Consider the following 72089-nt stretch of genomic DNA (forward strand, 5'->3'; position numbering starts at 1 on the left):
GAAGGCGCAGAGGGAATACTACCGGTGGGGTCCGTCCCACGCCGGCTGACGCATCGGGGATTGATCCTCCTCTCGGGGATATTAGCGGCCAAGCAAGGCCTGGTACTTTTGAACAAGAGAGAGACGCTCCAGTCTTTTCTCAAGTTCGCTTTCAAGCAGAGGATAACGTAGAGGTAGAAGAAGTTTCAGAATCATTAGTGGTTCCAAATTCTCCACTACCATCTAGTTACCCAGACGTATTGCAATACGTTGGGCCTCCATTATATAGACCAGCGAGTCCAGGTTACGCTACGCGCTTACCATTTATGATCACTACTGGAAGCATGGCTTCCACGAGTGCTGCGACTATGCAAACCCCAACATCGGTGCAAGGGGGAGGAACCATTTCCATCCCCTCCGCTTCCTTGTTCGGATCGTTTGCTAGCACATCTTTGGTTGGGTCTACCTCCATTCCGTCCACGAGTGGAAATGCCCAAACCAATGCTTTTAGTACTGGTTCCTTCCTTTTTGGCACCCAATCACAGGGTATTCCGTCAGTTCCGTTCAGTGCCGCTACGTCCATGATGGGCGGATCGACTTCATTTCAGGGTTTTCCTTTTGGAAGTGGTCATATTCCACATTCCAACCCAACGGTAGGATCCATGCCTTTTTCTTCAATAGGACAAAGCAGCAATCCTTTCCAAGGTTGGAATAACCCTGGGGCTAGTAACGCAGGAACTGCGAATCCATTCATTGGCCAACAAGGAAGTAGGCCGTATTCCACGGTTAGCATGTTTCAAAGTATTCCTCCCCTCGCTTCGGCTTGGAACCCATATCAGGGGTTATCGACTCCTTACAATTCTTTAGGAGGAAACTTTGCAAGCTATGGAGCTTATACGGCAGGAGTTGGTCAAACTCCGAATTTTGCTGGACCACAAGGCTTGCCCTTTGGTTCAGCTGGTTCTAATGGTCACTTGGGGCAGCCTGGTGCCTCTCAAATCCCAGGACAATCTTTTCAGAACTTGGGGAGTTCTGCCCAGTCTGGGTGGAATCCCCTAGGTCCTCCTAGGCTTCCATTTCTGGCAACGTTAAACTTGCCAGATCTCACTAAGCTAACGAACGACCCTATCAGATACAATCCAGCCTGGCCTCCGGTCCCAACCAAACTCCCTTCGGACATCCCAAAATTCGAAGGGAAGAGTGGTGAAGATCCGGGCGATCATGTAACCACATTCCATTTGTGGTGCTCATCTAACTCCCTCATCGAAGATTCGGTTAGGTTGAGACTTTTTCAGCGCACCTTGACTGGTAATGTGGCTAAATGGTACATAGAGTTGCCAGGGGGCAGCTTTACATCGTTCGCAGACTTAGCTAATATCTTCTTGAATCACTTTCAGTTGCCTGTCCGCTATGATGCCGGAACTGAACTTCTGGCTACCTTTCGTCAGGATAAGGCAACCCACATTTCTGATCACATACAGGAATGGAGACAGAGAAAAAGGCTCATTAAAGCCGAAATCCCTCCGGAGTACCGTCTAGAGTGGTTTTTGAAGTCTTTGCAACCTGAGATCTCCAAGGATGTCTCCATGTCTGGGGTCTATTCTGAGGAGCAAGCCATTTTCAGGGCCCAGCAATTAGAACTGATCTACTCTCAGTCTGGGATCCTCCAAAAGTACTTGCCAGATGCTCCTGGATCTAAGGTTGATTTAGCTAAGCCAAAGCCAGGTCCTCACGCGGATGGTATCGTAGGGTCAGTAGACTCGACTACAGTGAACTTGTTGAATCAATTGCAGCAGTTGTCATTACAAACTGCTTCTAACAACCAAGTCACAATGTCTAATCCTCAAGCTTCCCAAAGTTCTTCCATTAATGCCGTCCAATCCGATAACCCCAAAGGAAATCAAAATTCCGATGGAAAAAAGAAAGGACGTGGTAAGAAGAAGAACCAGGATGGGAAGCCCGATGCAAATAAATCCGGCAACAACGCTGGTGGTGGTGGAAATGAGTCGAGAAAGAAAGTTAAGTTTCCTTGCAAGTTATGCAAAGGAGACCATCTAACTCATCTCTGCCCTAGAATTGAAGACGCTCAGCGCTTGTTAGGACAGCAAGGGACTTCTAGTTCGCAAGCTGTGTTAACTAACCCGTTTCCCCAAGGGCAGCAACTTCTTGCTGGCGCAAGTTCGAACCCTGGTACCTCCGCAGGGGGCAACCAGGAAGGGGACAAGTCATCAAATGTTTTCATGATGGGTGCTCACGCTAATGTGACCACACGGTCATGCGATTATGGTGAAGGTGAAAATTCTAAGGGTAAATCAGTTCCCGAAACTAACAACCCACTTCATATTGAGCGACCTTCTGTTGAGACTATACCTCGGGTGCCGAAAGGTTCAGCTAAACGCGCGACTATCAACCCTAATATTAGGGCAGCCCAGAATTACTCCATTGTCGAGGATCTGGCTCAGAGTCCATGTGCTATGTCCGCGTTAGAGGTTCTCCAGACATGTCCTACTCAACGAAGTGCCTTGCTATTGGCAATGGGGGCAGTAGATCCAAGTAATTCCTTAGCTCTCTCTTTTGATATGAGTAATGTCAAAAAGAGACTTCCTCATCACATGGCTTTCCAGATAAAGTCTACCTACCAGAAAACGAATATTTTCCGGACGGTTGTAGATGAGGGAGCTTCCACGTGTGTCATGTCTATGTCATGCTGGAAGGCCATTGGATCACCGACGGTTGTTCCTTCACCCACCCTATTGACAGCATTTGATGGTCACTCTCATAGACCGTACGGGATTATCTCGGCTTTTCCTATATGTGTTGGAGGAAAGGTCGTTAATATTGAAGTAGAAGTCATAGACGCTAACCTAGATTATAATCTCCTATTAGGAAGGAACTGGGTATACGAGATGGAAGCCGTTGTTTCGACTCTATTTCGTGTCATTTGCTTTCCTTATGAGGGGAAAATCGTTAAGGTTGACCAATTGGACTATTGTCCAGCTGATCCTCAAGCAAACTCTGACTCTACCATTCCTTTAGTGGGTAACCCCCGTCCGCCTATTGAGAGTCTAGGAGTCGGGATGTATTCTTCATTGATGGGTACGTTTAACCTTCCCCCTCCTACAGCTGGTATAGATACAATTTCATCCTCCAGGGATCCTTTACGGAGAGAGTTTGTCCAAACTCTTTATTCTTCGAATCCTGGAACCTTAGCTTCATCTGTGACCACATCAGGTGACGACAAGGTGGGTGAAATAGAATCTCTTATGTCTGCAGCAGAACCTAGATGTGAATCTATCGATAACTCTGTAGATAACCATTCTACTATTTCCTCTGGGAAAGAAATAGATGGTGATGTGGCTCATTTTCGGACCCCTGATTCCACCTCTGCATCGGATTGCTCGGATATTGTTTTTCCATCGGATGAAGCGATATTCGAAGCAATGACGGCCGTAGATCGACCTTTGGAAGATTTACATCGTCGGTTATACTTTCATTCCCCTGTGCATGAAGTAGAATCTCGGTCCTCCAGTTCGACTAGTGATGTTTGTACGGTCCCTTTGGCTCCGACACATTTATTTGCCGAAGAGAGTATATTGATTGGTTCGATCGTCGTACCTATAAACATCCCTAGGAGTCAGTTGGCGGAGCCCCCTGACGGGCTCTACCCCAGGAAGTGCTTTGCTTAGCTTTGGCCAGGCAATGGCTTCTTTGTATTTTATGTATATTTGTACATATCTTATCGAGCGTTTTCTGATATCAGCACTTTTGGTCTGCTTTGGCAGGTGTTGATGGATGATTTGGTTTATTTTGGATTCGCCGATGGTGCTAGTCGGCACACTCGGAATCTTGCTTCCGCAGCTTGGGTACTTTATTACCCAACTGGTCAGTTGATGACATCGAGAGGCGTGTGTATCGGTCCTGCTTCAAACAATATGGCCGAGTATACAGCTGTTATCAATTTATTATCCGAGGCAATCTCTCATGGGATCGACTCGTTGGTAGTGTATCTTGATTCTCAATTGATAGTGTCTCAGTTAAATAACATTTATCGGGTTAGAGATCCATCATTATATCGCCAATATTTAAGGGTGAGGTTGTTGCAAAGATCATTTATTTACATTAATTATTTGCACATTCCAAGATCTCAAAATTGGTTAGCTGATTCTATCGCTAATCAAGCATTAGACTGGCATATCAATCATTCATCATCATAAAATCATGCATCAAAAAGTCAAACTGTATATATATATATATCGCAAAGCGTCTCGAGTGTACATATGCGTGTCCAAAATATACAAAATTGGGACTCAAATGCCCATAATCATGTCAGGCATATCTAATGCCTCGGCTCTGGATGAGCAGCTAAATAACTAACTATAGCATTGGCCACGCGCCGAAAAACGCGAACCCAGTCACGTGGCATCCCAACCACATGACGCTGCATATCTGGAGGAAGGTCCTCTATCTCGGCCATCGGTACTTGATAGCTCAATCTCGCCAAGTGTCGCTGGACGTTGGCGAGGGTCCTTTCCGCATCCGCAGCCGCCTCTTCGGCTCCTCGGCCACGCCGTCCGTGCCGTGGGAATCCATCTGGTCGCACAGGCCCAATGTCTGGAACATGATCATCATATCAGTCATTTGAATCTCATCAAAAAAATATATTTTTCAAAGTTCATCATTATGCTTGAAAAATCCTAAAAATCATAAAAAATCAAAAAAATCTTACCGATCTCGCCCCATGCTGCGTCTGGTGGTAACACTAGGTCAGGATCTCCTCGGAAATCCAGTCCAGCATAGGGGTAGTCGTCTATGGCGATGATCTGTTGCTCCCACCAAGCAAAAAAGTCGTCGTCGAATGCATTCCTGGGCACTTCCCCACCCCCCAGACGTTTCATCAAGTCAGCCCACCGTCCCATGCGTAGATCACGTGGACTACTGATGGGAACTGCTACCCTGGGGCGGAGTGCGGGAACCTTCTCAAAGAAAAACGTGCATAAAATGGTTCCGTACCCAAAGTTCTTGGTCTGTCCCTTCCTGATAGAAGCAAGCTGCTCCTTCATGTTGGCAAGTAGAGGAGTACACCAGTCAAACACCGTGGTAAGACAGTCCACTGCTACGCTCATGTTTACTCGTGATGCCTGATGTAGCGAAGATGACCCGTTCACTCGAGCTATGGTGAACAGGATTATCCGCAGTGACAAACTCGCCACGTGTGGGATCGAGATCTGACTCCCGACCTTCCGATGACCTGGGTAGTAAAGTTGTACATAGTCGTCTACGCTGAGACTATTCCGGGTCCTGCCCCGGGAGTGGACTACCTCTCCCCTTCGGGAAAGGCCCGTGATGAAATATATATCTTCCACTTCTATCCTGAGTGGCATCTGATCAATCATAAAAGCTTCTTCCTCGACATCCCAATAATCAATAAGTCTCTCGAGCAGACGCACATTTGCTTTCATATTCGGCAACTTGAAGAATTTTAACAATCCGCATCCCCGTAAGGCATCTAATGCCTCATCATTGTCCATAACTTCATTGTCTACAGCTGAGTGCTCTCTTTCACGCCATGTGAGAGTCATCCTGGAAGAAAAAATCATTTTCATCCATTAGTTTTTTGTATAAAAATTTTTCGCTGCGCACACGCGGTTTACCCTATACACAGTCGCGTGTAGGGCCGTCGTATACGCGATTTATATACATCCAACCCGCGTGTACGCCGCAGAGCAATTTTTTGCAAAAATCTAACGGTGAAACATTAATTAAACTTCCTAAAAACTATCACAATTGATTACAAGACAAGTTTAGTGCTTACCTGGAAGTTTTCGGCAAGTTTGAACGGTTGAATAAGTCACGGGGAAAGTTTGCTCCTTTTGCTCCACAATTTGCTCTCCAAGTCAAACGGTGAAAATGGTAAGTCCAAAATTTCTTTTTATAAGTTTTGAAAATGCAAAATTTTTTCAAAATTTTATTTTGTTTGGTTTCATGTCACTTTTAACTTGGGAGCTTGGAATGTCGAGATTGAGTTGTTTTTCAGGACATTTTGGACATTTTTCGACGGTTCGAGACGGTTCCATGACTGCTGACCCGTCATGGCAGGTATCGTGTTCTCACTGGCATATAGGTTAGGGACACCATTTTTCCGTTGCATTATGCATACTAGCCTCCATTTGACCGATACATCTGCCGTAGGGTCGACCCCATCATGTTATGGTTCGCAAGCCATTTTCACTCGCCGATTCTTTAAATCATGACATGATGGTAGAGCCATCCTTTTACATGGGCATCCTAGTTAGCACCTCACTGACATTTGTTGCCCATGCTGCTTCGTTTTGAGTAGGCTCGGGAGTCCTCTGTAGTCCCGCCATGACTTATGCGTTGAAGACTCATTCTTCTTTGCTTTTTCGCTTCGTTCTGGCCTTATACCCTAGAGGCTCCTATGTGTGTTGAGTTGTACTTCTGCATTGCATGTTGACCATTTGCACCTTTTGGCCTATAGCCGGCTTCACTTGGACTCGTGTTTAAGCCCACTTTTGACCATGACGTCTGCAAAAATCGACCTTGCATACCCTTGACCTCTGCAGCTTGACATACCCAGATCCGTGGAAGGGACATACCTCTGAGTGTCACTGACCAGTTTTTCACCTCCCTGCATTGAGCATAGGAACGTTCCTTTCCTAGGAACTAGATCATCTGTTTCACCGACACTCGTTCTTTCCACTGTACTATAGCATTCTTTTATTCTTTTTCCGGCTCATCAGAAAAAGACAAAAAAATTAAATATTCCAAAAAGAGCGGGAACAGGGACATTATTTACATTTATTGTTGGCAGCTAGAGTCAGTCGTGTCGCCCTTGAACAAAGCACTCAAAACAAAGTCTCCTCCGTATGGGTGGGATTTAGTTTGACTTAGGTAAGCCATAACCTTGTTATCGAGTCAGTTCTCCCCCGATTGGTTATCTCTTCCAATCATATGGAGGGTTCGTTCGTGCCTCCTGCATGACGAACTTATACAGATTCATTATATGCTGCCACATAGTCACATTGAGTCGTGCTTTTGTTCAAGGGAAGTTAGCCTGAGTCGGCCTTTCTGCGGTGTCTCTTGACTCATTTTTCAGTCGGCCATCCCTGGTTGTCAGTGTCATGTCTATCATCACATCAGTTATATTGGTCCTTCACTCGTGCCGGTTTGAGAAGGTCCCCATTGACTTCTTGCTGGCGGGTCTTGTCCTTATCGACGACGACACATTGCTCTGAGGGCAGACCTAGAGACTGCACCCTGGCCCTATTTTCATTATTGATAGGTCACCTTGTGCTCAGCATCGATCAGTATCATGGGTCTTTGACTGAGTGGTTTCCCTTGTGTTCGACATCAGCATACATTATCACACATTGGGATTCGTGCAGTACCTTGGTTTCCATTTGACCCTATTGGTGGATACCTCGCCTCTGTGTCAGCTTTCATTATTGGTTGGTTCAGAGGGTTTCTGCCGTGCGCTAGCCACATCTTGTGTACGCCGGAAACGTACTTCGGTTGGGTTACTACATCTTTTTCGTCCGATTCCTTCCACATTATTGGCCTACGGGTTACACTCGCGCTAGATTGATGGAGGATGCCTTAATGCCTTCCTTCTAGCGGATCTTTCCCTATCGACTCCGACTCATTGCTCTGGGGCAAAGATCTAGAGTCCATTTGGCAGTACCTTGGGGTTTGCAGTCATTAGTGGCAGATTCCTCGCTATCGACAGTGGGAAACCATCATTGTCTCCTGATTGATAGATTCTTACAGGTGTTCGACTTCAGCTCATCTATTCACACTTGTTAGATTGTACTGGGTACCTTGACGCTCATTATCATTATCGGTGAGTAGTCTCGCGTTTGTTAACGGTATACATCAATGACCGGTAATCAAACGATTTCTCACATGGTCGACTTCAGATCATTTATTCCCATGGTGTAGAAATGTACCACGGCGGTCGGTGAAGACCTCAGGTTGTATCAGCATTCATTGGTTCACTTGACAGTTGCTCCTGTTGCTGCTAGTTGATACCATTCCACCTTATATGTTGCAGTCAGTCATGGCGACATTCTATATGCTGGCACCTGAGTTTGCAGTGTAGTACCATCCTATTCCATCATGTTCAGTTGGTACCTTATGGGATCAGTCTTTGATTTCAGTGATCCGTTGCATCTTTCAGCATCATTGACAGTTTTATATGTGATATTCAGACATGTACTTACTCATTATGATCAGATGATCCATTATGTATTTTTACAGTCATTTATACTTGTATACTTAGTGGATCCGCTTGTACTTGATATGCGGACATGCTTTACTTTTCCTGAGCATGGGTATGCCCGCCTCAGACAGTGTTTCTTTCTGATCTCCTTTCGGTGGCTTGGCAGGCTGAATTCTGGTGAAGTCCTCCTCGGTTTTTCGGCAGAGTTCCTTTCCTTGTACTTACTTAATGTATTTCGGCCATCATGTTCCCCTTCTGACCTCATACATTAGGGGGCATCTGTTATAGCTCCAAATCTCACTCTTATGGTTTGTGATGCTGCACTTATGGCCTAGGGCAACCCCTCCTTCCAGACCTGGTCCAAAAATTTAAAAAACAGTGTTTTATTCCCTATACGCGACTTTGCCCTGTGTTAAACGCGTGTACACGCGGGTCTGTCATACCCAACCCGCGTGTATCTATTAAAACACTTAAAAAAATATAATTTCCTCTTTTTCGGGCGGTGATCGCGGGTTTACCTGCTGGATCACCTGTTAGTGCCCGTGGCCCAACTGTTCCCAACCAACTCCTAACTAAAAAACTACTTTGGAGAGGGTATAAAAAGACATCAAAGGGAAGGCCAAGGGGAGAGAGAAAGGAGAGCAAGATTATTATGCTGAGATTTTTCCCTTAGACCAGGTCTGAAGTCCTTGGTGCATTCTGCACTTCCCCCATTTTGCATAGGAAACCCTTGTTTCCATGTGTATTGGTGATCATTCATCCTTGACATCATCATTGAGTAAGACTTGGAAGGAGCTCTTGTTGGAGGCTGGAGGCTGGAACGAATCCGGGAGGAAGCTTGCTTGGAGCCTGCTGAAGGTGTTCAGGTGATATCTTTCCGATATATGTACTTTATTTGCCTTTATATATAAAGAAACACGTCTTTGTTCCCGAATAATCTTTCTTTATGCTTATGAGATTCTTGTGTTGAATTCTTATGAAAGTGGTTACTTAAAGATTTTTTATAACTAACTTTATAGCATAAAGATGATTTATATATAAACTTCTATACATGTACTGTTGCGTTCTTTGATTTGTTTGTCTTGCAGGTCAGAGAAAGAAGAAGGGAACTCCAAGAAGGGTTTGCACCCTAACGGTCTTCTCGAACGTAGGACCTTAGGTATGTACCCTAAACATTAGAATTTGCTTAAAAGTAAAAAAGATGGCTGTGTGTGTGTGTTTCTTTGTATAAGCAATTTTCAGTCTGGTAGAGTCTTAGCCCAAAGGACCCTAGGGGTACTTTCCCTTCAACCACCTAACCTTCTATGTAAATTGTTGACACCTAATCATTAAGATTGGGTGAATAACTGAAATTGATGTAAATAAATAATGGAGAATATGAATAGTCACTGGGAGATGAAATGAACAGCCTCTCCCTCATGTATATAATAAACACCAACCTAAATGAAATCAATGAATTGAATTTTGTGGAGTTACTACCTGGCTTAACATGGTATCAGAGCCAGTTCCCAAAATTAGTTGTAACTCCCTTCTGCCTGTTTCTTGTAGCCTGTACACTGCCCCTGTGGAGTCTATCTATTGCGATCTCTATCCCCTCCACAGTTGCTGCCACTTTGTAGTCGATGCCACTATCTAATGCATAATCATTATCTGGTGTAGTCGCTGCCACTGTCTAATGCATAACCATTTCGCCCTTTGTTTTTTTCAGTTACCCATGCGATATTGATCCACAACTACTCTGCGTTGAATGAACCCTTGTGGTGAACCCGTGAACAAATCCTGCATTATTTTTAATAACTGTGCAAGCAAACATTCACGGATGGACATACTCGCTTCCAATATGGATATCTGAAGTTCCTTCCTTCATTAATAGAATCTGCGGTGTGGGTAGCTCTTACATACTATACCGTTAATTTTTCCTTGAATCCAAATAGGTTTTTTCGACAGTTTGTATTATATGTCCTCCATCAAACAGGTTTGGGACTCTTTCGCTTCATAGCTGCTCTGGCACGGAATCTTATAGTTGCAAACTCCGTGGGTGTATTCGCGCTATTGTTGATGTTCATCTTTGGCGGATACATTATATCGAGAGGTATATATTTTCAAAAACTAAATGGATATATGTGCAGCACATGGATGCTACTGGTGTTGAACTTTACGAGATTCAGAAGAAGCATGAAATAAAATATAGGAGAAGATCAAAAAATACTTACTCTTGCATCTGAAGGAATGAGGAGCGAGGCTGTGATATGGTTCAATGTTTAAAAATAAAAATAAAAAATTTTATGTGTGTTTTAGACTCACTGAATGATTTCTTGAATGCTGCCCATATATATTGAAGTCTGTTGTACATTGAATTCTGCCCATATATTGAACGCTGCCCATATATATTGAAGTCTATTATATTTACGCTGTCTTAATACACAGTCTTGGTGTTGAATTTGCTGTCCAATCATATTAGAATTATATTTTTTCTCCATTAAAAGTAAAATTTTGTAGCAGAAGTTTTTGTTACAGTATGCATTCAATAATGTCCATTGTGGGAATAGTTCTTACTGGCAAAGAGAACTATCCTGAGTGGTCCCGGATGATAAAACACACCCTCATTTTCAATGAGTTGTGGAAAGGAGTGTGCATTGGAGACGGAGACAAACAGCCATAACAACCTACATCAGACAAAGAGCTCACCATTTGGGAAAACAAGAACAACAAAGCCTATGCATTAATCACAGCATCTATAAGTGAAGAGGTGAGTCGCCATATTACGCCATTTTCAACTACTTTCGAAGCCTTACAAAAGCTGAAAGAACTCTATGACTCACATTTTGCACTTGAAGTTGTTCAACTCATGATTAAACTCTTCACTCTTGAACTGCAAAATAATGATCCTCTTGCTCTTGCATCTGAAGTAAAGTCTATAATGCATGATATCCAAGCCACTAAAATTGATTTGGATATTCCTCTTATCACTTTTCTCAAGGCACTTTATCCTACTTACTCCAATTATCTTGAGTCATTGCAAGCAAATGGAAATCTTAAAGACATTACCTTTGACTCTCTTGTAAAAAAATTTGCTGAAAGAGAGAAAGCTTTTGGAAAGAAGATAGCCCCTAAATCTTCTGAAGAGGCTGTGTGCCTTGCTCATAAAGAAAAGCATCCTGCTCAAGATTCTTCAAGAGGAAGAGGTGGTCGAAGAGGAAGAGGAAGATATTTTAGAGGCAGGGGGCCAGACACTCTCAAGGAGAAAAGGCAGATTTGCACTGCATACACTGCAAAAGAAATGGATCACATGATGCCTCTACATGCAAGTTACCATGGGACAAAATTGAGCAGCAAAGAAACCAACAGAAAGGTAAAACTGATGATACAGACAAAGGTAAAGCACCTGAATCCGCTCACTATGTTGTGGCACAATGTAATATTGGAGTAAATGAAGATTTATTTAATACTTCACTTGCTTCTTGGAAAAATGATTGGTTGCTTGATTTAGGGGCAACCTGCCACATGACTCATAGAAAAGATTTTTTTGAAGAATTTATTGACAATGTTGATGGAGTAGTATACTTTGTAGACTAATCAAAAATCAAGCCATCAGGGCTTAGCACAATCAGGCTTAAACTGTCTGGTCTTCCAAAATTTCTTCTGCATCATGTTCTATATCTCCCACAGCTCAAGAGAAACTTGTTGTCCTTGGTTCACATCCACCAGCAAGGTCACTCCATTCATATGTTTTATGGCAAGCTTGAGGTAAGAAAAGTATCTGACCACTCACTTGTCATGAGGGGAATCGAAGAAGAAAGGATTCTCAAGCTGCAAGGAACCTCTACTCGTGCACAACATTTCTCATACAATTCTCATTATTAAGAAGGTACACTTCCATCAAGTTTATTATGGCATGCTAGATTTGGACATTTGAACTATGACAGCCTCCGCTTGTTGAAGAAAAATTGTGTTGCTGGTTTGCCTACAATTCCTAGGAAACTTAAGCAATGTGATGCTTGCATTCTAGGAAAGCATAGCAAAAAGTCTTTTCATGATTCACATTCAAGAGCACATAGAAAACTTGAACTCATTCATTCAGATTTATGTGGTCCAATCCTTGTTCCTTCTACAAATGGAAATAAATATATGATGACATTTATTGATGACTACACCAGAATGTGTTGGGTTTATTTATTGAAGAACAAATCTGATGCTTTTCAAACATTCAAGAACTTTCATAAATGGATTGAAAATGATGCACAATCTCATATTGGGTCTATTCGCACTGATAATGGAAAATAATACACATCAAATGAATTTGAAAACTATCTTTGCCAACATGGGATCAAACATCAAACAACTGTGCCTTATAATCCCCAACAGAATGGTGTAGCTGAAAGAATGAATAGGACAATCTTAAATATGGTACGATCCATGCTCTTCTTCAAAAATGTAAATATAATGTTTTGGGCTGATGTTGTTCTATGTGCTGCATATATAAAGAATAGATGTCCATCTAATGCTATTAGAAACAAGACTCCATATGAAATGTGGTATGGACATGTTCCTTCGGTAAAGCATCTCAGGGTCTTGGGTTCCACCTGTTATGCCTTGATACCAAAGGTGCATAGAAACAAACTTGGTGCTAGAAGTCGTAAGTGTATCTTCCTAGGGTATTCAAACACCTCCAAAGCATACCGTCTGTATGATGAAGTCAATAAAAATTTTGATGTATCTAGAGATGTAATTTTTCTTGAATCATCCAAAACTGACAATGTTGTTGAGCGACAACTTGATTGCTTGGATAGATTCGCAAATGCGAAATCATTTCAAGACTCCGATAATCATATTCCACATCTTGAAGGGGGATTCCTATACTAGATGAACATGTGGAATCTTCTTCTAAATAACACTCTCCCCTGCATGAAACTCCAACAATGGATGATGCTTTAAGTGATGTGATTGATGGAATTGGGAGACTCAACCTTGATTCAGTCCCAACTCAATCAGTGGAGCAGCCTAGACCATCTGAGAAAGGTCCCCAAAGTGGCTGACAAAGACACTTGAAATTGTTCATCTTGATGAGGTTGGAAAGACAGGAACTAGAAATTCAAACCAGCAAAATGGAGGTGATGTAGATTACTCTAATTCACCTGTTGATATGGATGTTTCTTATGATTGTGAATTGAGTTTATCTACAGATTTTGAACCAAATTCCTTCAAAGAATTTGCTTCTCATGATGAATGGAAAGAAGCAATACAAAAGGAGTATGATGCCCTCATAAAGAACGACACTTGGAAGCTGGTTGATCCTCCATTAGGAACCAAACCAATTGGCTACAAGTGGGTCTACAAGAACAAGTATAAAGCTGATGGCTCACTTGACAAGCACAATGCTAGGTTTGTGGAAAAAGGTTTTGCATAGAAAGAAGGGGTCGATTATGAGGAGACTTTTGCCCCCATAGCGAAATGGGCTACCATCTGGACACTTTGTGCCCTAGCAGCTCAGAACGGTTGGAAAGTCCATCAAATGGATGTAAATATTGCTTTCTTGAATGGAGATCTAAAAGAGAATGTTTTTGTCTCAGCCTGAAGGATTTGCTGGGAAAGGACATGAACATAAAGTATGCAAACTTGTGAAATCCTTGTATGGCCTCAAACAAGCACCGTGAGTCTAGTATGAAAAACTAACTGAGCATCTTCTGAAACTCAATTTCAAACATTATGATCTTGATGATGCAACTTTATTTGTCAAGAAAGTTGGAAAAACAGTTGTATATCTTGTGGTATATGTAGATGATCTTTCGATGACAGGGAACAATGAAAGCTACATTGCATCCATAAAGAAGGAATTGGGGAAAAGTTTTGAAATGATTGATTTGGGCTATGTTCATTACTATCTTGGTATTGAAGTAACTCAACATCCGAAGTCCATATTTCTTTCTCAAAAGTACATTGGAGACCTATTGAACAAGTTTGGCATGACAAAATGAAATCCTCTTACTACTCCAATGGAACAAAACTTAAAGCTCACATCTATTGAAGGAAAAGAATTTGAGGATGCAACAAAGTATAGTCAGCTTGTAGGAAGTCTCAACTACCTAACTACTACCAGACCAGACATTTCGTTTGCTGTTGGAATCCTCTCCAGGTTTATGCAAAAGCCTTTTGAGGGACATTGGTCTGCTGCAAAAAGAGTTCAAGGTACTTGAAGGGAACTCAAGACTTTGGAATCAAGTATACACAGGTGGAGGACTTCAGCTTGATTGGATACTCTGATTCAGACTTTGATGGAGACAAAGAAACTAGGGTATCTACTTCAAGATATGTTATGAGTCTTGGATCAAGAGCTGTCTCTTGGAGATCACACAAACAATCAGTTCCAACAGATTCCACAATAGAAGCAGAATATGTGGCAGCAGCTGAGGCAACAAAAGAAATTGTCTGGCTCAGGAAAATTCTTGAAGATTTGCATGTAAAACAAGTACAATCAACACCACTCATGATTGACAATACCTCTGCAATAAAGTTGGCCAAGAACCCAAAGTTCCATGATCGAACGAAGCACATCAATACTAAATATCATATGATTCGACATCATGTTGAGGCCAAAACAATCCATCTCTGCCATTGTTCCACGAACGAGAAAATTGCAGACATCTTCACCAAAGCACTTGTAAGAGAAAAGCCTGAAAGATTCAGAACGATGCTTGGACTTACGAACATCCCTTTAGATTAAGGGGGGGGAATGTTGACACCTAATCATCAGGATTGGGTGAATAACTAAAATTGATGTAAATAAATAATGGAGAATATGAATAGTCACTGGGAGATGAAATGAACATGCTCTCTCTCATGTATATAATAAACACCAATCTAAATGAAATCAATGAATTGAATTTTGTGGAGTTACTACCTGGCCTGACAGTCTACTAAATCCATTGGCTATATTCTTCATAGTAGAATATCACATCGCCTCATCAAAGGTTTCTTCTCTTTGTTGTATATGGAAATAAATGAATGAATAGTCACTTCACAGATAAAATTTAATAAACATCATTGAAGAGAATTAAAATTTAGACAACACCATTAATTGCTTGCAAATCTTATGTGAGGCTTCTAGGTGGAAGTTATAAATGGAAAAACGCAATGCTATTGACATAGTCAAAAGGATGCCCATAATTGATTGGTTAGGATCTAGCCAAGTGTTAAATTCCTTTGCATTCCCTCTTCTTTTGAACCCTTTACAGATGAACTATAAGAAGCAATATTGATAAATGGATCTAGAAGCCTATATTCCTCATAGGAAAATTCAAATTTGTATCCAAAATTCAGTTTCTACCCACATTTATTATTCATCACATTAAGTCCCTTCTCCCCAAACTTATGCCAATCTAGAAATTCTTTTCAAAAATTTTCTCTGTACTAACTCTAATGGAGATGAGGGTTTTCATATAGTTGGATACAACCACTATTACGCCCCTAAGGATAAAGGAGGATTCGGTGCTCTAGCCACCCAAATGAAAGCCTAGGATTTTTATGCCAAATGGGCCATTGGAGTAGTGGAAGGGAAGGAGGCATTGAAGAGACTACTTGGGAATCAATCACCTCAGGGGCTTTACTCTGCTACAAAATATGGAGTAATATAAAGTTATAAACATTCACAAGCTATTGACCACCCCAACATCCAGCCAACTGATGAGAGCTTTGTAGCCAAAAGCACTCGGAAAGCTTGGGAGGTCAAATTGGTGTGGAAAAGTGGCTTCCTTGAAGCCATGATTTATTTCAAGGATCATTGTGTAATGTTTCCAAGTGGTTCTTCAATAAGGAAATTTGCTTGCGAACATCTCTTGGTTCTCAACCAAGAGACTGCATAAGAAAGGAATTTGGGACTTGGTGTCTTTTATGACAAAAAATTTAGAGATTGGAAGGATTGGTAAACCTTATAGAAAAATTCAAGCTTAGTCTTAAAAATAGAATTATGCTAGAAAAATTCAGAGATCAATCTTAAAACACCTTTTTCTTATGCCTGGCCTTCTACGGCCACTAACTTGGTGGAAAGATTGGAGATGGAACCAAAGAAAACGTTTTATGAACAACAATTGAGCTGATGGTTACAAATGGCTTTCACATTGACCTAAGCAAAAGGGAAACATCTAAAGAATCAAATCTAAGGAGAAGATTTGTCTTTAATATTTGAAATCCATCTAAAATTGGCACTTACAACCCAAAATTCCCTACTTCAATTGGTATTAAATCCATCTCAAATATGCAGTTACAACCCAAAAATACCTACTTCATTTGGTCTTTAACACATGATGAATTAGTCATAGGGAAATGCTTGAACACCTAGTAATTCTAAACCTTGAAAGTCAATTATGTGGCAATAATGAAACCTTGAAGCACTTGTTCTAGTTTTGAAAATATGTTTATTTTAAGCTTTGTCCCTTCTTGTTCTCATCTAATATTCCTTAAAATATTTTCCTATCGGGATATTCTCCCCCCTGGACCATATATTTTCACACAACACTGTACTAGATTAGAATTGGTATCTTATATCATGTATGGAACACAAGAAAAATATGTGTATCAAGTTTCAACTAGTTCTTAGCGTGGTTCCAATGTACTTTTCAAGAGGGGTCTGTCATTTGTGTACATTTGAATATGCATATCCAAGTGCAAATGTGGGGCAGGGGGGAGATGGAAATAATCCACCCACATGAGCCAATGGGCTACTAGACAATGCATAATGAATAAAGTTCCACCTCAAGGATATTATCTTGCCCACTATACACACTCTCAAACTTCAAGCAATGACATCAACATAAAGTAAGTCGAACTGCAAGAGAATGTCAAGAGAAGCAAATACATTGACCTCCAACAAGAGCGCCAAAGTGGTTTGTCACTTTGACAAATTTCTGACTATTCCTCTAGCCATTATGATTAACCCACACATGGCAATGATGGATAGCTGATCCTAAGCCCACAAATAAAGAAATATGTGTATCAACTAGTTCTTAGCGTGGTACCAATGTACTTTGCAAGAGGGGTCTCTCATTTGTGTACATTTGAATCTACATATCCAAGTGCAAATGTGGAGGGGGAGATGGAAATAATCCACCCACATGAGCTAATGGGCTACTAGACAATGCGTAATGAATAAAGTGCCACCTCAAGGATATTATCTTTCCTACTCTACACGCTCTCAACCTTCAAGAAATGACATCAACATAAAGTAAGTCAAGTTGCAAGAGAATGCCAATAGAGGCAAAGGCATTGACCCCCAACAAGAGCCCCAACGTGGTTTTTCACTTTGACAAATTTCTGACTATTCCTCTGGCCATCATGATTAACCCACACATTACAATGATGGATAGCTGATCCTAAGCCCAAAACTAAAGAAAGATATGTGTATCAACTAGTTCTTAGCATGGCGCCAATGTACTTTGTAAGAGGGGTCACTCATTTGTGTACATTTGAATCCGCATATCCCAAGTGCAAATGTGGAGGGGGAAGATGGAAATAATCCACCTAGATGAGCTAATGGGCTACTAGACAATGCATAATGAATAAAGTGCCACCTCAAGGATATTATCTTTCCCACTCTACATGCTCTCAACCTTCAAGCATCGACATCAACATAAAGTAAGTCGAGTTGCAAGAGAATATCAAGAGAAGCAAAGGCATTGACCCCCAACAAGAGCCCCCAAAGTGGTTTGTCACTTTGACAAATTTTTGACTATTCCTTTGGCCATCATGATTAACCAACACATGAAAATGATGTGGATTCTAAGCCCACAACTGAAGGTTTGGGGCCTCCTTCCAAGGATGAAGACTCTCCTCCTCGAATGGGTTTAATTCTTGCAACATCATGGTATATCCACTGACTCTTGCCCGATGACCTGGTTGTTTATATGTTTGTTGATTTATGATTTGGGCTTTATGGAACTTTAGTTTTGGAGACCTTGCATGGCCTTTTTTAACTATATATGCCTTTTTCCTTACAATTTTAGCTTGTGGTGGTTGCCACACCACCCTTTTTTTTGTAAAATAGATGCCAATGGAAATTTGAATAATTTTATCCAAATGCATAATGTTAAAATATAAACGACATAATATCATAAATTGAAGTAATTGCTCAAACTTCATGGGAACTTGGGTAAAAAGCAATGAAAACCCATCTGAATATCTTATGAAAAGACCTTGGCATGAATACCTACATGTATCTCTCCCTTTTGATTCACATGTACAATATATGTTGTTTTCTTGGCCCCTTCTGAGTTCTCAATTACTTTTGGGTTCTACATATATTCAAAAAATAGTCTAATGAGAAGATGCGTGAAAACCAAAATACTAATTATTTTGTCAGCTCAGCCTAGAGAAAACAATAAGGACTTTAGCATTCAAGAATAAACAACTAACCTTCCCTTCCATGATTTCCACACATGAGTTGGGAGTACCCAAATCAATACCAATCACATCATTCCCAACAGACCTTGAGTTGTAAGCCCTAACAACCATTAGTGAAAATTTTAAAAAGAAAAATGAAATTTTCAATGCAGTAAGGCCATCTACTTCTTAATTGTTGGAAATTAATCAAGCAATGCAATCCTACCATAAAGGAAGGTCATTGTATAAACCTAAAAGTTCTTGTTGTATTTTTCCATCTCTGTATGAGAGGTGACCCACGACTTGACATGTACGTGCTCTAGAAGCCCTACAAAAGCATTGCGTCATATTCGGAATGACAATCCAAAATAATCACATTAAGGAAAAGTAGAGGCAGTAAACCCACCCAACCCCGAAGAAACTTTGTCAACGTATTTGAAACTGTCAAAATTTTAGCAAAAAATTAAAAACCTTAATAAGTATACACATCTCTACATCGAACATAGAGAATCCATGGAAATATCTATCATATATATATCATCCTATGCTAAAATTCTCCATTACACACACTCAGGAACCACTGTCATCCAATGTTGAATCCTCTTAGTAATTGAAGTGACTCCCAAAATAAACGCAAAGCACTACCCTGTTGATTAAAAAACCAAATTAACTGAGAAACTACGTGTGGATAATTGTTTACTACACACCTGTACAATGATCTGCTTCCAACTTTTGTAGGTATATCAACAAAAGAGGTAGAAAAACTCCATTTCAGTTGGTGACCATTAGAGCTTCAATGTGTACAAGATTTGGAGAAAAGCATACCTAATAAGGTTCCTGTCTAGTTACAACAATTGGGCTCTACACAATATGCTTCTCGTCTGTCTAGGAAAGGAATCCAAAGGGTGTGTCCATGTTACTGGGGAGAAGGTTCATATGCTTTGTGGTTACAATGACAATGTAGCTCAGTCTCTAGTTTGCCTCAGTAAAGACCAACTTTCTTGGCTTGACAGTCATAGTCACGACTCACACCTCTGCTTGGAGGAATGACCCTAACTCTATAGATGGACTGAGGAGGACATACATTAATGACAGTTCTAAAGAAGATAGTTGAGTGCTTCTTGGGTTGACTGAGATGAAAAACTACAGAGAATGAAGGATAGTTGAGATTACCAGGACTTATTCTTCGTGTTGGGCATTGGGTAGGCTTTTGGGTGATAACCTAAATGGATTTTGTGGTATAATTAAGGTTGCACATATAAAATTAAAAAGACAAAATGGATGAAAAATGATACCATGAAAAATAAAACAAAGTGGAAAGACTAAACGGATGAATAATGGTACCATGAGAAAACAAAACAAATAAAGAATCACTATTGCAATAGTTACCAATATGACATCCTGGGAAACCTTGCCTTGTCTTTTAGTACATATAACTTTAGCTTTACACACATCAGCCTACATGAAAACCTCAACTTTCCTGATATGTCAACATTTCATTAAAATCTGTCTCTGGTTAGATGAATTCAGTATAAGAAGACATATTAAAATATTGGGAGCAAAAACATCATCTACAGGGATTCTGAATTGATTAAGATATCATGATATCATCCCTGGATTTTGCATAAAATGGTGGAGAAACAAATTTTACGTATCAATACTTCACAGGTAAATATATTTTACAAATATAACTATATGAGGTAAGGCATTATCATTTATTCCCATATTTTAGTGAAAGGCCAAATCGTGCTCAAGGATGTTGTGCCTCATGTCCTGATCTAGGAGGATCTCGTCAGATTAGTTGCACAGGTTCAGTTCATCGTCAACATCGTTCTGTCATCGTCAGTGATGTGGTCATTGGGTTTGATGTCACATAGTGACAATTTGTTGTAAAAGGGTTTTGGTAACTTGATGTTCCAAGTCATGGAAAACTTGTATGCAAAACATTGTATTAAAAACAAAAAGACATAAGGTGGAAACCTAAGCCTACAAACCTAAACCCATTATTCAAAAAATGTATTAAAATGCATAAACCCTATGTTATACCCCTCTCGGCCTATATAACACATTGCAAAAACATTGTAATACAACCCACAGTCTTAACCACAACGAAACCGCGCGCACTGTAACCATGTGAACATAAGAAGTGTTATGGTTAACCGGACGGAGTTCAACCCGTGGCAGCTACTGTGGCGGGTTGTGACATGTGAACAAAAGGGAAGTAACCACAAAGTTATTGTAACGCAACAACTAAACCACGCATCGGGAATGAAACCGTCGGGCAGAGAATGTGCCATGTGATCAACGTGGTTACTGCGCCATTAGGGGTAGCCACCAGGTGTCCAACAATGGTTAGACCCTACTATTCACATGCTAACAATTAACTCCCTCCGCGCTTTATCCTGACCACCAACAGTTTTGCATTAATCCAAAGTTGGATTTGGGTTTTCGTTACAGTTTGTTTTAAAATTAATTCAAAGACCATGTATGGTATCCCTAGGTGGCAAACAGTGACAAGACCGAGAACATGAGAACATAATTGTAGCTCCTACTTTCAGTGTTCATTACAATCTTGGCTGGGAAGACCTCGGATGTATCTGCAACCCTTTAAAAGCAACTTTTTTGTTCATGAAGAAGGAGGAGTTATTTTTGAGTTTTGTATGCAGATTATGGAGGATATAGGCTATTTTGTTTTCAGTGTCACAGGAGCATCAGGAGTTGGAATTGGGAACTATGACAGGCGTTGGAAAGCTGGTTCAGAGAGATTTCTTATGAAAGTGACTAGAAGTGCCTATGTGCACATTCAGTTTGGTAAATTTTCTATGTAATCAACCTCTTCAGAATCAATCCTAATAAAGCGGTCGCCCATCTTGAAAGCAGACCTGGAGACGTAGTCCATCAGGGACGAACTCTGTAATCAATCTTGCTATCTAGTATCGATGTGTATTTTCTGTTTTCACTTATGTATTGCATATTACTTATGTTTTATCAACTGTCGTAAAGCCTTTCTTCTCAAGCAGTTCTCACGGTTTTAGCACTTTAAGTTAACAAGTATTTCACTGTTGGCATAATCATTTCTACTTCAGTTTTAAAATATGATCATTTCAGATCATATAATTTGGTATTAGAGCAGGTTTCATTTGTAGAATTTGTCAGTGAATGTTAACCAGGTCAGAGTCACAACGCGGAGAAGGAATCCTCGTGGAGATTAATCTAGATATTGGAGGGCGAAGAGTCGTTCATAAGTCAACCATGACAGGATCTGATGCAGGTGAAAATCCAGAAACTAGGATTAGCGAGGAATAGTTTCAGCAAGCATTCTTGACTATGCAGCAGATGTTGGGAAAAATCTACGAAGACAAGAAGGCGAGAGATACAACCTCTTCTTCAAAGACATCAAAGAAGGGCAAAGGTAAAGGCAAGGCTGATAAATCTCCTTCACCTCCATCATCCCCATCATCATCATCTTGTTCTTCTTCTTCTTCCAGTGCAGAATCTGAAACAGAAAAGAAACCTAAGAAAACCTCTCTTTTGAAACTTTATGTAAAATTTGAATTACCTATTTATGATGGTGAAATGAATCCTGAAAAGTTAGATAACTAGATTAAGCAGTTAGAAGTGTATTATCGTATTCAGAACATTTCTGATGATAAAATGAAAATTCAGTTAGCTACACTTAGCATGGGGGGAAAGCTTTAATCTGGTGGTAAATTAAAACTCAAATAGATGTAAAGCGAAAGGGAAAAGTCATCTCTTCATGGTCTAAGTTTTTAAAAGCTCTTAGGAAACAATTCTATCCTTTGGGATACATGCAGCAAATTGTTATTGATTGGCAACACTTGAGGCAAGGTAAAGGGCAGAATGTTCAGGAGTTCCTCAGGAGTTTAGAAAGAAAGCATTGGCGCTTGGTATTTCATTGGATACACGTGGAACTTTATTAAAATACATAGGTAGTTTACATTCATATTTACAACATACATTATTGATGTTTAATCTTGATGATTTTGATGAAGTGTGTGTTCAAGAAATACATGTTGAATCAGGTGGCAGACCATTCAAGTTTTCATAGAAACCATTTAGGCAATTGGAAATCAAGGATTCCAAAGACAACAAGAAGAAGGGAAATCTGAAGGGAAAGAGATCAACAAAAACTCAGAAGGAAGGTGAAAGACCTACTTGTACTCATTGCCAAAGGATCAGACATGATGAGTCCAAATGTTGGAAACTTCACCTAGAACTCAAACCAAAAAAGTTCCAGAAGAAGAAAGGTGAAAAGAAGGCCAATACAGCAATCCAACAAGATTTGGGCTCCGACTAAGGTGATGAAGGTAAAATAACCGCAATGGTTTCAATAGGTAAAACTTTTGATACTGGTTCAAGTTCTAACACTTCTATACCTTCTTCAAACCAAAATCATCTAAATGAGGATAAAAGGGTTGAACTATTTCACATAAGGATAAATTCTAAGAACACAAAGATAGATACATTATTTGACAGTGAATCACAGGTAAATTTAATATCTGAAGTTTTAGTTAAGAAATTAGGTTTGGAGACACATAATCATCCAAGACCATACTGTTACAGGGAAAAGTGTCTATTTAGAACTGCTCTATCCCACTAAGGTGTGACAGCTGCCTTAGAAACAAACAGAGAAAAACTACTTTTGTATTTCCTCTATGAACTATAGATAGAGAGGAATAGAAAGAACCAACCTGTGTCTTGCACTGATCCTTTGATCCAATCCCTCGCTTCTTTGATAGTCTCCAGCTACCTGCTCCCTTACTTGCCCAGCTTCACAAAGTACCTGTAAGATCACAGAAGAAGAACACTATACAAAGACATGGATCTATATTCATAAACAACTTAGGATCAGATTTAAGTTAACCATACAAATGTAACAAGCATCAATGATACAAAAGCATGGAGGAAAAACTCCAATAATTTTTATTGATAAACAAGAAAAGATCCAGGAGGAGTTACAACCGGTGGTTCTTGACCTAGCATCAACCTCCCAGCAAAGAAGCCCCTCTTCACCTCAAACAAAGCATAGATCACCCAATACTCTGATGCTTGTCTCAAAAACCAACAGCAATTCCTTACAATATGCAAAATTCCAGCCTCTGGATCTCTGGGATGAGGGATCCATATATAGATATGTGTAAGGAGGATGAGTCAGCTTGTGATTTGATTAGTGTCTTCTCTCTGTCAGTTCTTGCTTCCACTTGGAGACTGAGGGCCTCTTACTCATCTTTGGTCGAATTCAGTGAGGCAAGTGTCACAGGAGAAGATTCTGGAAGCTTCCATTGCCTCTCCACCTCGCAGAATGACACTGCCATTTGTCATTTCTCGCCCATCGCACCCTACAGAAGGAGTTTTGAAATGCAACGCACCCTCACAGTGTATTTAGGTGCAATGCAACACACTTAGCTAGTGGAGCAGCTGAAATGATCCTGTTTTGACCAATTCTGAGCAGTTTCTGGTGGAGAACTTCTGGGAGAAGCTGTAATCTGTTGACCTTGTTCCTTTAGGGGTTATAACAACACTTTTAGGGACTTAGGAGCCCTTGGTTTATGGACATTTCATGCTTGGAGTTGTAAGGCACAAAAATGTCTATAACACATACCCTCTAGGTTGGCTGAATAAAGAGACTCATATTAATGTCACAAAGCAGTGTTGATTAAAATTTTCCATAACAAATAACTACATTGATGAAGTGGATTTAGATGTGATTCCAACAGATATATGTGGAGTAGTGCTAGGAGGTCCTTATCTCTATGATCATGATGCAATGTTTTTTAGGAAAGAGCATAAATATCATCTTAAGGAAATCTAAATCCATGACTCCCCCTTTCCTAATCACATTTGAAATATTTAACATGAATGTACACAACTGCTTGGTAGACTGAGGTGCCTCGTCCATTGTGATGCCTTACGATGTTGCTAAAAGACTTCATGCGATACCTGAGAAAACTGGAACTCGAATCATGCAATTAGATAGGACAAATATGAAAGTGATTGGGGAATTGAAATATGTATTGATTCGGATGACTACTAACCCTCAATACACATAAGTAATAGATATAGTGATAGTCGATATATCCGAGGAATGCTCCTTAGTAGGGATTGGTCAACAAAACTGAATGGATACTTCTCAACTCATTGGTCCAATCTATTGCTGCCTTAGAAGGGGAAAGGTGATATGCTGAGAATGATCGGGAGAGAAACATGAAGTATGTAGTGATGGTGGTACATGGTCCCATTGAACTTGTAATGTTTACCACCTCTATCCTTAGGAATTATAGTTTCAATGTTTATGCCACAGAGACCTGTTTTGGGGAATTCCATGCAGAAACAGTTGAAGAAACTTTGAGATACACATAGTTGGAATTCCCTCCCATAATCTAACTGTTGAACTATCCTGTATTATAGTAGATGATAGGAATAATTTCTTAGATAGTAGTTTAATTGATGTAACGTTAAGCTCTAATTTTGGGACACTCTATTTTAATGGTTCTAACTGCCTTGAAGGTGCAAGTGCTAAGAGAATTCTTATGGACGCACAAGGGAACCAACATTCGATGGCCAACCGATTGGAGTCCACGTGCACCAACGAAACGAAAAAATACAGAGGCTTGCTACAGGGATTGAGAAGGGCCCTTGATATGACAGTGATAAATCTAAAAGCTTTTGGTGACTCACAGATAATCGTGGACCAGGTGAGGGAAAGGATACATCACAATTCACCAGACTTGGAAAGATACCAACATGAGGTATGGAGTTTAATTAACAGTTTTGATTCTTCTAATATCATACACATACCTCAATGGAAAAACCAAGATGCTGATCTGACAGCTGGTATGGCCGCAAAACATTTCCCTGATTTTAGATTGAAAAGGAATAAATGTTATATTGAATTGATTTTTAGACCATCCGTGCCTGATGACATCTCAAATTGGCAGGTGTTCGATGACGACAAGCTTATGAATGGGAATAAAGAGGAGGCTAAGCCCCACCAACAAAAGCTTCGTAAGGTGCATCCAAGCCTGGGACCGTTGGTGAAGAAAGAGTCAAACAAAATGTTGGATGCTAAAATCATCTTTCTGGTCAGACACGCCCCCTGGGTAGCCAATCTCGTGCGAGTAAGGAAGAAAATTGGAGATATCAGGTTGTATTTTGATTTCAGAAACCTGAACCAAGCATCACAAAAAGATAGCTACCCTGTCCCTTCTACAAAACACATTCTTTAGTGCGTTGTTGGGTCCAAAATGTTGTCCTCATTAGATATGTTTTTAGGATGTAATCGAGTATTGGTGTCTAACAGGGATTAGCGTAAGACAACATTCCAAAACTTGTGGATAAGCCCATTCCAAGTTATGGAAAAAATTGGTCAGGGAACTTACAAATTGAAAACTTCACAGGGAGAAACTAAAAAACTCCCTGTAATGGCCAGCATTTCAAAGGACACTTCTACTAGCCATCACACACTGGCTACCTCTTGATAGGATAGGATTCATTTTAGTTTTGCTGTTAGTTTAGTTGTATTTATGTCTTTTCCTTTTGTTTTCTGCAAAGTCTATTTTCTCATTGTTTTGAATCACAATCCTTTCAGCTAGCTGATTTTGGTTCTCTAGTCTCATTATACCTTTCAGGTTTTCCCTCATTCACCAAATTTAGACTTTCCCTCCCTCATTAACTTGCTGATGATTCTGCTCTTTCTAAACCCATCATTACCTTGCAAATCAAACAAATTTTCAATCAACCCATAAGAACTTGAAAATCAGCTGTGGAGTTTAAACCAAAGCCGCTCATTAACATTTGTTAAGAACTAGGTAAGATGTGTTGATAACCTAGATATCTGGAGCATGCGAGGGTGGCTTTATAAAGCAAAAAATGTGTAACTACAACTGGACTAGCATGGAGGAATGCTTCATTTTTAATAAATCCCACTCAGTCCTAGCATATACTTGCCTATAAGGTTTACAGTCATTCTCCATTGGTCCCATCGACTACACTAAATTGTCCAATACCTGTTACTCACAAGTAAACCTCCTTTCATGGGCTAAGCTCACTGTCATATACCCTATGGAAAATCCAATTGTGCTCTAGTCCTTGTGCCTGAAACTGGAAGGACTTATCTAAAAGAAATGAAATGTCAAGTCCTTGTGCCAATCTGGAAGGACAGGTTGTTTGGGAAGCCGATTAGAGTAAGGACTGTTGCTGGGCTTAGAGTACCGGTTGACACAGCAAGCCCAACCTTGCTTAAGTGGTTTTAAAATATGGCATGATCCATGACTGCACCCTATTCAATCAATGAAAATATAGGACTGAAATTTTCATATAAAGCGCAAGATGAACATGTCTACATCAAGCTTGATGAGCAATAAAGAGCTGAGGTACACACCTAAACAGGTATGGACAGACTAGTGATGGCCCTAAAGGGATTTTTGAAAGTGGGAAATAGGTAAAGGAAGGTCAATAAACCCCATAATACTGCCATTGGAGAATTCCTATCAAAATCATAGCAGCAAGTAGAAGCTATTTGTCTCTATCCCTCCTAAAGCAGTTAATGTTCAAGTGGAACCCATTCTTGTCCATCTATATAGTTTTCATTTCAAGCTTATCTTAACACCCTAATGTTTTATTGATCTGAAGGTTATTTGGAAATAGAGATAACTGGTTTGCCCAGCGGTTCGCCATTTGTTGTGGCCCCAACTAACACCCTATTAAAACATGCTCTGATAGCAAATTTTGAATGGGTCCCCTATAAGTCTGATCTATCATCTCTCCGAATGCTCTTTTTCATCCCAGTGATTTTAACTCTATGAAGAGCCAAATCTTCCACTCACAAATGGGTAAAGCCCTTTAACAAATCCCTCGCTTAAGCCCTTCAATCCTATGTTCATCAGGATTTGTTTAACCCCTCAAAACCCTCATCACATCATTATTCCCGTCGTGGCTTTTCATAGTGGAAATGCTAAAAAACATGCATATATCCTCCCTCTTTCGCTTATTCCATTCAATCTGGGCACATAATGCATGCCATAGGGCACCAAACCTGACGATGTTATCAACCACAATATATATATATATATATATATGTCAGGTCTGAAACCCTGTAGCATAAGGCAATCGGCCTAGACCCAAGGTTTATATATATATATGGCGTGCCAGTAGCCTCCAGACTCGTTGGCACTATTAACTGCATTATGTACATTATCGGGTCCGGCCCCAATCGCATATCGCATATCGGCGGGGCCTGGGCCTTGTACACAATACACGCAGTGATATGTAGGACCCTTTGAGCCTATCAAATATGGTATATATATTTTCAGGTCCGAAGCCCTGTCGCTTATCGCAATTAGTGAAGTCCTAGGCTTGTGCATATTATGATATGCGATATGCTAGACCTGACGTATTTATCGACTCCAATATATAACATTTAATGTCCGGCTTGAGCGATCGGGGCGGGATTTTCTTTGTTTTCCTATGTTTTCCGAATTTTCCGAAATAACAAAGAGATCGGGTTTTCAGTGTAGAAGGCGGGCCTGTGGAGTCCCGATAGTCTAATTGTGCATCGGGGAAGTGGAAGGCATGGGTACTATGACCCACGGAGGGGCCGATACCCGATTGTGATTAAAAGAAACCCTCGAAAACCATGGCAAGCCTATGGATCGAGCGGGAAATTGTGTGTTGACTGTGTTTTGGGAATAAATCCTTTTCATACTTGTTCCCGTAGTTTATAAAATTTAATGAAGGCAGTGTTTGTGTTTTATGCGAATATTTCTGTTATATTGTTCACAATCATAAAGCTAATGATAGCTATCTCTATAGGTGAGAAGTAAAGGATGCAGGAATGGATTCGAAAAGTCATGTATGCAGAAGTGTTGTGTTTGAAGGTCTGGCTTCAAGCGTTCCGGGTTGGAACCCCCACGCGTTGGCTGTACATTTCGAAAGCAAATCTGTCCCGGTTTTCATCATGGGAAGGCGATACACAGTCACCCTTTTTTCCAACATATGTACACTTCCTCATGAAATGAATCACTCCAATAGATATGCTTTCTACGCGTTAGCAGTTACGCTGACGGTCTTATCTCTGTATACTCGATTTTCATATCGAAAACAGTGGGGAAGATGACGAGGCCGGGTAGATCTAGAGTCAAGGGCTTTTGCATAAGTATTGCCTCCGAAGAGGAGAAGGGGCTTTTTGTTTGGATAAGAACAGTTTGGCTTTATTGTGAATAAGAAGGATTGTTTGGTCGAAGAAGAGGCCTTTAATTTATGATTTATTTTCCTTTTGCTTGGAGGTTTTTGAAGCAGGGTGTTGCTACTGGCATGAATATAAATGTGATTTGTGTTTATGCATATTGATGGCATACTGTTCATGATTAGTCCTATTTAATTGAATATGATTTAATTACATGGTTAACTTATGAGCAATCTCTGATTCAAAACCGTATTGAACACCAGTTGCTGGTTTATTTGTACCGAAAGGAATGTGTATTCCTATATGAGTAATCTGAGTGCAATTGAGCTCTAATACAACCTTGTTCATCTGTGAATTTAGTAATTGATTCTTTTGGACTTGGAATTATTTTATGGTGTTTAATCTCTTTTATTTTTCTCCAACAGACCTTGAGTTGTAAGCCCTAACAACCATTAGTGAAAATTTTAAAATGAAAAATGAAATTTTCAATGCAGTAAGGCCATCTACTTCTTAATTGTTGGAAATTAATCAAGCAATGCAATACTACCATAAAGGAAGGTCATTGTATGAACCTAAAAGTTCTTGTTGTATTTTTCCATCTTTTTATGATAGGTGACCCACGAATTGACATGTACGTGCTCTAGAAGCCCTACAAAAGCATTGCATCACATTCTGAATGACAATCCAAAATAATCACATTAAGGAAAAGTAGAGGCAGTAAACCCACCTAACCCTAAAGAAACTTTGTCAATGTATTTGAGACTGTCAAAATGTTAGCAAAAAATTAAAAACCTTAATAAGTATACACAACTCTACATCGAACATAGAGAATCCATGGAAATATCTATCATATATATATCATCCTATGCTAAAAATCTCCATTACACACACTCAGGAACCACTGTCATCCAATGTTGAATCCTCTCAGTAATTGAAGTGACTCCCAAAATAAACGCAAAGCACTACCCTGTTGATTACAAAAACAAATTAACTGAGAAACTACGTGTGGATAATTGTTTACTACACACCTGTACAATGATATGCTTCCAACTTCTGCAGGTATATCAACAAAAGAGGTAGAAAAACTCCATTTCAGTTGGTGACCATTAGAGCTTCAATGTGTACCAGATTTGGATAAAAGCATACCTAATAAGGTTCTTGTCTAGTTACAACAATTGGGCTCTGCACAATATGCTTCTCGTCTGTCTAGGAAAGGAATCCAAAGGGTGTGTCCTTGTTACTGGGGAGAAGGTTCATATGCTTTGTGGTTACAATGACAATGTAGCTCAATCTCCAGTTTGCCTTAGTAAAGACCAAATTTCTTGGCTTGACAGTCATAGTCACAACTCACACCTACGCTTGGAGGAATGACCCTAACTCTAAAGATGGACCGAGAAGGACATACATTAATGACAGTTCTAAAGAAGATAGTTGACTACTTCTTGGGTTGACTAGGATGAAAAACTATAGAGAATGAAGGATAGTTGAGATTACCAGGACTTATTCTCCCTGCTAGGCATTGGGTAAGCTTTTGGGTGATAACCTAAATATATTTTGTGGTATAATTAAGGTTGCACATATAAAATTAAAAAGACAAAATGGATGAAAAATGATACCATGAAAATAAAACAAAGTGGAAAGACTAAACGGATAAATAATGGTACCATGAGAAAACAAAACAAATAAATAATCACTATTGCAATAGTTACCAATATGACATCCTGGTAAACATTGCCTTTTCTTTTAGTACATATAACTTTAGCTTTACACACATCAGCCTACATGAAAACCTCAACTTTCCTGATATGTCAACATTTCATTAAAATCTGTCTCTGGTTAGATGAATTCAGTATAAGAAGACATATTAAAAGATTGGGAGAAAAAACATCATCTACATGGATTCTGAATTGATTAAGATATCATGATATCATCCCTGGATTTTGCATAAAATGGTGGAGAAACAAATTTTACATATCAATACTTCACAAGTAAATATATTTTACAAATATAACTATATGAGGTAAGGCATTATCATTTATTCCCATATTTTAGTGAAAGGCCAAATCGTGCTCAAGGATGTTGTGCCTCATGTCTTGATCTAGGAGGATCTTGTCAGATTAGTTGCACAGGTTCAGTTCATCGTCAGCATCGTTATGTCATCGTCAGTGATGTGTGGGTCAGTGATGTGGTCATTGGGTTTGATGTCACATAGTGACAATTTGTTGTAAAATGGTTTTGGTAACTTGATGTTCCAAGTCATGGAAAACTTGTATGCAAAACATTGTATTAAAAACAAAAAGACATAAGGTGGAAACCTAAGCCTACAAACCTAAACCCATTATTCAAAAAGTGTATTAAAATGCATAAACCCTATATTATACCCCTCTCAGCCTATATAACACATTGCAAAAACATTGTAATACAATCCACAGTCTTAACTGCAACGAAACCGCGCGCACTGTAACCATGTGAACATAAGAAGTGTTATGGTTAACCGGACGGAGTTCAACCTGCGGCAGCTATTGTGGCGGGTTGTGACATGTGAACAAAAGGGCAGTAACCACAAAGTTATTGTAACGCAACAACTAAACCACGCATCGGGAATGAAACCGTCTGGCAGAGAATGTGCCATATGATCAACGTGGTTACCACGCCATTAGGGGTAGCCACCATGTGTCCAATAGTGGTTAGACCCTACTATTCACATGGTAACAGTTAAATCCCTCCACGCTTTATCCTGCCCACCAACAGTTTTGCATTAATCCAAAGTTGGATTTGGGTTTTTCGTTACAGTTTGTTTTAAAATTAATTCAAAGACCATGTATGGTATCCCTAGGTGGCAAACAGTGACAAGACCGAGAACATGAGAACATAATTGCAGCTCCTACTTTCAGTGTTCATTACAATCTTGGCTGGGAAGACCTCAGATGTATATGCAACCCTTTAAAAGCAACTTTTTTGTTCATGAAGAAGGAGGAGTTATTTTTTAGTTTTGTATGCAGATTATGGAGGATATAGGCTATTTTGTTTTCAGTGTCACAGGAGCATCGGGAGTTGGAATTGGGAACTATGACAGGCGTTGGAAAGCTGGTTCAGAGAGATTTCTTATGAAAGTGACTAGAAGTGCCTATGTGCACATTCAATTTGGTAAATGTTCTATGTAATCAACCTCTTTAGAATCAATCCTAATAAAGCGGTCGCCCATCTTGAAAGCAGACCTGGAGACGTAGTCCATCAGGGACGAACTCTACAATCAATATTGCTATCTAGTATCGATGTGTATTTTCTATTTTCACTTATGTTTTGCATATTACTTATGTTTTATCAAATGTCGTAAAGCCTTTCTTCTCAAGCAGTTCTCACGGTTTTAGCACTCTAAGTTAACAAGTATTTCACAGTTGGCATAATCATTTCTACTTCAGTTTTAAAATATGATCATTTTAGATCATATAATTTGGTATTAGAGCAGGTTGCGTTTGTAGAATTTGTCAGTGAATGTTAACCAGGTCAAAGTCACAACGCGGAGAAGGAATGCTCGTGGAGATTAATCCAGATATCGGAGGGTGAAGAGTTGTTCAAAAGTCAACCATGACAGGATCTGATGCAGGTGAAAATCCAGAAACTAGGATTAGCGAGGAATAGTTTCAACAAGCATTCTTGACTATGTAGTAGATGTTGGGAGAACTCTATGAAGACAAGAAGGCGAGAGATGCAACCTCTTCTTCAAAGACATCGAAGAAGGGCAAAGGTAAAGGCAAGGCTGATAAACCTCCACCTCCATCATCTCCATCTTCTTCTTCTTCTTCTTCTTCTTTTTCCAGTGCAGAATCTGAAACAGAAAAAAAACCTTAGAAAACCTCTCTTTTGAAACTTGATGTAAAATTTGAATTACATATTTATGATGGTGAAATGAATCCTGAAAAGTTAGATAACTAGATTAAGCAGTTAGAAGTGTATTGTCGTATTCAGAACATTTCTGATGATAAAACGAAAATTCAGTTAGCTACACTTAGCATGGGGGTAAAAACTTTAATCTGGTGGTAAAGTAAAACTCAAATAGATGTAAAGCGAAAGGGAAAAGTCATCTCTTCATGGTCTAAGTTTTTAAAAGCTCTTAGGAAACAATTCTATCCTTTAGGATACATGTAGCAAGTTGTTATTGATTGGTAGCACTTGAGGCAAGGTAAAGGGCATAATATTCAGGAGTTACTCAGGAGTTCAGAAAGAAACAATTGGTGCTTGGTATTTCATTAGATACACGTGGAACTTTATTAAAATACATCGGTAGTTTACATTCATATTTACAACATACATTATTGATGTTTAATCTTGATGATTTTGATGAAGTGTGTGTTCAAGCCATACATTTTGAATCACGTGGCAGACCATTCAAGTTTTCACAGAAACCATTTAGGCAATTGGAAATCAAGGATTCCAAAGACAACAAGAAGAAGGGAAATATGAAGGGAAAGAGATCAACAAAAACTCAGAAGGAAGGTGAAAGACCTACTTGTACTCATTTCCAAAGGATCAGACATGATGAGTCCAAATGTTGGAAACTTCACCTAGAACTCAAACCAAAGAATTTCTAGAAGAAGAAAGGTGAAAAGAAGGCCAATACGGCAATCCAACAAGATTTGGGCTCTGACTCAGGTGATGAAGGTAAAATAACCACAATGGTTTCAATAGGTAAAACTTCTGATACTGGTTCAAGTTCTAACACTTCTATACCTTCTTCAAACCGAAATCATCTAAATGAGGATAAAAGGGTTGAACTATTTCACATAAGGATAAATTCTACGAACACAAAGATAGATACATTATTTGATAGTGAATCACAGGTAAATTTAATATCTGAAGATTTAGTTAAGAAATTGGGTTTGGAGACACATAATCATCCAAGACCATACTCTCTAGGTTGGCTGAATAAAGAGACTCATATTAATGTCACAAAGCAGTGTTGATTAAAATTTTCCATAACAAATAACTACATTGATGAAGTGGATTTAGATGTGATTCCAACAGATATATGTGGAGTAGTGCTAGGAGGTCCTTATCTCTATGATCATGATGCAGTGTTTTTTAGGAAAGAGCATAAATATCATCTTAAGAAATATGGGTTTTAGTTTATTGTCAGGGCACATAAACTTAAATCACACTTGGATTTAGTTTCAGTTTTTTTTTCCTGTGGAAAAAGTCATAATTTTCTATTTTAAAAGAGAAAATTACATTTTGTAGATGTTGAGCATATGCATAAGGTAAGGCAGAGCCTATCCAAAAAGGTAAAAGCAGTGTTATAGTACTCCACGCAGGGAGCAAGCTAATCAAAAAGCAAAATAAAACATTTTGATCTCTTCGCAGAGAGACATAGTTTTGTGATAAACAAGTGAAAGTATATATAAATATTTACATATGATCAAAATAAAAAATTTCTAACTCATATTGAGTCTTCAGTTATGCTTCTGGATCTATGAACGGCCTATGATAGTGCTGATAGGTAACACCGTCCTTGTCCTCTTGTATCATCCAAGTATCATCATCCCTGTGCGTTGCTTCCTTGGATAGGTGGTCGGCAGCTGAGTTGCGCTCCCTGTAAATGTGTTGACAAGCAAAAGAGTCAAAAGTTGAGATGAGTCTGTGAGTATCATCCAATATATGCCTTAATGAGTATGCATTGCAATGAGATTTTTTGTTTATCCAGTTGCATACTATTTTTGAGTCACCAAAGAGTTGGAGATTCGAGCACTGTTTGTTCAAGGCAAAATGTATGAGGTATTTGGCAGCTAAAAGCTCAGCATAGTTATTGGTTCCTCTACCCAAACCCATTTGTATTTTGAAGGAATGGGTTTCTGATAAGTGTAATATGGCTCCCCCCCCAACATCCTATCTCTTGTGCCGATCCATCGAAGTAAGCCCATGGCATGGAGGTATTGATGTTTTCCAACTTGATGATCCTATGAGACTGTTGTGTGCATTCGTCTGGGATAGAGTGATAGTCGGCTAAAATTCTAGATAGTATAGAGGGCCAGTATGGTTCCTTCTGCTGAAAAATAATTCGATTCCTGGCTATCCATATAGCCCAACAGATGAGTAGAGGTATATTCCTCTCCTTGCCAGTGGCTTCCTTCCACCAGTTGTTCCAAGCATCTTTTATGTTGTTGCCATGCCACCAACATGTTAAGGGGAGTGATGTAAGAAGGTTGTTCCATAGCTCTTGTGTGATGGGGCACTTCAGAAAGAGGTGGTCGGAGTCTTCGTAGCAATTCTTACAGAGGTAGCACCAGAAAGGGCCTAAGTAAGAACGCTTCATCAAGTTTGCACCAGTCAGGGCTTTGTTATGCTATATAGACCACATAAGAAACCTCGTTCTAGGGGCCGCCTTTAACTTCCACATAAGGTTCCACCAAGGCTCAGTGACTTGTGGCTTATAGGGTTCCATCAACACCAGATAACCTATCTTGGGTGCATATGTGCCGTGTTTGGCAGATGCCCATATAAGTTCATCATCCCCTTCTATGATTCTGATGTGGGCCTCTGTTAAAGCATTTAGGTAGTCTCACCACTCCTGGTGCCAGCACAGAGGGATGTTTAGTAAGGGTCTTGTTTTCCAGGCCTGTTGAGTCAAAGTGGTATGGGCATTGTCGGCAATGTGGTAGATGTGGGTGATGCCTTGTTCGACAAGATGTGATTTCAGCTCTGACAGACAACCTATGTGCATTACCACAACCAACCCAAGGGTCTTCCCCTATGCGTACCTAAGTTCCAGACCGGATTCTCCATGTCAATCCATTTCGTATAAGGCCCATGGCATTTATAACAACCTTCCATATGATGGATATGTTAGCTATAGTCCTTTGTGCTTGCCTAATCCAATCAAGTGGATTGGAAGGGGTTATATATTTAGAGACAGCCACCTTCATCCATAAGCTACGATTATTGAGCAGTTGCCATCCTAATTTCGCTGCCAAGGCTTTGGAGAAGATATCCAGTCTCTTGATCCCCCAGCCTCCCCACCACTTGGGCAGTGCAAGAGATTCCCATCTGGCCCATGCGAAGACTCTCCCGGGCTGTTTCCCCTTCCATAAGAATTGACAACAAATGTTTTGTAATCGAGCCAAAATTCCTCTAGGGATCCAGGCCAGCATCATCCAGTATACAGGTGTTGCTTCCAAGATGGCCTTGATTAGAACCAACCTACCTGCTCTGGACAAGTATTTGTGGTACCATATGTTTAGTCATTTTTCTACCTTGGTGATTAGCCATGTCCAATCGGCTATTTTGTACCCGTGTGGCTTTAATCGATAACCAAGGTACCTCAGTCCTTCCTCAAGTGGCAGAATAGTGAAGGCGAATCTCCTGAGTGCATATTGGATTTCATATTGGGAGCATCCTGTGACTGTGATAGTGGATTTTGCTTCATTCAGCACCATTCCCGTGGCCTTTTGGAATGTACCAAATGCATTATGGAGAGATGTGAGATCGCCTATGCCTCCATTAAGAAATATGAGGACATCATCAACAAAGAGAAAATGGGTCAATATGCAAGAATCAGTGATTTTGATTCCCATGATTCGCCCTTGCCTATGGTCCTCTCCAATGATTCTACTAAGACCCTCCATTATGAGTAGAAATAGGAGAGGGGATAGAGGGCATCCCTGCCTTATCCCTCGTTCCGCATGGAAAAAGGACGATGCCGAGCCATTGATGAGTACACTATAAGAAACATTGGTTATACAACACATGATCCACTTGATGAAGGTATAGGGAAAGCCCAAATGAGTTAACAAGATTCGGATGTATAGCTAGTTGACTCTATCGAAGGCTTTGGATAGGTATATTTTCATAATCATACCTTTTAATGTTTTGATCTATACAGAGTGAAGGAATTCCTGAGCAGTGCTTATCGCCTCGTGTTTTTGTCTGTTCTGTAGGAAGGTAAATTGTTTAGGGGAAATGTGCGAGGATAGGATGGGCCTTAGGTGGTTGGCGATGATTTTAGCAATGATCTTGTAGATGCAGTTACATAAGGATATGGGCCTAAAATCATCGAAAGTGGAGGGTTTATCAACTTTAGGGATGAGAGCTATGAATGTGGAGTTGAGGCCTTCCGACATCCTCCCACGTCTTCGATAGTCTTCTATGAGTCTTAACAGGTCTACCCCTACGATGTCAAAAAAGGCAATGTAAAATTCCACTGTCCATCCATCCGGCCCCGGGCTCTTATCCTTCTTGAGCCACTTCAGGGTTGCTTTGAGCTCATCTAGGGAGACTTCTCTTATGAGTTCTTGTTCTTCCTCCTAGTCTACGAATCTGGGGAAAAGCTGGGCAGTACGCATCACTTCAGCTAGAGTAGCAATAGGAGGAGCCTTGTATATATCTTTAAAATGTGTGTTTGCTAGAGCTACCAATTCGCGAAAGGATTGCATAGATTGTCCTTGTTCGTTTTTAAGCTCCCATATTGTATTGATTGCCTTCCTCCCGTTAGCATATTTATGGTAGAATTTGGTATTATCATCCCCTTCCTTGAGCCAGATTTCCCGGCTCCGTAGCCTCCAGCTCTCTTCTCTGTCCTTCAGGATTTGAGTCCTCCTATGCATTAGAGAGGCAATTTTATCCTTTTGTTCCTGGGAGTCAATAATTCCTCCGGTGCCCTCCTCGAAGGTGAAGATTTCCTCCTCTGCTGTTCTGAGTAGATGCTCTTCTTGTTCCCTTTTCCTATGAGCCCATGCTTTGGAAAGGGATTTCAACTCCTTCATATTATGGGTGAAGCCCTCCGCTATGTTCCCCTCAGTACCAGGTGGGTGAGCCTTCCAAAAATCAGCCACCATCCTCATATAATCAACATCCCTTAACCAAGTAGAGTTAAATTTAAAGGGAGCCTTTGGCTTATCAATGACATCCTGCAGTTCCAGGTAGATAGGTCTGTGATCAGATAGGCCTCCTGAACCAACCCATTGTCTGATACGGGTACCCCTGTTGACCAGAGATTCTTTAATGAGGAATCTGTCAAGCCTTCTAGCCAGACTAGCCTCACCAGTTCTATTATTCCTCCATGTGGGCTGGATTTTGGCTGAGGGGATGTCTATTAGATTGTGGTCCTCCAAAAGGTTCTCAAAGAATACTGACAGAGTATCCACCTGAGCTTGTTGGCCCCATGACTCCGCATACCCTATAGAAAAATTCAGATCCCCACCCAGAATTATGTTATCTTGCTGGAGGATTGATGAATTTAGCAGTTTCCTCCAGTATTCGGCCCTGTCTCGACAAGGGCCATATACATTGATGATTCTGTAGCCAGCTTCAAGAGAGGGTGAAAATATGTCTGCTCCCAAGTAACTGTGTCCCCCCCAAACACTAAGCATCTTGATGGAGCGGTTGCATATACCCAGGGCTACCCCTCCAGATCTACCCATGGCATCTAGCGAATGAAAGGACCAACCTGGGAGCCATGATTCAAGAAGGGGAGTGATGGAGCAGGCAGGACCTAGGGTTTCTTGGAGAAAAATGATATCTACAGCTTCCATAGCAATCAAACGTCTCAAGGCTAGTTTTTTCCTAGGGCTAGCCATCCCTCGGCAATTAAAGGAGAGCATCTTCATGGAGGGGGAAGATTTAGGGTTTGCTCTGCTCTAAGAACCCAGTCAATGGTTTTTTGTTTACCTGTGGCAATCTCCTCCCCTGCCTGATGCTTGGCTCTGGAGAGTGAGGAGGGGCGTCCCCGAGTTGGTTTAGGTAATGAAGGTGTAGAGTCGATACCGAAACCTACAGCGTCAAGGCCCTGTGAATGTAACCTTGAGCGGAGGGGATATCGGGGTTCAGTGTTGATAGGATGGTTGGATGTCGAGTGTAAAGGGGCCTCAGGAATGGATGGCTGAGAGATGGTGTATACAGGAGGAGGAGTCGTGATAGGGCAATGTTGATTGATAGGGGTCTGCTGGGAGGGCCAGGGGAAAGGATGGGATACCTGAGAGGGAGTAGTAGAGCAGTGGGGTACCTCCAGGGATCAGAAGCTCTAACTTGAAATTGAGAAGTAGAAGTACATAGAGATTCAGATGCATTAAAAGCAAGGGAGTGAGGAGGATTTGTCATACCCGTGGAAAATGCGTCCCCTATAGCCGCCCGAGCTCTCGTCAGAGGTGGAGAGGGTGGCCAAAGTGGAGCTTTCCCATGCTTCTTCTTTGCATCTTTCTTGAGTGCCTTGCCCTCCTCTGCCAGGGCCTGCTATGGCTAATCTTCAACCTCCATAGTGGTCTGAGACAGGTCCTGAGGGTTTGTATTGCCTGAATCTTTTTCAGATGTCCTTTGTCCCCCCTTGTTAATCAGGGGACAATCCCTATACACGTGGCCAACCTTGTGGCATCTTTGACATATGTAAGGCACTCCTTCATAATCCAGTAGCTATTTTTGAGAGTAAGGTGATATGTTCCTGCAAATCCCCTCTTGTGTCCATGTGCACCAGTATCCTGGCATAGGCCATCTTGCCTGTGGAAAGGTAGGACTTATCGAACTCCATATAAGTGCCGAGGGAGTTGCTAATGCGTCGAAAGATATCTTCAGACCAGAAGTGTAGTGGGAGCCCCGACAGTCTAATCCAGATTGGGCCAACCCCTATCTGCTCTGTTTCCGGGTCGAAAAGAGGTGTCCATCTCTTCAGAAGGACAGGCACGTGCTCAAAGTGCCAAAATGATGATAAGACCCAATTCATGTGGTCGGGCCTGGCAAACCTGAATGTGAACCAACCTCTCACAAAGGTCTGCACTGTGGGTAGATTGGCCAAGTGTTGTCCCCAGACCTCAGAGGCCCATAACTTTAAATGGGCCGTAGTATAGTTTTGACCTCGGATTCTTCCAACCAAAACCCTATCAGCGATATCCATAGTTTCCCCGAGCTGTATGTCCTCCTCGAGCCGAAGAATGATGTCTTTTGCTTTAGATCTGAAGCACCTGGATTTCTTGCGAGGCCTCGCTTCCGCAGATGAGTCCTCCCTACGAACAGAGCTATCCCCAAATACAGGAGGGTCCTCAGGTGGAGGGGAAGTACAGATGGTAGGGCGTCAGATAAGGGAGGGATGTTCGAGAAACTTCTGGATGGAGGGACAGAAGTATGCGGTGTGATTAGGGGCTCAGAGACAGCTATGGTAGATGAGTTGGGTAGTGTAAAGGTGTAACCAGAGGATGAAGGGAAGGAGGAAAGACCAACACAAGTATCCATAGGGTTAGGGTTAAGGAAACCCAAGGCAAACCCTAGCGAGGAAGGTGACGACGAGGGAGTGGAAAGGGATGGCCAGGTCAGGGGGTCGTCCGGTAGAATCACCGGGTGGTTCAAAGGCCCCGAGAATGGAGGTAGGCCGGCGATAGCTTCGTTCAACTCACAACGGGGTTGAGCCTTCCTTGGTTGAATGCGGGGTCGTCCAGATTGAGCCTTCCACTAGCGGTTCCTCCAAGTAGTCAACAAGATCGAGGTCCATAGCTGTCGGGGGGCACAGATCGCCAGCTGCTTGTGGTTAACCGTCAAGGTAGCAGCAAGAAGGGCGGGCGAAGGTGACCGGAGCCTAAACATCGGGCGTGGAGCAATCGGTTAAATGGCACAATAAAATGGTAAAAACCCTTGTTACGGTAAGAAAATACGAGGGGTATGGTAGAGCAGTCCTCCCATGCCAGTAGTCTACATGTTCCTGCTTTACTTTTCCAACTGCAAAATGGTACTACATACATGAGACTCTACTTGTATTTGCCCTCGCGCTCCATCTCAGGTCTCAAGTCTAAACAAGATTTAGTTTCAGTTAATCAAATGAAGAGATTAATAAGTTAAAGTAAGAAATATGTACTTAAAGGTTGTGAAAGAACAACATAAGGATCGACAAGATGTTTTTTCAGGTTGTGAATCTCAATTCAAAGATAGATTGGTTAAAGTGGTAGATTCTTTTCAAAATCTATTTAAGGAACCAAAAAATATTCCTCCTAAAAGAGAAATACAACATGAAATACAATTAATGTCAGATTCCCCTCTTCCTAATATCGGAATGTATCACCTATCAGTTATAGAGAACGAAGAAATAAAGAAACAAATACAAGAATTGATTGAAAAAGGTTTTATTTGACCTATTTCATCTCCATGTGGTTCACCCATATTTTTGGTTCCTAAGAAAGACAGGACATGGAGAGTGTGTGTTGACTTTAGGGCCGTAAACAAGATAACAATAAAAAACTGGTATCCTCTTCCTAGGATAGATGATTTAATTGATCAACTTAAAAATGCTGTCTATTTCACTAAGTTAGATTTAAGAAGTGGATATCATCAAATCCGCATAGCAGAAAATGACATCTAGAAGATTGCATTCAAAACTAGACAGGGACTATTTGAATTGTTGGTAATGCTTTTTGGTTTATGTAATGCACCATCAACTTTCATGTGGGTTATGAATGATGTTTTCTACCCATACATTGATAAATTTGTCATAATCTACTTAGATGACATTCTAATTTTCAGTTCCAGTATAGAAGAGCATGTTAAGCATGTTAAGCAGGTTTTCGAAGAATTGCACAGAGAAAAGTTGTACCTTAAACTTTCCAAAAGTGAGTTTGGGAAAACTTCTCTAAATTATCTTGGTTACATAGTTAGAGGTGGAAGTTTAAAAATGGGTCCAGCTGAAATCGATGTGATTGTTAAGTGGCCAAGACCATAGAATGTGACTGAAGTTAGAAGTTTTTTAGGTGCAATTCAGTATTGGAAAAAATTTATTGCTCTGTTTTCTTTGATTGCTTCACTGTTACATGCTTTAACAGGATCTAAAGTTCCCTTTTAGTGGGGAGGTAAACAACAAAAAGCTTTTGATACACTTAAGTAGAAAATAGTCACAACACCAATCTTAGATTTACTAGATATTCAACAGCCATTTGAAATTGAAATAGATGCTAGTGGTTATGAAATGGGTGCAGTCTTACTTCAAAAAGGGAAACCAATTTGTTTTCATTTAGAAACTTTTTCTAAGGCAATAATTAATTATCCGACATATGATAAGTAACTATTTTCTTTGGTTGAAAATGTTAAGAAGTGGAAACATTATTTAATGGGTAAGGAAACAATGATTCACATAGATCATCAGTCGCTTCACTACATTCAGTCTCAAACTAAGTTGCAACAATCTCGTCATTACAAATGTATGGGATTTCTTCAGCAATTTCACTTAGTAATTAAGTACAAGAAAGGTGTGACAAACAAAGTAGCTGATATGTTATCTAGACCATATTTGAATGCTTCAGTAGTACTGCATGGTAGTTCTTTAAAGAATGAAAGCTATATAGAACAATATATTACGGATGTTGATTTCACAGATATTTATGAATCACTAACTCATGGTGCTCAAGTGGAAGAAATCAATTATCATGTTCATGACAGATTGTTATATCATCTGGGTCAGTTATGCATACGACAGATAGAAAGAGCGCATGTTGTTGGAGAAGCACATTCTTTTCGCATTTTAGGACATTTTGGAGTAAGCAAAACAATGGCACAAGTTCAAAGGTATTGTTACTGGCCTTGTATGTATGAAATTGTTGCTAAATACATTAAGGATGTGTGATGTGTTCAACCAGAAAACCAGGCAATCGAAAGATTGGTTTATACATGCCACTTCCAGTTCCTTTGCGACCATGGGATAATATTTCCATGGATTTTTTTGGAGGACTTCCTATGTCCAGGAGAGGGCATGATTACCTATATGTTGTGGTTGACAGATTAAACAAGATGTGTATTCTTGTTCCATGCAAAAAGCAAGTAACAGCTGAACATACTGCAAAGATGTTCTTCGATAAAGTATGGGTTCATTTTGGGTTACCTACTTCCATTATTTCTGATCGAGACACTCATTTTGTAGGAGAATTTTGGTCCACTTTATGGGAACTCATGGACACAAAGTTGAAGAAGAGCACAACATTTCATCCACAAACTGACGGACAAACTGAAGTGGTGAACATGACAGTCATACATATTCTCCAAGGTTATTGCAATAAACATCCTAAGTTGTGGGATGAATCTTTATCTTATGTGCAGCATGCTTACAACTGAGCCTTACATTCATCAACTAATCGACCGCCATTTGAAACATGTTTTGGGTATCTACCGAAGTCATCAATGGATTTCATGTTTGGTGAAGAGGATAAAGTGGGTGAACATGATGATGCGAACAAAGTAGTTAAGTTCATTCAACGGATACAACAGATACATGCAGTAGTGCAGGATCAGTTAGAGAAGAGTCAAGCCAAGTATAAAATGCGCCATGACAAGCATCAAGTCGATCATGATTTTCAGGTAGGCGATTAGGTATCGTTGTATATCAGTAAAGATAGGTTGAAAGGAGAAGGTAAGAAACTGAAACTTATCAGGTATGGCCCTTTCAAGATTATGGAAAATATTGGAAATAATGCATTTAAATTAAATTTACCACCTTACATGCGAATTTACTCCGTTGTAAATGTGGAAAATATGAAATTGTATGAACCTCTGATGATCATGGATCCCGAGGAAGACACATAGATTCCAACTATTGATGATTTGGCACTTGAGTATATGAATGAGTTTTAGTAATATATCACCTTGGATAGGAAGATTCGATCTTTGAGGCATGGAGATGTTTAATATATTCCAATAGGACTCAAAGGCATGAATTCGAGCAAGGCAAGGTGGATGAAAATTAGGAAAGTGAGGGAACTGTACCCTCACCTGATATCTACTTAAAATCAAACTTTTGTGGTCCAAAAGCTTTCAAGTGGAGAGGATTGATCCTGGAGGATCTCGTCAGATCAATTTCACAGGCTCAGTTCATCGTCAACATCGTTCTATCGTCGTCAGTGAGGTGTGGGTAAGTGATGTGGTCGTTGGGTTTGATGTCACATAGTGACAATTTGTTGTAAAAGGGTTTTGGTAACTTGATGTTCCAAGTCATGGAAAACTTGTATGAAAACCATTGTATTAAAAAAAAGGACCTATGGTGGACACCTAAGTCTAAAAACCTAAACCCATTATTCAAAAACTATATTGAAATGCATAAACCCTATGTTATACCCCTCTCGACCTATATAACACATAGCAAAAACATTGTAATACAACCCACAGTCTTAACCACAGTGAAACTGTGTGGGAGAAGACCTCGGGGACTATAACCATGTGAATAGGAAAAGTGTTATGGTTAACTAGGTGGAGTTCAGACCATAGCAGCTACCATTGCGGGTTGTGACATGTGAACAAAAGGGAAGTAACCGCATAGTTATTGTAACCGCAACAACTAAACCACACATCGGGAACGAAACTGTTGGGCGGAGAATGTGCCATGTGATCAGTGTGGTTACCGCGCCATTAGGGGTAGCCACCTGGTGTCCGAAAATGGTTAGACCCTACTATTCATATGCTAATAGTTAACTCCCTCCACGCTTTATCCTAATCATGAGCAATTTTGTGTTAATCCAAAGTCAGATTTGGGTTTTTCATTACAATTTGTTTTAAAATTAATTCAATGACCATGTATGGTATCCCTAGGTGGTAAACAACGACAAGATCGAGGACATGAGAACATAATTGCAGCTCCTACTTTCAGTGTTCATGCCAATCTTGGCTGGGAAGACCTCGGATGTATCTGCAACCCTTTAAAAATGCCTTTTTTTTTAATGAAGAAGGAGGAGTTATTTTTGAGTTTTGTATGCAGATTTTGGAGGATATAGGCTGTTTTCTTTTCAGTGTAACAGGAGCATCGGGAGTCGGAATTCGGAACTATGACAGGCATTAGAAAGATTGTTTAGAGAGATTTCTTATGAAAGTGACCAGAAGTGCCTACGTGCACATTCAGTTTGGTCAATTTGATGTGTAATCAACCTCTTCAGAATCAATCCTAATAAAGCAGTCTCCCATCTTGAAAGTGGACCCGTAGACGTAGTCCATTAGGGACTAACTCCATAATCAATCTTGATGTCTGGTATCGCTGTGTATTTGCTTTTCTTACTTATGTTTTGCATCTTACTTATGTTTTATCAACTGTCGTAAAGCCTTTTTCCTTAAGCAGTTCTCACGGTTTCAACACTTTAAGTTAACAATTATTTCACAGTTGGCATAATCAATTCTACATCAGTTTTAACATATTATCATTTCAGATCATGTCCTGAGGTGTTAGGTTTATCATTATGGTCTGAAAATTTTCTCTTTCCTTGTCTCTAATAGGAAAAGGGCATGGATCAAGCCAACCCCGAAGTACTTGATGCAATGTTGACCTTGGCTTCAAGTAGCTCTAGTTGACGCTCCAATGTACTCAGTTTGTAATTCAGTGCTGCTAACTTGCTTTTAGTTGAGGCCTTTGAATAAAGTATAAATATCAAATAGCCTTATGTCATAAAATTACACTACAAACAAAAGCAAAAATATTGTATGTCTAACAATTCCAAATGATTTTTTTATTCTCATAACTTGGTGTTGGAAAAATGAAGGAGAGCCTATTTATATGAAACCCTTGTTATGGAAAAACAAAGGAGAGACTATTTATATGAAACCCTTATGATTAGAAGTGTTGGGTATTGTTACACCATGTTTTCCCTAAGGAATTTATTACAGAGAATCTTATTGGTGATTTCATTGTGTGGTCATTTTAGTTCTTATTCTCTTGCTGCAACAAGGCATAGGGTGTTTATGGATCCATTGCCCATTGGTTCACAGATTACATTGTTTGGATCAACAATTGGTGAGTTCTAGGATCCTCCAAATGTGAAAAAGGTTGTTACCATCACTTGAAGTTCTGTAACATTGAACAAAATTTGGATTTCCCCCATGTGTTTTCTATAATTTAAGCTTTCCTACAGAGAAAATTCCAGGAGAATTGACATGTTCATAATTTTTATCTATTTATTTTTTTTTTTTTTCTGAAAGATAAAACTTCTTAATTTTTGTGGGTATGTTTTTCTTTATGATATGAATCCTTCAGCTCTATTGAAAATCAAGTTCTTGCCAATGTTGCAGTGATCATTGACCTATACAAAATTACTCAACATTCTAGGATAAGGCAGGGGATATATCAACACATTATGTGTTTGTGTGTGAAATGATTTAGTGAATCTAGATGATGAATTATGTGAATTGAATACGAACACTAATACAAACCCATCTAAACCAGCGTGTGATATACATATCGATGTTGCACACTTTCCAGTTACATAATGCACATCTAAGTTCACAAAATGATCAATAAATCATATATTTTAATTTAGGAGATCTATAATCAAGAACTCCACAACCTTGAGGTGCATAAAAGGGAGGTCTAGATGGGTATGTGTTAGTTCTTGAAACTAAGAGCTGGAAGACCATATTGGAGATCATCATAGAAATTTGTCATATATAAACTAAGACAAAGATGGGACTGTTTAAAAGTATTCCCTTTCATTGGAAAATATAGGTTTTTGTATTTAGAGAACACGGGATTTCATTGTAAAATATAGGTTTTTTTATTTAGAGTACACACGATTTCTATAGATCCATTGCACAATTGTCTTCATAGATAAAAGTTATTAATACATTTAATACTAAACATATGAAACCCAAATCTGTTCTAAGCCAAATGCAGAACAAAAAAAACCCTGCAAAATTTCAAAGCTAAAAAAGTGAGATAATAATAGAAACCCATATGAAACCTAGATCGATTCTAAGCCAGATGCAAAATAAAAAAGAACTCCAAATTTTCAGTGCCAAAAAAGTGAGATAACAATAAAAAGCCACATACCAAACTGTAGCATAAATTTGAAAAGATGACGAACATTGAGAGCCAAGGAAGAGGAGAACTCTTGATTATCCCAATTTGGTTGTACTGCTACGCCCACATTCACTGTGTTGGTAATGCCCCTAGTTTTTTCCATTCACTGCATTGGTAATGCCTCTAGTTTTTTCCATTCTGTTATTTATCTTAACATCGATAGTAGAGATAGCCCCTCACCAGTGTTATTGCTGCAAAACGGGGGCAATTGAGAGAAATCCCACATGCAAACATATTTTCAAGGTGAATCCAAAGCTTGAAATGAAATTTGGTAATGCCCCTAGTATTGCGCTTGTAAACCATATGTGGTTAGAAGAAAATAATAGGGCTCTTAATCAAGTTTCTTCCTTCCTATGGTTCTTGGCTAGGCAACTTATTGCACAACCAAAAGTGAACAACTTTGTTCTCTTCTCTTCGATGAATCTGACGCTAACTTGCCGGTTTTTTTTTTTTTTTTTGTCTGATGCTTGGCTTTGCTTGTTGTCTCTCTCTCTATGTCTCTACTATTTTCACTTACTGGTTGAAGTATGTCCTCCTCTTCATTCATGGGAGCAGGGTTTTTGTATCCCGTTTAACGACAAGTGATATCCTGTTGTTTTTCTTAAACACTGATGGTAGAGATAGCCCCTCACTAGTGCCGTTGCTGGAAATTGATGGTGATTGGGAGAAATCACACTTGCAAACATATTTTCAAGGTGAACCAATAGCGCGAAATGTGGCTGCTAGAAATTGGGGGCGATTGGGAGCAAACCCACATGAAAACATGGCGAATCAGGAGGTTGAAATGAAATTTGGGGAGGTGAAATCGACTTTTATCTCTCTTATTTTTCATAATATTGGTGGCTGAAATATAGTATTTATTTATTTTTGAAATATTTTTTGGGCGAAATATAGAAAATTGGTCTAATATAACAAATTTGCCCCTCTAAAATTCAAAACCCCTTAAATTCTCCCATGGGCTAAGATTCACCCCTAAAAGTTTCTATGGAAGTAAGCAAAAAACAATTTCTCCCTTAACACCTTGCACATGCTTTATTACTTCAGAACATCTAGTAGGGTAGGTGATTACAATCTCGATCAATATTTGTTGAACACTCATTTTCCAAGAAGAAATGGTATAATAATGTCCACTGTAAGGTCAAGATCTGGTTTAATCACTACACCTTTTGCCACCGAGTTCAAGTCAAGTCATGATTTTATACCTGACACTACAATGCTTAATAAAAAATGTCAGATGTCCCTGCAGAACTTGCAAGATTTGGAAATATCTATGACCTTATTTTATAGTACATTCTTCTTCTAAGGAGGCCCGTAATAACTAGAGTGATATAAAGTGTGCGGTCCCTGATAAAATTACATTTGCAGGAAACTATCATTATCTTATCATTCCGGTTGTTATTGGTGCAACTCTTAGAAATTTTAATTCGGGAATATTCCCTTCACTTCTTAAATCATGTGGTAATGAGGATTTGCAGCTCTAAGAAGCTACTGACAAACTTCTATAGCACATAATATGCAACTATGCCATTTGAGTCAGCCAAAAGCTGAGGAACTTATAGGTTATGACCTGTGGTGCATCCTATCTCCTAGCTCACATTACCATCCCTCTGGTTGAAAGTTTTTGTATTATATATCTATATATTGTTGTTGGCATATCAATGATATTTATTGGCTTAATCATTTAAGTGTGCATTAAAAGTATGTATTTGAATATTGTTTAAATAGTTGTTCTGCACGAGCAAGTTTCCAATTCATTGCAATGTTATGGTTAAGGTTTAGGTTACTAGAGATTGTATGCTTTTATGTTTGATTTTCTTTCTCATGTGGCTATCATTCTCTTTAACTCATTCTAACATGGGACCTTTTCTCCCAGTGTGATGCATAGTACCTCGTGTACCTCATTTTGTTTTCCATTATTTACCTTGGTTTTAAACTACCAAAAACCATTCAAACCTTTGTGTTCTAAGAATTGATCATCCACTAGAATTATGACAACTAGGGTTGGATGCCCTCTTTATGGTGGCTAATCTCACAGGAGGTGGAGGTTTCAAGTCATAGTGATGACTCTTGCGCATAGTCCTTTTTATGGCATCTCGCCTCATTCCTTTGGAAGCTATGGTAATAGTCAGAACTGATACACATGATGTTCAATCTCCCTCTCAACAAGTAGAAGTATTATGGTGGCTTACATATTGGGTTGTGTTATATTCTTTCCACGACTAGCCCACATAGTTAACTGGGGGTTAGAGGGGGGGAGGTCACAGGGGGTTTGAGGGGCACCCATAACCCCACTTTATGGGGTCTGGGGCAGCGCCCCGGAAAATTTTGGTTTTGGAACCTATGTTAGGTTGGGCGGACCCACCTATGGTTTTGTGCATGATTTTCGCACATGTTTTTTGGACGCGATGGTTTTCGGTCCATGGTATTGGACGCGATGGTTTTCGGTCCATGGTATTGGATGCTTTGGCATGTATAAATATGTATTGTAACATTGAAAGGAACATAATGAAAAATCAAGTTGGTAGTCCTGGTTTTGGGATCCAGGGGAAAATCTCTGTGTATATGTGTTTTATGTGTTGTGCTCTCGCATTGTTTATTTTCTGTGTTTTAGAATTCGTATGCAGGTAATTTCTGTACGGGGTTAAAACCTACATTTTGTATCAGAGCTGTTTTGGCTTCAAGGGGACGCCTTTGTTGCTGAGGGGTTTTGCTCGAGCCTGTGGTAGACCCTGTTCAGTGGGAGATCTGCGAGATCGATTCTAGTGGTGAAAGAAGATGGCAAGTAGTGGAAAAATAGAGATCGAGAAATTTAATGGTTAGAGTTTTGAGTTTTGGAAACTCAAGATGGAGGATCTGTTGGTGGATAAAGATCAGTGGATTGCGGTAGATCCAGATACTAAACCAATGGGAGTGTCTAATGAAGAATGGAAGAAGTTGGATCGGAAGGCAAAGAGCACAATACGATTTTGTGTCTCAGATTCAGTATTGCTAAATGTATCAGGGGAAGCTACAGCAAAGGCTTTGTGGGGCAAGTTAGGGACTTTGTACCAATCTAAGTCTCTGGTGAATAAATTGTTCCTGTGGAAAAAGCTGTATAACCCGAGGATGAAAGATGGAGGCTCAGTGACAAAGCATCTGAACGCATTTAATACTGTGGTAAGTTAGTTAGCATCTATTGATATTAAAATTTTAGATGAAGATAAGTGCATCATTTTGTTGTGTTCTCTACCATATTCGTGGGATAGTCTAGTTATTGTAATATGTAGCAATGCAACTGCCTTGCAGTTTGATGAAATATTCTGAGCCTTGCTGACGGAGGAGATGAGATGGAAAAATATGGAGAGCCAAAATGGTGATGCCTTGTCTATACGAGGACGACCCTAGAACAAAAACAAAAATAAGTCATCGAGTGGGAGATCTAAATCTAGAGGGAGATCTAAATCTCCAGGAAAACCTGTAAAGGTGGTGTGCTGGAAATGCGGAAAGGAAGGCCACTTCAAAAGGGATTGTAAATCTAAATCTCTTGACAAAGGAAAGGGATCTGACGAGGCTCCTTCTGCAGAGGTGAAAACCACCTCATATGAAGGTGGGGATGTGTACTTGGCTTCTTCAAGTACACATGTAGATCATGAGGCATGGGAAAGAAAACAACAAGTGGGAGAATGTTGGGTTGTGTTATATTCTTTCCACGACTAGCCCACGTAGTTAACGGGGGTTAGAGGGGGGGAGGTCACAGGGGATTTGAGGGGCACCTGTAACCCCACTTTATGGGGTTCGAGGTAGTGCCCCAGAAAATTTTGGTTTTGGAACCTATGTTAGGTTGGGCAGACCCACCTAGGGTTTTGTGCATGATTTTCGCGCATGTTTTTTGGATGCGATGGTTTTCGGTCCATGGTATTGGATGCTTCAGCATGTATAAATATGTATTGTAACATTGAAAGTAACATAATTAAAAATCAAGCTGGTAGTCCCGGTTTTGGATCCAGGGGAAAATCTCTGTGTATATGTGTTTTATGTGTTATGCTCTCGCATTGTTTATTTTATGTGTTTTAGAATTCGTATGCAGGTAATTTTTGTACGGGGTTAAAACCTACATTACAACCTATATTAGTATTAGCTCCAGTTATAACTGAGGGTCTTGACTCGTAGTTACATCTCATAATGGAGGCTCCCTAAAAGAGCAATGATAGATGAAGCCTACTCTCAACAATGGGTGGATCTATTTAACTTGGTCACGTCCCCCTTTCACCAAACAACAATATTTCTAGGCAATTGATTCTTCATATCCCTCAGCTCTATTCTTAGCTCCTTTGGCCTATTAACTTGGTTTCTTGGGCTCTCATACCAGTTCGATGAACAATAGAGGAAATAAGGAACTACTACATTAGTTAAAAACTAATAGAAATACCATACAATAAAAAAATAAGGCATTGGTACATTAGTTAAACACTCATAGTAATACTATACAATAAAACATAGTAGAGCTGTGGCTCCGTTAATTTGAATTGCTTAAAAGTGGAACAATAAATAGACACAAAATTTCATGGATAGATCCTCTAATTTTTTTTTTAAATACGAATAATTATTGCATTAATTCATTTTAGCTCTATATATGACTAATTGTTACCGAGTTTGAACTCTTCATAAATTACTAAAAGCTAAATTATGTGAAAATTGAAAGAAATTAACATTTCAACAACAAGAAACAATCCATAATCAAATTTCCTTGTTTCATGCTAAGCTATATATATATATATATATATATATATATATATATATATATATATATATATATATATATATAAACTATGAATTAGTAACACTGAATATCTAAAAATTGACTTTATTGTTACAACTATGATTATCATTAGGAAATTAAAAATTGTTTATTGCATATATCTTTGTTCCATGTTGCGACTAAGTAATAGAATCATTTATTTACAAAATTTATCCTATATATCTTACACATATAAACTTCAAAATTTAATTATGTTGATAGGAATGTTTATTTTGGAATTTTGGCTTTCTAAAATTTTAATTTAATTATCGATAATTATTAGGTGGATGATAGAGATTTAACCTCCACAAAATATTCTAGAATATTCTTAGTAGTATACACAAATCTAAGATAGATATATTTCCAAAGTAGTTATGCCTTTTTTTCCTTTCAATTAAATTAATAAATTATAGAAAATGCCACATGACAAGTGTCATATGAAATGAGTTATGGTTTTTTGGGCATGTGAAAGTGGTTATGCCTTTTTCTCCTTTCAATTAAATTCATTAATTATAGAAAATGCCATATGACAAGTGTCATATGAAATGAGTTGTGTTTTTTGGGCATGTGGTATTGATAAGCCATGTAATTGTAACAAAACCCGCTTGTTTACAAATTAAGAATCCCCATGATAAAGTGAGGGTGAATCTCCATGATCAAATATCTTTTGCTTATAGATGTATTAAAGAATTACATGGATAAATTGCAGCTTAAACATAGAAGTTTAATGTGCACATGAGAGAAGAGGACAAACACATAAAAGCATGAAAGAAGACAAGAGACTTGATAATGAAGTTCGTCCAATTTGGACTACGTATCCGGGCCCTCCACTTTGGAAAATGGCCGAAAAATGGAGAGCTCTGTTGCATAAACTAGCATCACCATTGAGTTCCTGTCACCGATAGGTGCAAAATCGATATAAAACTTGCCTAGTTATGACGCTGGACCAAAACTGACCCCCTGGAAAATGTGCTTAGGCAAGGTTCCGCCCCTTGTCACAGGTCTACTCACGGTTTCGCCACTTGTAAGTTATCTGCCTCAAATTGCGTGCATGCTCTCTCATCCCCCGATGCACTGTGCAAAAAGGTTTAAATATCAATTAGTGAGCGGATATTCCAAAGGAGGACTGTTGAGCGCATTGGTAAACATGACATTTGGTTGAGGAGGCATCGGGGGATCAAATCCTGCCCCTCCCGAATTAATATGTTGGTTTGATCGTTGGGTGGCAGGTCCATTGTTGTGGTGGCCCACGCACCATTCCCACCGGTGATTACGTTTAAAGGTGGAGGGGTGGGGGGGCGCCCCTGATTAATATATACCATTGTGTGGGTTCTAGGGTGGCGGGGTCATGGCCACCCATCCCACTTTGATTTAAGGTTCCGATTCTGGGGGCGGCAGGGTCATGGCAGCCTGCCCCCTTTTTTTAAATAAATGATATTGTGTGGTTCCAAGGGGTGGTAGGGTCATGGCCGCCCACCCTTTTTCTAATATTTATTTATTTTATTTTATTTTAAAAATGCATAACTACCGCCCCTTTTGGGAATTTTCTAGAACCTTAGGTGGTAGAAGATGAATTAACAGACCCACAATTTCACTTGAAAAACTGGCCGGATTTCGGTGTTGGGTTCTTGCCAAATTGCGCCCTCCTTAAGCCTGCCACATGGGTAATTCAACCCACAATTTTGACTGCTTCTATCTTCTTCATACGGACTTGGATTGGAGTACCGTTCACACCATTGGAATCAGGACAACGAGCACTTCGATCTGACGTCAAGTTAATCGACTTTCTACCACTTTGAATTTTGAGCCTTTTCCATGCCACTAGTGTGTGGAGATCCACCTGGATCAATCCTCCTCATTGAGGAGCTTTTGGATTGCCAAAAGCTTTATCATTCAATTGGAAAGTGATGAAATTATTCCCTCACTCTTTCTTTTTCCAGCCATTTTTCCTTGATAGGGTGCATCCCCTTAAAACCAACTCGAAGGTATTCCACTTCTCCCTATCGCGAATTCCTGGTTTTTCTGTCAAGGATGATATCTTCAGGCAACTCATCGAGATACTCTGGTGCAAAATCATCTATTGTATGAACTAATCCCACCTCTTTGGTTTCCATAATCAATAGTGGCTCATAAATCTTTAAGTTTTCCACATTCACTATGGAGTACATTTGCATATATGTCGAAAAATTGAGATGAAAGGTATTGTTTACAATCTTCTCAAAGATGGTGAATGGACCATATTGGATTGGTTGCAAATTCTTCCCTTCTCTCTTCATTCTATCCTTGCTGATATGGAACCACGCTTTGTCGCCCACTTGAAATTGATGATCGACTCGATGTTTGTCATGTCGAGCCTTATACCGGGCTTGAATTTTCTCCAACTGCTCCTGTACTACTTGGTGAATCAACTGGATCCGCTGAATGAACCACTGCGCTTTGTCCCTGTCATCACGTCCACTAGAGTCATCTTCCCTTCCAAAGACCATATCAAAAGGATCTTTGGGCAAGTAGCCAAAACATGTCTCAAATGGTGAACGATGCGTAGATGAGTGCACTGCTCGATTGTAGGAATGTTGCACATATGGAAGATGCTCATCCCACAACTTAGGATGTTTTCCATAATAGCCTTGCAACAAGTGTACCACAGTGCGGTTGACAACCTCTGTCTGTCCATTAGTTTGTGGATGAAATGTCGTGCTTATTTTCAACTTGGTGTCCATCATCTTCCACAAGTTGGTCCAAAACTCTCCGAGAAAGAAAGAGTCCTGATTTGACACAATCGATGTGGGCAATTCAAAATGGACCCAAACACGCTAAAAGAAAAGATAAGGAGTCTGCTCTTTAGTGATCTTATTTTTACAAGGCATTAAAATACACTTCTTGCTAAAATGGTCAACGACAACATACAAATAGTCGTGACTTTTTCTAGACAAAGGTAAATCTCCTACAAAATCCATTGACACACTTTCTCATGGATGACTCGGAATAGGGAGTGGTGTGTAGAGCCTGAGTTTTCTATTAGAGGGCTTTGAAACAGAACACATCACACATCCCTTTACATAGCGAGTCACAATGTTCTTCATATGAGGCCAAAAGAAAAATCTTTATACATGAAACAAATTTTTTTCAGCACCAAAATGACCAGACACAAGGGAGGTGTGGGCCTCCCTGATTACATGTCCCCTTTCCCCTGTGGGTATGCACAATTTTCCAAGGTGATACAACAATTTCCCCTGCAAGTGATAGTTGTCCACCTATAAACCATAGGTTAGTTTTGCATAAGTCTCCTTAAAGTCATCATCGTTAGCATATTGTTCAGCATAACTTTCAAAAGATAATGAAGCATTATGCAAAATGATAGAAGCAAAAATACGAGGGTGAGATAGCATATCGACCACTTTGTTGCTAGTGCCCTTCTTATACTTTATTACCAGATGAAATTGCTGAAGAAAACCCATCCACCTGAAATGAAGAGCTTGCTACAACTTGGTTTGTGAATGAAGATACTACAAGGGTTGATGATCCATATGGATGATGGTCTCCTTGCTGATCAGGTAGTGTTTCCACTTTTTCACACTCTGGACCAAGGCATATAACTCCTTGTCATAAGTGGGATAGTTTATCACAGCCTGAGATAATTTCTCTGAATGGTAACATATCGGCTTCTTTTGTTGCATCAGTACAATGCCCATGGCATATTCACTTGCGTCTGTCTCGATCTCGAATGGTTACTAGAGATATGGTAACGCCAAGACGGGTGCGGTGCTAATCTTTTCTTTCAATGCTTCGAAGGACTTTTGCTACTTTCCTCCCCATTGAAAGACCTGCTTTACACTTGTCAGTGTGTGTAAAGGTGCTGCAATAATAGATAAATTGGAAATAAATCTCCTCCAATACTGTACTGCACCCAAAAAGCTACGAACCTCGGTTACACTAGTAGGTTTAGGCCAATTTACAATTGCTTCAACTTTAGAAGGATCAATTTTTAACTGACCATGACCAACAATATGACCTAGGTAAACCAAAGAGGTTTTCCCAAATTCACACTTTGACAATTTTACATAGAGTTTTTCTTTTTTCAATACATCAAGCACTTTCTTCACATGGCATACATGTTCATTCCAACTTTTACTAAAGACAATAATATCATCTAGATATACAAGAACAAATTCATCAATGAAAGGCCTAAAGTGATCATTCATGACCCTCATGAAAGTGGTTGAGCATTGCAAATTTCGAATGACATCACCATCCATTCGAACAACCCCTATTTGGTCTTGAAGGCGGTTTTCCACACATCCTGCTCTACAATTCGGACCTAGTGATAGCAACTACGCAAATCCAATTTGGTGAAATAGATAGCATTCTTTAACTGATCTAATAAATCATCAATGCATGAGAGAGGGTAACGATTTTTCACCGTGATTTTGTTTAGTGCTCAATAATCCACGCACATCCTCCATGTGCCATCTTTCTTCGGCACTAAGACAATTGGTGAGCCGCATGGAGAAGTGCTCGGTCTAATGACTCCTTGGTTCAATAGTTCCTGCACCTGCTTTTTGATCTCCTCCATCTCAATGGTCAACGTCCTGTACATGCCAATATTTGGTAAAGGAGCATCATGCTGCAAGTGGATCTCATGTTGGATTTCCATATTTAGAGGTAATCCCCTTGGTTCCTGAAACATCTCATTATAGTTAGAAATTAATTCACATAATTCCTTTTTATGCACATGATCACAACCATGGAAAGCATCGGATAATTTTGCATCTTTCCCCCTTACAACCATAAGCATGCAACCCTTACTGGAATTCACCAACCTCTTCATTTTTCCTGCACTTACAAGGATGGCATTGATTTTAGTTTGATGAGCCCTTACAATATATTCTACCCCATCTTTTGTGATTTGGTATTTATTTTCATGACGGAAGAAGATTTATTTCCTATCATATAGACTCTGAAATTAAATTTTCTTGGGATCTGGTATCAAATAGAGTTTCCACTTTTGTATGATTTATGACAACTCTAATATGAAATAACTCAATTCTCTTTCATTCATTAGGAAGAGACTCATCTATTGAACTAGTGCCTTCATGTGATTCAGAATTAACATGTGTAAGAGTACCTTTTGTTCCTGATGCTGTGATCAATACTTCATCTCCGGAATTGGATCCAAGGTCTTGTTGCACAGTTGCCACTGTCTTCTGCTTGCCTTTTCCTCCATACTTCTTTGGTCTCTTTTCTGGGTACAATTTCCAACAATGATCATCGTCATGACCTTCCTTTTTGTAGTGAGTGCAATAAGGCCTTTCTCCTTCATCTTTCTTGGTTGATTTCATCCTCTTCTCCTTTCCCTTTCCTTTCACTTTGGGTTTGCCATTTGGAGGTTTGAAAGGTGGTTTCTTGAAATGATCATCTCTTTCATTTTTTCCCCTATTCTTAAGATGAATGGCCTTTACACTGGTCGAGTCAATAGTAGTTGGTTCAAACAATAATAATGAATGTCTAATGTAACTATGTAGTGATCCAATATACTTAGTTACTACTTCAGGTGAGTCAAGTGCAATGACCAAATTAAGTGCTTGTTTTCTAAACTCCTCCATAAAGATTTGAACGTCTTGACCTCTGCCTTGCCTTAAGTATTTCCAATCCATTAAGGCTCTTTGCTTATAACCCAAGGATTAAAATTGTTCCTTTAATGCATAAATGAAACTAGGCCATAAGGAAAGAAGATTACCCACACTCTTACTGCTTCACAATTTGCTCTCCCACCAGATGAGAGTGGTGCTACTCATCCGAAGAGAGGCCAGTTGGATCCTTGCCTCGTCCTCTTCGATCTGCTGAATCCTGTAGTAGATTTCGATTTGCCTTGTAGAAATTTTGAATAATATGACACATATTCACAGAGATTATCCTGATTATACACTTATAAGCGAAACATGCATAATACATAACCTCCTCTACGTTGATCATCAATTTATAGAAGCAGAAACATTCACAGGCGCACATAGAAGCATCAATCACACATATCAACACAGTATTTTCCTGGGGAAAGCATCTCCCTAAAAACCCCAACTATCTGTATATTATATTGATTAAATCATGTAACAATACATAGTACAATACTCATCCCAAGTACTCAGTACTATCTCATCATGCTACACATAATACAGCTCAGATTTGATCTCCAAATCTCCCCCGCTGCTTGCCTACCTCTCCAGCTCAATACTTGCTCAAGAACTGATGAGAATGGCTTACCAAACTTGCATTTGACCTGCAAATAATCACTCACACTCTGTTGGACGTGAGCACAGACTACAATTCTTGGTATTGGCCAATTCATTGGCATACTCAATCCCTCTGATTGTGAAAATCATCATGCACAACTATAGTCACAACTGATAGCAATCTGATCCTCTAACACCTGTCCCTGCTGAACTGAACATGCACTGACATGCAACTGAGTTAACTGATGTATTCTATAGTTGCATTATGAGTTAATCACTTGTGAATTAATTAATAACTAATTCACCCAACTCATCTCTAGTCTATTGATCAGTTAGACTAAATACAACCAGTTTAACAAAGCTAAACTGATCACAACTCCATTAACTGCACCTCCAGTCCACTACACTCAACTCACTTGAGTTCTAACTAAAGTCTTGCATGCAAATATTAGTCATCCCATAGGTAACCACGTATTTCCCTCTGGGATCTGCATGTACCACATCCGTAGCTCATCCTGAAGTGCTCCAAGAGAATAAGATCAAGTTTATAGTCCAAATATTATTATGAGACAATAATATTTGACTTTTCTATTTTTTGACAACCAGTCTAAAAATAGAATTTGATCACTCACACTGTGGTCACCCACACTGTGGTCACCCACACTGTGATCACTCATACTGTGATCACCCATACTGTGATCATCCCTGCTGGGATCAAAAATAGAACTTGCACCATAATTTTCCTGCGGGCCCACTTAGTGAAGGCAACTCTTTTCACTAAGCTCCATCATCTTGTTGCATTCTCAACAAGCATTTCTTGTTGCACACTTTTCAACACTCCCTCTCAACAAGAAAGGCTTCCTCTCAAACCCGATCCTGAAACTCTGGAATGTTCTCCATGCAACACATCTAGCTGGTCCACTTGCTATGTCATCAAAGTCTTTGACTCTTATTGCCTTTGTCGACTGAAAACTCTACATCTCTGTGATCTTCAGTATCTGACTGCTCTAGCCTCTGTCATTTTGATCTCTGACTGCATCTGTGCTGCTGCTGGTTCTATCTCCCAGCATTGCATCCGCACTGCACCTCCCAACTGACCTCCCTGTTGGGCTAGAAACATCCTCTGATGCTGAAGCTCTACCTGCTGCTGACAAGTGCTCCCTATCTGACATCTGCGCTACTGCAACATCTCCATGCATCTCACACCATTGCACACCTCTTTGTGCCACCTAGCACCGTGCAAAACACTTGTACCTCTCGCATTGCTGCAGCCTGCTAGCTATGCGCTGTCCTGGGATTCCCTACACTGTCGCTCTCTCTTGCCGCTCCATCCGCATCTGTCTCTACCCCATTAATTAGTTCCTACTACTCCACATCGGGGCTCCCGTAGGAAGGTCTCATCCAAGTGGTTGGGTACCTCAAGGATCCTGCCCCTCCTCCTTGGGACGATCAGTCCATATCACCCCACCTCCTACCTGGAGGTATGGCTGCATGCGATCCCTCAGCCCACCTGGCTCGAAGTTTCCCCCTACTGGAGGTCTCTGCATGAGTAGATGTCTCTACTCGATCTCCTCTCAGCTTCCCTTTTTGTGGCTGCTCCACAACCTCCTGAAGCTGCTGCACCAATCGTGGCTCCTCCACAATTGTCTGAGACTTCTTCTAGCTCTGCATGTTGAGAGGTAATATACGCTCCCTCTCAACCACCAAGTCTCCATCAGTTGCCTCGCTGCTCAAGGCTTTGCATGCATCTTGAACCTCAAGAGCATACAGGTTCTTGACCTGTGAACCAATCTGCTTCACCTGTCTAGTGATGATGTGTCTAAGGAAAACCTTTCCCTTACTGAAGACTACATCATAGCCTCTGTCTTCCAGCATCGCGATCGACACCAAGTTTCTCTTCAGTCCTGGTACATACTTGACATTGGTCAAGGTAAGGCGAGCTCCATGATCCCTCTGAAAAATAACTGTGCCTACACCTGAGACACTATACTTCTCATCATTACCCATCCCTATGAGTATCTGGAGATCTTTCTCCTCCAAAGTACTGAACAAACTTTTGTCACCGGTCATGTGGAAAGAAGCTCCACTGTCAAGAAACCAACCACTTCCCATCATGGATGAAACCATGCATGCGAAGAGTGTGAAATCCAACTCAAACTGTGAAGCAAGTGCCTCACCTTCAGATCCTTCCCCGGATCCCTTCTTGGACTTCTTCTTTGGGCAATTAGTAGCATAATGGCCCAACTCATGACAACGAAAGCATCTCACCTTCGCCTTGTCAACCTTCTTCCCATCATTGGAAGAATTGGATTCGGAAAGAGAAACCTTCCCCTTCCCCTTCTTCGCCTTACTCGCTAAGGCACAGTTCTCCTCATCATGCATAGATGAAGAACTGTCTCTGGTGCGCCGTCTAATCTCCTCTTGCACAAGATCCGACCAAAGTCTCTCCCATCCTGGCAATTTCTCCCTTCCATTCACCGAGTCCTGGTAGCTATGCCAACTCTTAAGAAGGTCAAGGAGTGCTAGACTCACCATCCTCATCTGACAGTCACCCCCACACTTCCCAGCTCATCCCAGAATTGGGTGAACTTCGTGAGATACTGGGGCATACTGTCTCCATTCTCACACTGAATGTTTCTGAGTTTCGCTCTTGCTTTGGAATTAAATTCGAATTCCACCAGCTCAAAACTCAACCGCTTCCGATCTAAAATTCGTGAGAACAAAGTATTTCTTGTACAGAGATCGACTATATGGGCATTCACCGAATATCTCACCTTCCAAAAGAAGGATGAATCTAGAGGCTATCTGGCTCGATTACAGACTCTACCTGAAGAAATAAAATGTAAACACTTTCTGAATAATAGATCCGATGATCAATCCTCGCTTGATATCCTGTAAACATCTCTTCTACAAATCAAGCAGCTGTGATACCATGTAGAAATTTTGAATAATATGACACATATTCACAGAGATTATCCTGCTTATACACTTATAAGAGGAACATGCATAATACATAACCTCCTCTACGTTGATCATCAATTCACAGAAGCAGAAACATTCACAAGCGCACATAGAAGCATCAATCATACATATCAACACAGTATTTTTCCAGGGAAAGCATCTCGCTAAAAACCCCAACTATCTGTATATTATATTGATTGAATCATGTAACAATACATAGTACAATACTCATCCCAAGTACTCAGTACTATCTCCTCATGCTACACACAATACAGCTCAGATTTGATCTCCAAATCTCCCCCGCTGCTTGCCTGCCTCTCCAGCTCAATACCTGCTCAAGAATTGATGAGAATGGCTTACCAAACTCGTATTTGACCTGCAAATAATCACTCACACTCTGTTGGACGTGAGCACAGGCTACAATTCTTGGTATTGGCCAATTCATTGGCATACTCAATCCCTCTGATTGTGCAAATCATCATGCACAGCTATAGTCACAACTGATAGCAATCTGATCCTCTAACACCTGTCCCTGCTGAACTGAACATGCACTGACATGCAACTGAGTTAACTGATGTATTCTATAGTTGCATTATGAGTTAATAACTTGTGAATTAATTAATAACTAATTCACCCAACTCATCTCTAGTCTATTGATCAGTTAGACTAAATACAACTAGTTTAACAAAGCTAAACTGAACACAACTCCATCAACTGCACCTCCAATCCACTAAACTCAACTCACTTGAGTTCTAACTAAAGTCCTGCATGCAAATATTAGTCATCCCATAGGTAACCACATATTTCCCTCTGGGATCTGCATGTACCACATCCATAGCTCATCCTGAAGTGCTCAAAGAGAATAAGATCAAGTTTATAGTCCAAATATTATTATGAGACAATAATATTTGACTTTTCTATTTTTTGATAGCCAGTCTAAAAATAGACTTTGATCAATCACACTGTGATAACTCACACTGTGGTCACCCACACTGTGGTCACCCACACTGTGATCACTCATACTGTGATCACCCATACTGTGATCATCCCTATTGGGATCAAAAATAGAACTTGCGCCATAATTTGCCTGCGGGCCCACTTAGTGAAGGCGACTCTTTTCACTAAGCTCCATCATCTTGTTGCATTCTCAACAAGCATTTCTTGTTGCACACTTTTCAACATGCGTAATCCAATTATTAAGCTTTTCTGCATTCCTTTCATCGTTAAACATGGGAAGATCAAATTTGACATCTAATTTAAAGAAAGGTTTCTTAGATGCATCCCTTGAATTTCTATGATGATGGTGATGAGAGGAAGAAGAAATTTCACTCGCGGAAGGAGAAGGAGAGGGTTCTTCTCCATCATTTCCACGCACTAAACCTTGTTCTTCTAGATTTCTCTCTTTTGCTTTCTCCAGCCTTGAGAGCAACTGGTCGATATTTTCTGCCATTGTATAGAAGGTTTTGCAGAAATTGCGCTCCTCTTCATGATGAGCCTCTTCATTTGCCATGTTTCTCCTTCGATGTGCACACCCTTCTTCAGGATCGAAAGACTTTAGTTTCCCTTCGCCTCTTCGGAGCCTGTTTCTTGTTAGCATACAAACATGCAATTGACATCTACAAAGACTTGTTCCGATACCACTTGATCCAAGATATTTTGCTTATAGATGTATTAAAGAATTACATGGACAAATTGCAGCTTAAACATAGAAATTTAATGTGCACATGAGAGAAGAGGAAAAACAAATAAAAGCATGAAAGAATACAAGAGACTTGACAACGGAGTTCGTCTAATTTGGACTACGTCTTCAGGCCCTCCACTCTGGAAAATGGCCAAAAAATGGAGAGCTCTATTGCAGAAACTGGCATCACCATTGAGTTCCTATCGCCAAGAGGTGCAAAATCGATATAAAACTTGCCCAATTCTGACACTGGACCAAAAATGACCCCCTGGAAAATGTGCTCAGGCAAGGTTCCACCCCCTGTCATAGGTTTGCTCATGGTTCCACCACCTGCAAGTTATCTACCTCGAACTGCATGTGTGCTCTCTTCTCCCTCAGCGCACTATGAAAAAAGGTTTAAATATAAATTAGTGGGCAGATAGTCTAAAGGAGGACCGTTTGGCGCATTGGTAAACATGGCATTTGGTTGAGGAGGGTCGGGGGATCAAATCCCACCCCTCCCGAATTAACATGCATATTTTTTTTTGGTTTGATCGTTGGGTGGTGGGTCCATTGTTTTTGTGGCCCGGGCCCTATTCCCGCTGGTGGTTACGTTTAAAGGTGGAGGGTCAGTGGGGTTGACAACCTGCACCCCCGATTAATATATGTCGTTGTGTGGGCTCCGGGGTGGCGGGGTCATGGTTTCTCACCCCACTTTGATTTAAGGTTCTGGTTTTGGGGGCGGCGGGGTCATGGCCACCTGCCCCCTTTTTTTAAATAAATGTTGTTGTGTGGTTCCAGGGGCGGCAGGGTCATGGCCGCCTGCCCTATTTTTTTTAATATATATATATATATATATATATATATATATATATATATATATATATATATATAAATGCATAACCACCGCCCCTTTTGGGAATTTTCCAGAACCTTAGGCGGTAGAAGATAAATTAACGGACCCACAATTTCACCTAGAAAACTGGCCAGATTCCGGTGTCGGGTTCTTGCCAAATTGCACCCTCCTTAAGCCTGCCACATGGGTAAGTCAACCCACAACTTTCACTACTTCTATCTTCTTCATATCGACTTGGATTGGAGTTCCATTCACACCATTGGAATAAGGGCAATGAGCACTTCGATCTGATGTCAAGTTAATCGAATTTCCGCCACTTTGAATTTTGAGCCTTTTCCATGCCACTGTTGTCCAGAGATCCACCTGGATCACTCCATGGTTAAAAATCCCCTTACATTTCTTTTTAAAATTTATATATGTTTAAGTTTTATATTCATTCTTTTTACCATTTTTTTGTTTGCTAGTTTATGTTAGCCTTGGGATGACTACATTCTATTACTTGTTCTATTTCCTTTATATAAAATTAGTAATAATAATTTGCTTGGTGACAATAGGAACTCTAAGCTTACGCATTTGCTACAACGTTCATTGGGTAATTGTCTTTAACCTTTTCAATTATAATTTTAAGTTGCTTCTTTGATTTCACAATTTTTATTGATTGCTGCTTCTCTTGCTTTGTTGTCTTCTTTTTTGATTAAAATCTTTGGTCAAAATCAAGTTGAAATTTTAATTTAGTTGTATTAAGTTCAATTTAGTTGCCTTTGACACCAATATGATGCATGTTCACTTAGGAGGAGATTCAAAGACTCTGTTTGTAGAAATTAGTCCCCATGAAAATGACATGGGAGAAACTATGTGCTTGTTGAACTTTGCCAGTGGTACTCGAGGATGTTTTGCGTTTCATTTACTTTAATTTGCAAAATCTTGTCAATCCACCACAACACCATTGGATAAACCAATAAACAAATGAATTATGATTAAAAAGTTAAAATTATATGCATCTTGCAAAATTATCTCTCGAAACATATTAAGCATTGACACCTTAGCTTCAAAATATTTCAAAAGGATTGGTGCCTCTAATGAGCTGCATAATACAACAAACACTTTAAAAAAATGTGTTAACCCCAAAATTTGACAATTATCAATAAGGAATTCTTCCATATTCATTTGGAAATGAGTTGGTACATTAGGAATATATTCCATTTGCTTTAGCTGCACTGAAACTGCTAGTTTCAACTTTTGCAATCAAAGTAGGAATGACTTGCCTGATTCCTAGAATCAAGCATGCAAGGCCATTGATCTAACCGAGACCCGACTTAATAAGAATTACAAAAATTTACAATCCTTTTTGTGTATGTAAATGATTTTGATAAACCTGTTTCCATTCTACTAGTGCGTCAGATATTCCAAATTTGTATTACTACACTTCCATTGTCCCTGTAGGTCATTCAAATTTAGAAACAACTGTAGCTCAATCAAATTCAAAAACAATTGTTAAATTGGATTTTTCCCATGCTATTGATTGAAGGACAAGTGTTGATAATGCTTGCAGCTCAACAGATCTATTTTAGGAGCTAGACGAGGACCAAAACTAAATCTCTTTGTATCAAAAAGAAGAGAAATTTGCATGGCAATTGTCACTTCAGGTTGTAAGTAGCCTCATTCATTTTGGATCCCCATTTTAGTACAACTAACACAGCCAAATCATTCAACAACTATGCTTTGGTTGATCTAGCCCCAATTCATGAGTGAGTTTCATGAAGAGTCTATGTCATCACTTGCAATGTACTTAATATCTATGGGGAAATTTTTGTCCATCACATAATAAATATTGCAAACCAAAGATAATCTGATAATGTATGTGCATCTGTTACAGATATTATGATAAGCCTCAACTATGGTATCTTTAACAAGCATCTATTAAGAAACAATAACAATAGGTTTGATCCAGGTGGATATTGGTGGCCACCCGCCTATTCCACCTAGATCTTGGTTGCATCTGTTTCCTTGTTTATTGCAGCATTTACTATTTTTAGCAGTTTTTTGGTTCATGAACTTCTAGAGCAGTTTGACACCCTAGAGGACGTTTTTTTGAGGTCCGCATCCTGTCGCAAATCCTGTAGTACTCAGAGAGATATTTCTGACAAGGTATTGTATGCACCAAACATAGATAATATGACCAAGTTATGAGCTCGAGAATTTAGCTGCCCAACTAACCCCAACGGGGCCCACAAACTCTTGTCATTCCATCTCCTAGAGTTAGGGTTTTGGTTATTTAGGGTTTTCCTTGTTGTTCAATAATAAATAGGCCCTTGAGCCTCATTGTAACATAGTTCATAGGCATGTAGCTGCCACATCTCTTCTCGGAGATAAGCTAGCATTGCCCGAGCTAGTTTATTTCCATTCTGTTTGTAAGCATATTTAAGTATTTGATATTAATTTAATGAAGTGTTATTTCTACTGCATCTTTGTATTTATGGTTATATCTATAATTTGTTGCCTTCTCTTTCTCCATTTTTCTTTGCATGTCCCCAACGAGGTCGGGATATAAGGAGTTAGGGCTCGAATTGGCCAAACCTTTGCAATACAACCCTCATAAAACTCGACGACCTCCCATGGCGGAAGAGAACAAATATGAGCGAGCAGGAGATCCTTTCAAAATATTTCTCAAATAAGCCCTTGAGCAACAGAGGAACGCGATGAGGGAGAAATTTTCCCAGATCCTTCAGCGGCTACCTAAATGCAACACATCTCCTTTCGATAGCCACTCTGGAAGCCTCACACCCTTTAAGGTACAAGTTAACGTTGACATCCCCATATTTGAAGGTGAGATAGATGTGGACGTCGTAGATAAATGGTTAAATATGCTAGAAGGATAATTTTTTGTTCATGATTTTTCCAGTCGGGGAAATATTAATTTTGGACTTCTCAAAGTCGCTCCCCACATCAAAGACTAGTGGGAAACCTATCATGAGGAGAAGGATGAAAGTACACCCTCACTATTTTCAGCCGCACCCACTTTGAATTTGTTCTAGGATGCCATCAAGGAGCAGTAATACCCTGTTGGGAGCTATGAGGATAAATACATAAAGTGGACCATGCTGCATCATGGAAGTGACCAAGACGTGTCAGAGTTTACCAATGTTTTTCAAACCCTTCGTACAAAGTTGGGTATTAAGGATTCTGAGCGAAATTGGGTACTAAAGTATCGCAGTTGTCTACACAAGTACATCCAGGATGAGATGGAGTTCCTCAACATCTCCTCACTCGACACGTCGTACCAATACGTTGTCAAGATTGAGCAAAAGTTTAAACTGAATAAGTGACCCTTTGGATCTATGAATCCGAAGCAAGCGAAAGCTGCCCACAAGTCGCAGAGAAAAGGACAAAGCCAAGGTCTGGTGACCCAGGATAACCTGTCGAAGCTGCAAGCAAAGGACAACACCAGAGACAAAGAAGGAGATGGGAAAATGGTGTGAGTTCCATAAGATCTCCACTCACAACACAAGTGAGTGTCGGGCCTGATCCAAACTTAAACAGGTATGTAAAAAATTATAGATATAACCATAAATATAGAGATACACCAGAAATAACTCTTCATCTCATTAATATCAAAATAATGAAATATCCTTACAAACATAATGGAAATAAACTAGCTCGGGCGATGGTAGCTTATCTCTGAGAAGAGATGTTATGGCTACATGCCTATGAACTATGTTACAATGAGGCTCAAGGGTCTATTTATTATTGAACAACAAGGGGAAACCCTAAACAACCAAAACCCTAACCCCATGAGATGGAACACCAAGAGTTTGTGGGCCCGGTTTGGGTTAGTTGGGTAGCCAACTTCTTGGGGTCGTAACTTGGTCATATTATCTTTGTTTGACATGTATGTTACCTTGTTGGAAAGGTCTCTCTAAGTACTAAAATATTTGTGGCAGGTTTTTAGGATGCGGGCTTGTAGTGGACCTAAAAAAAACGTTGCTTTTGGGTTCAAAACTACTACGGAAGTTCAGGACTCGAAAAACTACTAAAAATAGTAAATTCTGAAATAAACAAGGAAACAGATGAAACGAAATGGAGGTCTAGGTGGAATAGGTGGGTGACCACCAATATCCACTTGGATCATTTGTTAGGCCCCTCTTCACCCAAGTCAAAGTTCTTTCTCTGCTCCAGTCGTTTTGGTGCACAAGAAGGATGGATCATTGTTATAGACATTTTTGTGCCTTACAGCATGAAGCATGAAATGTCGATAATCTAAGGGATCCAAAGTCCCTAAACATGTTTTTCCTACCCCTAGAGGAACAAGGTCAGCAAACCACAACACTAAAAATCAGTTCTCCACTTGAAAACACTCAAAAACAAGCTAATTCTGGATCATGTCAACTGCTCCACTGAGCATCTGCGCTGAATTTCAACTGCTCCACTCTATACCTGCGCTGAATGTCAAATCTAATGAAGGCTACCTGCGCTGGGCGAGATTGGCCAAGTGGCACAGTCATTCTGTAAGGTGTCAAATGCCCAGGAAGCTTCCAAAATGACACTTGGATCAGGGAATTCGCCTTGTGATGAGTAAGAGGATCTAGATCTCCAAGTGGAAGCAAGAAACTCCAAGTGGACTCAAGAACTGATGTATAACTGAAGTGGGAGAGGACACTAGTCAGCTTCATGCCAAGCTCAAGCTGACTCATCCTTTCTCCAAATCTCCTATATATAGAGCTCTCTCATGAGGTCTATGGAGGCTGGAATCTTGTGAATGTAAGGAAGTGCTGTTGGTTTGAGTATAGAACTATTGGGTGATTGCTTTGAGGGAGGTGAAGAGGAGATTTCTTTCTGCTGGGAGGTGTTGCTGGATTGGGCCTCTTATGGTTGTAACACTCTCAGAACTTTACTTCTTCCATTAATAAAGCATTTGAGGTTCTTCTATATGCATGTTTCTTTGTGGCGTATTGATGCTTGTATATTTGATTTATTCTAATCCTTGAATCAGTTATGGATGTATGCTTCTTGTAGTTTCCCTTTCTTGTGCTTTTGCAGGATCTCTGTGTAGCTGGGCCAGTGAAAGAGCAAGGAGCTGGGAGCAAGCAGCAAAGAGGGAAGATTGGATCAATCATTAGCGGAAGATAACGGTTAGTGGATCTCTTCGTCCTCTCTCTTACATCTCATAAAGAAGTAATCTTGAATAGCTTTGCATTCGGTTGTTGCTGAGGTACTATCACCCTTAGAGTGGGATAGGGTCATTCCGTATTGGATACTTTTCCCAACAACAAATTGGCGACTCCACTGGGGAATCGTATCTTGTTGGTTGTTTGTGTTTTCGCTATTCATTTCATAAACAAAGGGAGTACCGAATCGAACTGCATTTGGATCTTTCAAATGCAAAGTAGAGGGCAGCTACTCTAGCTCAGTTTCTGGGCAAGTTTATGATTTGAAGAGCTGATCCACAAGGACTCTAATAAGCTCTTAGTGATAGCTTTTCATCCTCCTTGTCATCCCTTAGTGTGTCCTTGACTGATAGCTTCTGATTTGGCCAAAAACTGTGAATTTTTGAGCAATCTATGACCCGGAAACCAAGAGAAACGAAAGTTTCGTTCTTCAGTGCAACTGCTGTGAAGGCTGTCTGCATTTCAGCGCAATTCCTGAAGGGGCTACCTGCGCTGAAGGTCAAACAAACAGTGTCCCACCTGCGCTGGACCAGTCTTGCCTTGTGCTACTGGGGTTTCCTGCTGTTTCTTGCCCTGTTTTCACCCTTGTTTTTGCTGCCTGTTACCAGTCAATGTGCCTATCTGAAACCAACTTTCCTTGCCACTATTCCGCCTCGGTTGTATAAAGAAACTGTGTTTGTTCTTTATGTATTTCTTGTATCATTTACAGTTTCCCATAACGAAAGTGAACTAGTCTTGTTGTGGCCTCTTAGATCTAGACCTGTGATAAAGTGTCGTTTTGGTCTTAAGAGTTAGTTTGTTTGCTGTTCATAGCTGATTGAGCTTTTGCTTTCGTCATATGGTTTGAATTTATATATTTCTAGTGTCGAAACAAGTAAATCTTAAGGTGTCTTTTGATTTTGGACAAGCTTGTTTGCTTTCACTTGAAATTGAATTCAAAATTATACAACAGCTTTCTTTTTGCATTACGCCAACATTAAGAAAGAGAAAAGAAATACTTGCATTGTGCATGTGCATTATGACAGTTTGCATGTTGATTTAGGAAAAAGTGCATTAGTGTGTGCTCTATGATCTGTGTGAAAAGATGTTGTCCTTCTTTTCCCTCAGTAGTTAAGATTTTCAAAGTTGAAAGATTGAAAAGCTTGCTTATCATCTTAGACTGCATTTAGGAGTGTTACTATACATCTCGTGGTGATCCATAAAGGCAAACTACTAAACAAGATCAACCTTAAAATAAATTGAATTTACATAACAACGCATTGAAACATAATGCAAACACATAGAGGTCTAAGCTAGAGACGTGTTCCGGCGTCGTTAAACGTGATATCTTAGCGTTGAGTGGTTGGGTGATTCCTCCACGGTGAAGCGATAAGTATCAATACGGACTTGTGCTCCCACATACCATCGCGTATATATTGGGAGACCCCTATAGGAACAAAGCCTTTATCCAATAGGAAACCGTGTCGGCCGCCCTACTGATCGCAATGCAGTGAACACAGCATTCACGAAGATCGACCACTCGTACCGTAAAACGTATTCTGTGGTTTTGCGAAAAGTTTGGCACACCCTCTGCCTAGAACTCCAGAGCAGTTTCTTTTGGCCTTTTTCAAACTCTATAACTGAAAAAGTCCATCCGAGCATTTGTCACTTCGGGCTCGTTAAAACATCGAAGGAGACTAGAGTCATCTTTAGCTTTTTCTCGACTCTTAAAAAGTGAAAAAGCAAGTTGTGTCTAAAGCATCGTTATAAAATTTATTTTAAACGGAACATAATCACCTCCTATTCCCGCGTTGATCTGTAGGTTGAGAACATGGAACGCCCCAACCAAGGGATTCCACATGATGGAAATCCTAGTCCATTCTCCTCTTGGGGAGAAGTTGGTGCGCCCCACATGGCCACATTGTCACTTCCAGGACTGACAATTGGCCTGCCTATTTGGCTATTCTCAACTAATGTGGTTCAAACCACCATGGTTCCTGAACAGTCGAGTCAACAGTTAGATGAGTCTAGAGCTGCCCACCAGCCTTCAACTTCCTATAACTCTTCCTCCAATCCTTCGTCTTCGCAAGGTAGAGCTGGCAAAAGCCAAGCTCCCATGGAGAAGAAGGAGAAGAAGAAGAGAGAGAAGAAGAAGAAGGAGCCTAAGGCGACTGGGGGCAAGCAAAAGACATCTGACAAAAATCCACACACAGCACAGACCGGGCCTAAATCGCCATGTGTCATATGTAGGGGAGACCACTTCCATAGAGATTGTCCCTGTATTCCCCGGATACTAAGGGACTGGTCCCCTCGTTTGCACAATTCGGGAGCATCAACCTCTGATAGCCATGTTGAATGCTTACCGTCAACCAGCGAAAGTGAAGGTTCAAGACAAAGAGGGGGAATAAGATCCCCCTGCAAACTGTGTAAAGGCGATCACGCCATCCACCGTTGTCCCTTCTTAGACGAAGCGAAGAGAGTTTTGGAAGATCGTCCGGTTTCACCGTTGAGACTTCCTCCTGGATACAAAAAACTCGTGCCAAGTCCTTCGTTGGTTGAAAATACAGCTGGCCTGCTCAAGTGGTCAGCTGAAGCGTCAGTCATTGAAAATGAACCTACTGAATCCAGACCAGACGAAAGTCTAAAGGTCGATACGGCAGTTGACCTGGTTCTTCCTTCAGAGGTTTCATCCTCAAATGACACCGTCACTGAAGATTCATCTTCAAATGACACCCTCACTGAAGAGAATAAGGATGACACCATCCAGATTCTTTTCATCAACACCGACTCTGATGAGCATCAGGGCAATGCACCCATTCCTTTATCGCAGGAAGGAACATCGTCAAGGTCATATCCGGCCGTGTATTCGGTCCCACCACCAAGCAACCTGGTTGTATCCTTTGATTGGAACCAACTAGGCAGACCCCGGTTACCAGCCAGTATACCATTCAGAATCATAGTCCAAATTTACAGGATGGTAATGGCTGGAACTATCATTGATGAATGGGAATCTGTGAGTATCCTTTCCTCTATTGCTTGGAAAGCACTGGGTTCCCCAGAGCTTTTACCTGAGATAAGAAATCTCTCGGGTTTTGATAAAGGAACCAGTCGACCATTAGGGATCCTCCCCAATGTGCCTGTTACATTGAAAGGGAAGACCGTTCAGATGAACGTGATGGCTGTTCAAGGACCCTTGGATTATAACCTACTCCTTGGACGAGACTATATATATTGCATGGGAGCTATAGTCTCCTCACTCTTTAGAGTAATGTGTTTTCCACACGAAGGAAGAATGGTCAAGCTCGTAGACCAACTTTCATTTCCGGGATCACGCATCGCAAATAGTCACATACCAACCCTCAATGGTCTATTCACCCAAGAAATGTCTCCACCCCCAGTCCTCCTTCCCGATGAGTGCGAGTGATTCGGAAAGATGGGACTGGAACCCAGGGGGCATGCATCCTGGTCTGCTTCGGGTAGAGGAAACCTTGGGTATAAGGTAGAATTTCCGCGAAAGAATATGACTAGTCCGTACCCCGTCCGTGGATGGAAGAGGGGTTGTTCTAGAACAGGATTCTTTTGATAAGGTTACTTGTTTGACAAAGGTCATTCACCATTGTCTACTTCGGTAGACAGTGCCGAGGAGATGTTTTCGTTTGATGATGTTAACAAAACAATCTTTGGGTAACCAGGAAGAGGCAAGCCTCACCCTTTAAAACAAATGTTTTATCGGATAAGTAGGGGCAGCCTTGAAATTGTACTTTATACCTGGGGGCATGCAAACCTTTTGGAGTGCAAGCTAGGGGCAGTTATTTATCTGTTTTTAAGATTAGCCGTTTCCGAACTTGCATAAAGAAAGGAGGAGTTGGAGCATAGCTTATGTGAGGTG

At 40.2% G+C, this 72089-nt stretch overlaps 1 protein-coding gene across 1 annotated transcript; it reads right to left on the reverse strand.

Moving 5' to 3' along the window:
• Positions 1-37087: 37087 nt before the first annotated feature.
• On the reverse strand, positions 37088-38203 carry LOC149163088 (uncharacterized). Its single transcript, XM_089435341.1, has one exon. The coding sequence runs from the start codon at positions 38201-38203 to the stop codon at positions 37088-37090; it is 1116 nt and encodes a 371-aa protein (XP_089291467.1).
• Positions 38204-72089: the final 33886 nt, after the last annotated feature.

The sequence above is a fragment of the Pinus tabuliformis genome, chromosome 5_2, assembly GCF_031772625.1.
Source record: "Pinus tabuliformis cultivar Carrire ecotype Pingquan chromosome 5_2, CPIR1, whole genome shotgun sequence".
Lineage (NCBI taxonomy): Eukaryota > Viridiplantae > Streptophyta > Pinopsida > Pinales > Pinaceae > Pinus > Pinus tabuliformis.

Excerpts from the sequence above, each read along its gene's own strand:
- LOC149163088 (XM_089435341.1), bottom strand. The coding sequence starts at position 38,203 with ATGGGTAGATCTGGAGGGGTAGCCCTGGGTATATGCAACCGCTCCATC.